General features: G+C 43.3%; 1 long non-coding RNA gene across 1 annotated transcript; it reads right to left on the bottom strand.

Moving 5' to 3' along the window:
• Window positions 1-34,772: 34,772 nt before the first annotated feature.
• Window positions 34,773-58,603, bottom strand: LOC310988733. The gene is made up of 3 exons (XR_014595502.1): window positions 58,240-58,603; window positions 57,372-57,455; window positions 34,773-35,515 (listed from the first exon to the last, which is right to left on the bottom strand). It is a non-coding gene; the product is annotated as an uncharacterized lncRNA (long non-coding RNA).
• Between the last annotated feature and the right edge of the window lie 13,486 nt (window positions 58,604-72,089).

Genomic DNA, 72,089 nt, shown 5'->3' with positions numbered 1-72,089 from the left:
AGAGAGAGAGAGAGAGGTGAACGGGCCGGAGAAATCAATGCATGTGGGGAAAGTCTGTTCTCAGCAGTAAGAGGTCCGGAGCTCGGTAATCGAGTCTTTCTCTGCAGAATTAATGAGAGGGCTTTTTGTGTCGTACAGGCTGTGGAGATCTGTCGACTTCCACCCCGACACGGGCCTAACAAACAGAGGAGACGGTGGTGTCGGGCCAGAGACTTCTAAAGTATGATAAAGGCCAGACACGACACGAGCACACACACACACACACACACACACACACACACACACACACGTTTGAAAAGGACAGGGAGGAAGTAGGAGTCAAACACACAACAAAGAGCAAGCAGTGAGGAAATGCAATGGAGTATTTACATGTTTTACTTAAAGTGATTGTTTGGGTTGTTTGATGCAGGGTTGTGTGAGGTATTTATCTATAATAATATGTGTATTACCTGCAGTATATTTAGGTCAGGACACAACCACTTGAGAAAGGCAGCCAGAGGTACAGGCACAAAAGCTAAGCAATGTGCTGATGTGAAGCCATCTGCAAAAAAATGTGGTTTAGCTACTTCAAAAGATGCACAAAGAAAGAAAGCTCATATAGGTTCAAGTGTATCCTTTATTTTGAATATTATTGATGTCAAACAGCACTTATCTGTGTAACTACAGTCCTGTTGGAGGGTTGACTTTTATCCACTGTTAAAGAGGAACTATATAAGATGTGCCCCTTAATTAATAGTAATTGTGATGGTTAAATGACTTGTTATAAGGGGAAATGGAGGCTCACTGCCTCCCACCTATAGCATCTCTTGGCCAAAAACCATCCTTGCAAGATCAGCGCCTCCGACCCGGTGTCCCAGATCTTGTCTACAGTATACTACGGAAGGAGTATACTGGACTGGAAAGGACTTTCTTGGTTTCCCTCATCAAACTCATCAAATACAAAATCCAACAACTCCAAAACGCTTTCGTGGACAAGTTGTGACCTGCACAATCACCACGCTATGAGATAATAACGGAACGTTACGAAACTGAGTCATTTTCGAGGTAAATACAGGGTAAATACAGAGTCTGCTTGCTGAAAAACTGTCCCTGAACGCAACGCACATCAGCGGTTTTGCATGAATTTACCTCTAAAACAACTCTGTCTCGTAACGTTCCGTTATTATCTCATAACGTGGTGATTGTGCAGGTCACAACTTGTCCACAACAGCGTTTTGGAGTTGTTGGATTGTGTATTTGATGAGTTTGATGAGGGAAACCAAGAAATTCCTTTAGCCTCCGTAGCGTAGCTCTGAGCAGCTCGTGGCTCCGCTCCGCCGTTCTAAAAATAGCTTGCACCGACAATTAAAGCATAACAAACCTACTGCTATGACTATGGCAATGGGCCAATTTGCCAAAATGTTGAACTATCCCTTTAAGACTAAAATAAACCTGAAACCTTGTCAGTGCAGACAGTGAGATTTTTTGTCAGTTACAGTCCTACGAGATGACAAACAACATATACAAAAAAAAGATGCTAACTATGCTAATGTCTGCTGTTATCATGCAATGTGTAAGATCCGGCTTGGAGTGACGAACCCACAGAGAAGTGGAGTTTGATTCCTTTAGGTTTCCCGACTATGGCATTGTACTGTTTCACGGTCTGCTTAGATAATGATTTACTGTGTTTTTCAGCAGAAAAGCACTTATGACCTCACTTCACAACAGGGACAAATTGAAGTACATCACTCTTCCTATAGTCATCACAGTTGTGGATGAAACCCAGCTCTCTTTACCGCTCCAGCTTTATTGTAACAGTTGGAAGTCCACTCAGGTTATTGCTCTATCTGTATAAAGATGAGATGAAGAGGCCGAGGGAAACTTTACAATATTTCTTTATGAGAAGCAGGCACTCATGTGCATTACATGGCGTGGATAATGTGCCATGTAAAAGTGAAGGATTGCTCACAGTTGAGTGATGTAATGCTCCACAAATAATCCTATTTAGGCCTGATGAGTATCACAGTCAGAATCCGTCCCAGACATCCATCTGCTTTATTGGGCAGTGAGTGCATGCTGTTGGTACAGACGAGCGCAGTGATAATATTTGCTGTATTAAAAGTAAAGAGTCATATATTCAGAGGCAACACAGAGGAAGGGAAAGTCATCTTTACTGGATGACTTTTCTTATTGGTCCTGATTACATTTGATGTCTTGGCATCCTTCACTTTGATATGTGGAGCTGTTGAAGGAAGGTCACAAAGGTTCTGGTAGCTCTCTGCACTGAACACTAGAGGGACCACTCTGCTCTCCATACTGTCTCCTCCTCAGTCCGTCATCCCCAGTGTGAGATATTAGTTGTCCCCCTGAAAATTGCCAACGATTTCTCCCTGTTCTTTGTAATTAAAAGGCTATTACTCAGAGGAGACAGTGGATGCAGCATGTATTTGTGCAGACTATTTGTATCACTGCTGCACACACACTTCTTGACTGTTAACTGGGGGTAAGTATTATTGCTTTTACATTGATCTCGGTGACAGATAACAGCTATACCACAACAGAATTGTAAATGGAGACAGGGAACTGAGGACAATTAGCTGCGCTTGTTGTGGCCTCAGGAAACACAGAGCTTAAGTTACCACGGAAAGGCAGGCCTTAAAGCAAACACCTGTGAGGTTTCACTCTCGCTACTGTCTGTTTTGGACTTAAATATTGTTCTACAATTGCCATCATGTGAGATACTGTACAAAGGTGCATTGCAATTTTTTTTTAAGGGGCCCCATGTTTCACAATTTTATAGAGTTTTGTTTTTAGTGTTGTTATTCATAGGAAAATATATCTGTTGTTTATATCTGCATTTTTACATCTCCAACTATCTGAGACTCTTCTCTGATTGGCTGACTGTTATTTGAGTGGTACAATTAAAGCAGGGCAGATTTTAAGTTTAAAAAAAATCCAATAAGGTCTGATGGTGGGTCCAGGTTAGGCTATAACCTCTCGACATGGCTGAGAGTGGTGATGACTTTGTTGTGACATCACAGAAGTCCTGATGGCTCACTTTAAGGCTCAGTTAGTGAATACAGGCTGTGTGCGCTTTAAACACTTTGGCACTTTTACAGTATCAATATTTAAGCTAGATCTGGTTAATTATTAAAAAAAAGACATGGAAATCTCACTTTATACATTATGGGACAGCAAATGTCAAACCATACTGTGCTTCTCATGTAGCCGGCGTAAAAAGTTGACAGGACTGATTCACGTTTGAGACAATGAATAACTGTAAATCTTTGGTGGAAATATGAAATTATGGAGTTGACAGTTTATGTCATTGTATTTTGCATAAAAAACAAAAAAACAAAACAAAACTAACCAACGCAAACAAGGTTTAACCCTTAATTTTCTTCGCAGGGAGTCTTTAAGTGAAAGACAGAAACTTCTGTACTTCTTTGTTGATCTTTAATGCGGCCTTTTAATTAATAAAACATTGTCTAAATTTAAATTTTAAATTGAAAAGTAGATTGTAACTAAACTCAAGTAGCATAAATTGAAAATTCTTCAACTGTTTCAAGTTTAAAGTTGAATTAACAGTTGAATCTATATTTCAGTGCGTGTTGCTTCTGCATGTTTCAATTCTCACACTCCCTCTATCTTCCACACTACCTCATGCACTAGCCCAGCTGCTCTCCTTCACTTCTCCTTCACCTCCTCTCACCTCTCCCTGTCTCTCTTCGGGCCGCCGTGGAGGTGGGGCTCCCCCTGACCTCCGCCAGACACTCGCCACCAGACGGTCGGTCACATCGCACTTGGTTGCACTGGGTGTTCCAGGTCACCTCAGCCTCGGCTGCAGTCAGTGACTCTGACAATAACCAGGTGAAAGAAATAAAGGCCAGCGAAAGATCACAGATTTGATCTATATGCTCGCAGATGTACGGATTAGTCAGCCATATTGAAGCATCCTTCTTGAGAGAGGTGCTCGTTCCAAGCGTTGATTTGAGTGTCAGCCAATATTTTAAAATGAAAAATGTAAACCTTGTGATAGCCAGGTGTCAGACTGATAGATCAGAGGTTTAACAGGCCTTATTGTGTGAGGTCTGGCGACAGACTCCTAATGAAGATGTCCAGGGATGAGTCCACTGAGACAGAGGCTGTAGAGAAGACATTGATCAAAGCCACCAGACTGAAGAGACAGAGGCTGGGAAAGGTAAAGGGGAGAGAATGGAGGAATGTAATCGGACGGTTCAGTCCAATGACTTCATTCAGTTTGTACAATATCTGTGTGTGTGATCTGTCCCTCCCTTCTCTGTCTGGGTGTGTGCATGTGTGTGTGTGTGTGTGTGTGGCAGGAAGGAGGAGGTTATCCTTAAACTTATTAGAGCAGGTGCAGTGCATTGAAAATCCATTCAGTGTTGCTGTCACAGCGATTCTCTTCCATTGAATTAAGAGGGGTCAATCCTACAAATCAAGAGATTACGCTGCAAGGAGATAGAGGACTAGCTGCTCAGTGATGTACATACAACACACACACGCACACGCACACACACACACACACACACACACACACACACACACACACACACACACACACACACACACACACACACACACACACACACACACACACACACACACGATGCAGGTTTACATGTGTTCAAGGCATAGACATAAATGAATCCTTTGTCAGTATCCAAATAATTTGGTTAATGATCCTTTTATATATATTAAATAGGGAAGAAATTTTCAAAAGATACTTGCCTCACTACTTGGTCACACATTCACCCTCATTCTTACACACTAACACACACACACACACACACACACACACACACACACACACAGCCAGTAAACCCTGTCTTGCATGACCGTGCGGTGGCTGCTCGGTAGTTGTGCTGGCAGGAGCAGGAGGAGGAGGACTGCTGCTTGTGATTGTGCTGAGTGGAACAATCTTGAGTTTGGGGACCTTGGCATTCATCACACACTCACACATATACACTGCAGTAGCCCTGCGGCTCAGCCCGCTTTAATTATTACACGGCCAGCTAATCAATAGCAAAGAGGCTAATCCTATTTCATCCCTTCATATTCATTTATGCCCGTGTCAGATTTAAACTACCTGCGCTGTGATTCCATCATATTGTGTATGTGTACGACTGTGTGTGTGTGTATGGGAGTGTGTTTTTGTTTGTGCATATTGCACGTATGCTGCTGCTGCTTTGTAATCAGAATTAAGCAAATTAAATTTTTTTTGTTGAAGCACTTCATTTTAATATCCATATTTCACCAGTATAAACACTTGAATTCCTCTTTATTAATTGTATAGATTACACAGTTGTAGCCTTTTAACATATAAATACATATTTTAGATCAATATGAGTTGTAAAGTATTTATGTATTATATTTATGAGACATATTTATCATATATATTTGTAACACCATTATAAGTCCCCTCTCTCCTGTTTAGTAAATGATCTGAATACAATTATGCTTTATAACATTGATGCTCATTACTTAATTTTAAAATGGTCAATGGAAAAGTCATACATAGACCAGAGCGGCATATTTATGCAAATGAGAGTGACTGAGGCATCCTGGGTAATTTAGGGGCAGTGCCCGGGATCCCTCCATTGAAAAGTTCAGCCTAACTGGCTTAACAAACTAACTAACAAAAAGTTGGCTAGTAACAGGCTATTTACAGACAAAACCTACCTGCTGACTCAACCAAATACGTGTAGATGTCCGTGTAAGACATTTCTGGCCACTGTGTGGGGTCATTGATCATTGTGGGAGGCTAAATGGGCATATACCGGTAGATTAATTGTAGTTTTTCAAGATAGCATGAACGGTGGGTTTCAAGGAGGGTGTCAAAAATAATTATGAGACATAGTGCTACAAAAGAAACAAAAAATAAAACATTAAAATTGATTGTTAGTTAGTTGACGCTCCATCAGAACACAAAAAGCTACTGTGTGCAATTTAAAAATGCCGGGCGCTGCCCCTAAATTACCCAGGATGCCTCAGTCATCCGCTCAGTGCCGCTCTGGTCTATACAAATACTGAGCATTACTTCATTCTTAAAATATCATTATGTAATATTATAATGTTGAATAGGGGACTTACATTCAAGTGTAACCACAGTATTTATTTATACATTATTTATACAGATTCCCAACTGTCTATTGATGAAAGCCATGAGATACAGCTTAAAGCTCAGGGAAGTATACTTTGAGTTAACAGTATTATCCACAGTCTGTTTGATGTTCTGATCATTTCTGTTGTTTTGATGTTTGTTCTGGCCTCATACTGTGTGTTGTCGGGCTGTTTATTTGTTGTCACCGCAAACAACCGTTGACTTTCATGTGGCCATATTATCGGACAAATTAGACTCTTAAAACACTGCCTTGACAGCTTGGGCAAAATAAGCATATCTCCTTCGTATTTATTTAGTCAGAGACGCCATTGTTTTTTCCTTGTTGATAGATCTACACTGTGTGACAAGGATAAGGAGATTTGGATAATATCCACTTTTGGAAATGGCTTTGTCGATTAAAAAACAAATTCAGTTCAATTTGAACACACATCATTCATCATCAATTATCTGCTGCAATAATTGCGGTGAATGCCTCAGTTAATTTTGATTGGCTGATAAAGGCTCTACTTCTGTCACATTGTGAATTTAACACTTGTCTCGAATAAACTGGAATAAGATGAACATTTCTGGGAATTAAACCTTCCCTTTACATAAGTCAAGGACAATTAAACCTGAAGCACAGCATGTCTGTTATTAACAGTTACTCAAGGGTTAACAGTTAACATTGCATGCATAGTAATACCACTTATTGATAGGAAAAGTCAGTATATGCAAACATTTTAGAGTCTCCATGGTAAAGTGTATCATTAACTTTATGTGTATGGGTTAGTGGAAGTTGAAGTCAGTGTTGTGTTTTAGTAGCATGTATTTGATTGCTATTAATTTGCCTATACGTATAATCTCGAGATGACCCATCTGCAGATAAGATACGATTATTTACGCTTTGTTATTAAGTATATGGCACATAATAATAATTGATAACTATTAATAGTTAATTATACTAATTAATTATTGAAGATTTAAGATTAGGCTGCAGCCTGCAGGACAGCTTATAGTGTATGATGGGGGAACTTTAGCTAACTGCACACTGGCTCCTGTGCGGTAGTAGGCCCTGATGTACTGTACATGCTGTATTATATCCTGTCTCCTCCCTCACACCCCCTCAGTTCATTCTGTAATTGAACTCAATTACAGAATGCAGCCGCTCTTCCAGGCTGCAGCATCTCTGAGGACTTCAGCGCTGTCTGCCTCGGCACCACCACGCTTCCCACAATATTCCTGCAGCTACGTCTGATGCAGTCAGGCTTTGCTGCTCACTGTACAGCTCTGACCCCACCACTATACCTGTAATGAAATACAGTGCTCAGCTGTCAACACTGAAATTTTAATCTCATGTATTGTTAGGTAGATTCTCTCTGTGGGTTTTTGGTGTGAAGGCAGGGTGCCAACTACAGAGGGGATAATGAATGTTTATAATATCCTCTTCCCTCCCTCAAAGTATTTATTATCTATATAATGTGATAATAGTGCAATGAAACTATTTCTGAATTTGCAGACCACCTCTGACCCCACTTTCTGAGTGTGCTTATATATTTAATCCTCAGCCTGCTCTCCCTCATAAGTCTGCAAATTCATATTTAGGCTGGTCATGAGTCCCCGCACAGGGACGTCATACTTTGGGATGGCTTGATTAGAAGAACAGACACCATGCCAAACATTCCTGTCCCATGGGGTCTCATTTATCAGTGGCTTGTCATTTATTACCATGCAGAAATTCATAATAAAGGATCCCATGTTTCTGATATTGGAAAAGGTTTGTTTGTGTCAGCTGTACCGAATTCTTTTCAATAAAACATGTGTGTCATGCCAACATGCATGGCAACGGCATCTGTCACTTCTTCTACAGGAGCATGTGCACGGGAGACCACATGCTGGTCTTTCCTATCAAAAGACTGCTTAGAGTTGCATTGAGGAAATGCACCATATCATTTGACCTGCAGTGGAATTGCAAGCAACAGTGTCTTTTCTTGTATTAAACACTGTCATATGCTCACACCTCTACACCTTACATGAATTAACTTTCAGAGGGAGTAAACCAGGGAATAACCATACCTTTTGAAAAATGGAGATTGTTCTCTTGTACAAAATAATGTATGAAGACAAGTGAGGCTATAGGCCGTATGTCTAGCAAGTTACGTTATCGGTGGTGACATCCACGATCTTGGTGACATCCACTGTGGTCGTAGTAGATTTGACAGGGGCAAAGGGAAAATTGTGGTGACGCAATGTAAAGAGCACCAAAGTCAATGCAGAATGTTGCGATAGCTGGACACTGTAATGTGACAGAGTATCCACAAGTTTCCGAACGTGATCCCGGAAGCCGGTTTTGGTGGAATTGTATGTTACGCTTCCATGGTTTTCAGTCGTTGTCATAGTTGCGGTAAACGCATGGATCTATTTACACTGGCTTTTAACATGGATGTCAATTTGTGTGATATCTTTTGTTAAAAGCTGGTGTGATGATCCATGCGTTTTACAGATTTTCATTGAAGAAAAAAAAAATCCATGCATTTACCGCGACTACCAAACCATGGAAACGTAAACATAAAATTCCACCGGAAGAGCAAAAGCGGCTTACGTTTTTGACGTTCGGAAAAAGGTGGATACTGTACTGCCCTGCTAAGCCAGACCGCAGTAACTACCGAAAATTCGAAATTGATTTTTTTGTGAAATTTAACTTGTCAATAAATGTTTTATCTTGTGTAAAATTTTCAGCGGTCAATATTGCTCAGTTTTAGAGATATGAGGTATAAAAAATTGCAGTAACTACAAAATCACTCTTGAAACTAAGCCAAACCGCAGTAACTACAGTTACTGCACTCTGTATCTGTTTCCCTGCACAAAATCACGCTCAAAACTGAGCCAAACCGCAGTAACTGCGCAGTTACTGCGCTCTGCCTCCTTTTCCCTGCACTCCACCTGTAGTTACTGCGCTCTAACACACCGCTAGCCAGTTACGGTAGCTAGCTAACGTTAGCTTCGGCAGGTTAGCACCAGCACAGGGACCGGTTCGCCCCACTCCCCACTCCCCACTCAGAAACACGTTGTTCGGACCCTCGGACCCCCCCCCCCCCCCGGGCCCTCGGACCTCCACCCCCAGCTATCCATGGTGCTGAACCGGTGACGTTGTTTACACTGTGCGCCTGTCTGTGAAACGTGCGCTGCTCAGGGACTGGGCAGATCTGTCCCACTGCTTTCTCCCCCCCTCCGTTATGATCTACCGTCCCACAGAGTAGAAGAAATACCGGTAGGCTACACTTTTTTTCCTTCCCCGCTCCGCTCAGCGCGGCTGAACCCGGCTTGTATGCGGCTTGAGCTCAGCCCACACGGGCGCGAGTCTGCTGCAGCCCCCGCTCCTGTTGACAGCAGGCTGGGGGAGAAAAAAATATATTTCTCTGCTCTGATGCTTTGGTTGAGCTTAGGCCATGAAGAAAGAAGTTTGTTAAGTTTAGTAAAAAGACCAGGTACAGGCTAGACAGCGCTAGAAGCATGCTGGAAAAAACAACAACATTGTAGTTACTGCACTTTGCCGTAGCATTACCTGTGTATTTATTTAAGGAAACCTGGCACCAGAGCGCAGTATCTGCTTTTTAGGGGTCAAATATAAAATATGTGGTCATATATTTTATTGCATAAATATTACTTAATGAAAACCTGTCAAATCTGTGTATTTTCACTAATCTACCTACAACACATTTGGAAGGCTAATCAAAAAACTTTAAAGCCATTTTTCTCAGTTTCACTGTTCGCGTAGTTACTGCGGTCTGGCTTAGCAGGGCAGTGTAGCAGAGTGCGATTCCCAGTGAAAATAGCAGTTCATGTTGTTTCTATAATCCATCACCATTCAACAAGTTAACCACATTGTTATTATTGTAACCATGTATTTAGATTTTTTATAATACATTTGCAAACAAATCATGATATTTTTTTTTATCATCCTATAGGCTACATTCTGTGTGTTCATGATTATAACCATGACAACCAAATTCCACAGGTGTGTGCTTTTTGAAGAGACACCCTGGTCAACTCAGACACCAACGTCAGTCAGGTGCCACCTGCGATCAGTGATTAAATCATGTGCTATGATCAAATTTAAATAGCTTCAAATGTACAAAAGAAAAATCGAGAAGTTTTGTGTTTGTTTGCATGTGTGTGTGTGTGTGTGTGTGTGTGTGAGCGAGAGAGAGTGAGAGAGAGAGAGATAGAGAGACCTACTTTAGTGTACATTTGTTTGGTGAAACACTCTTCATTTCTCTGCATATAGACTTACCTCATTTGCCTGGTGAAGATTGAGGTTTCTTTTTCTGTGATAAACTCGCACCCTCTGACACTGAGGATGATTTAGCGGCTGTGAGGAAAGTTATGAAGCCCCATTCACAAATTTACAGAAACCAAATAGATAATGGAGGAGAGTGGGACTGATGAAGGAGTGATGTGGACCACAGCCAAATGGTCGGACTTTTTAAGTGTTTCCAAGATTAGAAACCAGCAACTCAGACTACTCAGTCTCTTCTGGTTAATTTCCCTGTCATCACACACACACACACACACCATGCAGTCATATATGTGTGTGTATGTAGGCACCGCCCCTCCTTGTTACCTTGTTGCCACACAATATTAACTGTACACAGAAATCTAGCTAAGACAAACTACTCATTGTCCCTCGAAGACATGCAGATGATTTCACTGTAATTGCTTCTGGGTGCACTTTGCAAATCATGTGAAATATTGAAAACCAAAACGTCTGCTTTGCTGTGATTTATGGAGCCAAACACAGAGAGGCAGTAAATAACGGCTCAGAAAGGCCTTGAATGACTCACTTTGTCTCTTCGTGTGCTTTACAGCAATGCTCCATGCCAAAACACACTTGTTAAATACTTTGTTGAAGACAAAGGGCAGGGAACTAGAGTATATGTAGATTATGTAGACGTTTGTTTGTCTAAAGAGAGCTTCTTCTCTGCTCAGTGGTTCATGGGTAGGTGGAGCGACAGGGAGAGCTGTGGTAGGGGGTGACGACTTGTCTTTAGAGAAACACTGACAAAAATGAAATCACACAAACAAAGAGAGTAACTCACCAATGCCAGGTTTGTATGTGGCATCTTGACTTTGTCTTTGTCTGCGTGACCTGTTGTCACCTGGTGGTGTGCAGAGCAGATAACGGCCCCAATCGCAGGTTGAGGAATTAAAGATAGTGTCTGACCCTGAGGGCCTTTAAATAGACCACACTCATCACTGACCGTATCTCCACTGGCCTCTTTACACAGCATGACCCCCAGTCTGTAAAATTCAACCCCACACCCAGGCACCCACCATCTTCCTCTTTGTCCACAAGGTGATAAGTGGAGACTGGAGGCTGTGAGTATACCATTAAATACTATGTATTTTATAGCAGAGGTTATTCAACTTTTCAGCCCATGACCCAAATAAGAAAATTATTGTCTGGCCCTAGGTCTCAAGCTCATTAAAATATATTGGTTTTCGTGACATCGAGGGACCGACTGCCAGCTATGGGCCTGTGACCTGTTTTGGTTCCTGATGTAAAGTTTCAGAAATTAGGTGTAACAAGATACTCAACTGGCTATTATTACAGTATATGGAACATTATCATCCTATAAATTTAATTGAACCATCAGCTCAGATCAGAATGAGAATGAAGCACATTAGTCGCTCACAACTGTGTTTTACAGATAGATGTTAGATGTTACTGTTAATGGGGTTTGAAGGGAATAGCAATGATCTTACGCATGCAGTGGTATAGGTTGAACATCTCTCTTCCCAGCAACATTTTCCATCTCCTCCTGGGGGAACTTGAGGCATTCCAGATATATGCTCCCTCCAACATATATTGGGCCTGACCCATCTTCAACCAGTTGAATGACCCCAGAGCACCTTCACTTGAGGGAGGCCAAGAAGCATCAGATGCCAGAACCAACTGGTTCCTTTTGACATTAGGGAGCAGTGGCATTACTTTGAGCTCCTGACACTGTCTCTCAGGCTCATTCTTAACCCCCTACATGGGACACTCATTAGAGTTGTCTTGTATCCATGATCAACCGAAAGTACAATACAGTGGAAAACAAAGCAGAACCAAACACCTTTGTCCCGCAAGTTTGTAAAAGGTTCAAGGAAGGTAACGGGTCATTAAGTTCTCGTAGTGGAAAAGCTGCTGTAAGCTGGATGTTTTGGGTCCTTGCAAGGAAGGTTTTTTTTTGCCACCCTCTAAAATATACAGCTAACCAAAATCCAGTTGTGGTATTCTCTACACTGCCACCATAAGGCCATGATGTCCTCTTTGGGTATTTTGTCTGGGTCACAGCAGTAGAAAGATATAAAAAATATTTCTTCTGTCTGCAGATGCAGCAGACCAAGGTGCTTTCCAAAGATCCTGTGAACAGGAAGTGCATAAAGTTGTTCCGCAGTGACTTTGAGAATAATGTACTGGCATCATTAGCTTGGTGCTACTACAGAGGGGGCCGGTGCCGAGCTATTGAGCGCTGCATAATTTATTAGATTTCATGAGGGTGATTATTTCAGATTAAAATAGATGTGATCCTGAATTGTTCTGCTCTGTTGCTCGGTGTGAAATGAGTAATGAGTCTGCGGATTGCGGGGTGGAGCAAGCTGGACAGACGGACCATAGACATAAAGCCAATGAGCAATAACAGAGGGAGACACTGGTGCGTTGAATATGTGCGTTAACTTGGCATCAAAAGTGCTGAAAAGTGTGATACTGTCAAGGAAGTTTTCAATCACAAATCGACTTTTGCACAGGCCCATGCTAAATGACTAAACAGCAAGGCGCTCCCAACCCTCAAAATAAAAAGGTTATTGAGAAGGGTTGTGCTTGGAGGTGTTTACATTTACAGGCTTTAGTCAGGTCAGATGGAAACTACAACAAAAAGTAAAAAAGTAGAAAAGGTCTTCATCCTCGAGGGTGTACATTTGCTGCATGTGCAAACACACTCTGTAAATGAGTGGATGTGAAACGGGCGGACATGCTGCCTGCTACCGCTGCAGACTTGTCACAGACACACAGGGAGAAGGAGAAAGGGAAACAGGTAAAGTAATGGGCACAGATTCTTCAATTTACCTCCCTATCAATTTCTCTTGTCTCCACCTCACTGGTGTCCCGGGCCCTCGGCTGCAACAGACAGCACACAAGCTTTAGCATCGGGACAAAGGAATTAGCAAGAAACAGAAAGTCTGCGTCAGGCAGTGTCTGGCTTCAAGCTCTTCCACTGGCTAGTGTTTGCACCATACAAGAATAAGTTCAAATACCTAAACATTTATTTAAATTCCACATCATGTATAGATATAGTGTCATTCATTCATGTCTCTAACACTAAGTAGCACAAAAATATGCAGTTTAGGGACTTGGTATTGTAGGGATTGTGGGGCTAATTGGCAAGCTCACCATTAACATGCTACCATGGTGAGATGCTAATACTTCCCCAGCCTTTTTGTACATTATTTGATATACTGTAACAAAGCAGATATACTGATTATTGCTTGCTAACAGGCTGATACTGTATGTAGTATGTACCAATGACTCAGGGCTCTCAAGTTTTGAAGTGAGTTCAGAGTGAGATTTTACCAGCGGCAGCGGGGATTTGGTTGAAGTGAGGATGGATGTCTGACAAATTAATTCAAACAAAAACATTTATGATTTATGATTTATGACTGGAATATGTTAACCAGGGCGTCATGCAACCCAAAAATTGGAGGGGGCACAGTGAATGTGGACAAAATTTTTTGGAGGATGCCCTCAAATCACTTATTTTGGGCACTTTACAGGACTCTACACTAGTATTTGTTAGTTTATTTTTAGAGCACAGCACAATGAAAAATGTTTAAGTAGCACGTTATTTAACCTTTAAATAATGTTGAGGGTCCAATGTGACCCATTTTTACATTTAGGAACAGTAAAAACACCCTTATTTTCCTCTGACTTTAAGTTGAACTTGTTCTTGACCAACACAATATTTGATACACAGATTAATTTAAATGGTCTTTCCTGCCACAACACTATGATGATTACTGTATTTAACTACTTAAAGCTAAACTGATTTGTTGAACTCAGCCTGATGTAAACATTAATAAAACTCAGTAACCAATCACACAGGCAGCTCCATGTTGTCCCTATGTGATGTTCAGGGACAGGTCAGGACTGGGGACAGACAGCTCTGAGGTTGAAGTCCTAATAATGAGATGAGATGCACCTGTGACAGTGACAGGTCTGTAGCTATTGACCACATGTCAGCTGATCAGCTGCATCAGAGGAAACTCCGCTGTTCTCATCTCCGACGAGCGCTTTTTTTTTTTTAAATTAAGCTCCGGTAGCGACCGGCTCAAATACGGGAGTATAGCCTACTGTAAATCGGCGCGGATCTGGTGTGTTTATCAAAGCTTGGCCGTCGTGCTCAGGCACCGGGTCGGTTTGAGCTGCGTTCATGAAGTTAAGAGGCTGCTTTCAAACTCTTCAGGCAGTGACCAGTGTAGGCTGAGGCCAGTGGGCTAACAGGTAACAGTGTTGTTGTCTCTTTTCACCTCTCTCGTGTGATCAGTGCGCCCTCAAATCTGTTCCACTGCAAAAGCGGTGCAACTTGATGGACGTCACCGTGGTAATTTAAATGCGTGAGAAATACAATGTGTGGCGTGTGAGCGTGTGAACGGGTGGGAATGCGTGTGTCACACGCCAAATGCGTGAGACTTGAGAGCCCTGAATGACTTTTGACTCATAACAGTCTACAAGCCATCGTCTTTCGTGCAGTTTATGCTCTGAAGGATTGATCTGGAAAAATCACTGCAAGTTCTTACTGATTGTGTTTGTTGTGTTAGCTCACTCTCCACATTTTCCATTAGCCTTTGCATCCAGAACTTTTACAATTATGTTGTATGTGGGGACTCAAACCCTCACTGATTTTGTCCCATAACAGTTCCAACAAGATTCATTCAAACAAAATGACCATGTCCTAAACATCATACTACTAAGAATGGAAGAAGGAAGAAAATAAAGAAAATAGCATTTTACAGTTTATATTTGATTTTCTGACACCAGCCAGTTGGGAAATCAAATGGTGGAACTGCTCAAACTGCAAGACAGCTGACCAAAATGTTTGACATGCCAGAAACTTAATCGATTCTCTAACTATCAGATTGTTGATCATGCAGATAATTAATCAGACATCATGTTCCCTCAAAGTGCACTTCTAATGACAACTGATCTGGCAGAAATTCCAAAAAGAGTCAGAAATAATAGATAGATAGATAGATAGATAGATAGATAGATAGATAGATAGATAGATAGATAGATAGATAGATAGATAGATAGATAGATAGATAGATAGATAGATAGATAGATAGATAGATAGATAGATATACTTTATTGATCCCAAGCTGGGAAATTACAGTACATTACACAATAACTAAAAAAAGAAAAAGAAAAAGGATGATGCAATAATTATCTGTGATCGATGATTCCATTTTTACTTTTCATCTCTCTCAAAGGTCAGCAGTGTCAGCACACAAGTTTGTGTTGATCCACTATATGCTGATTGTGGTGGCTCCACTGAGATTCATATGTGGACTGAGAAACACAGAGAAGAGTAAAGACTGATCCTCCGTTTATTTATCAGCCTCTCCTCCCTCTCAGATGTGTTGCCAGGTTTGTAGACTGGACATCTCCCTCTGTGTCTTTGTGTTGTGATGCCAGGCCGATTCCTCAAGTGCTGCTGTGGGACAGGTGTTTGGGAAACAGAAGCCACGGTGGGACGTCTTGGCATTGTCCAGCAGACTCACCCTGGGAGCTGGCATCGGGCAAAGACTCATCAAGCTGCACAGCAACATTCTGCCAACAGTGGAATACCTCGTGATCCTTTTTCATTTTGCTCCACCTTGTGCTCTCTAACTCCGTCTACCAGCCACTTTACTTTCACTCTGCGCCAACGCTAGGTTTGTTAATGTCTGTCCACCTTCTTCTGATGTACCCAAGAATGTACAGCAGTAGTAATTAAGGATGGGTAAAACACTCCATCCTTTTTGTCTTGATAAATAACCATTAGTGTGATATATCTGCAAATTAAAGTCAAAGGTCTGTAACCATTTACAGGCACAAAGTAAGTGTCGCAAATGTCGCAATCATAATACCATCAATTTTGGTGGGGCAGAAAGACATTCTTGGCACTTGCACCAGTTTGATTACTTCAAAGCTGTGGAGTTGCAGTGTATGGAGTGGTGCAGCTGAAGATCAGGCAGTGTAAAGCAGCTTTAGATTTATACTGCGTGACAGGAACAAACCAAATTTTAATGGTATACAATTACGAAACATAAAGAAACACATTCTCTGAATTAATTGACATTCAGACTGAAAGTGGCAAGAGCGAAACATTCACTCTAGCAGACGTAGACGACGTAGATGAAGCAGAGAGCTGCCAAGTTTATTTAGAAAACTTGGTCTTGCAAACTGCAAAGCAAATGTTATATTACTCAGTATCTATGTGCCAATTAAAAACAAGCAGATTTTACATTAACCACATAGCCAAAAAATCATACAGGATAGCAATGTTAGCAACACCTTTTTCTGTATGCTCTGGCTCTAGTTAGCATTTTTATTTGCTCCTATTTTCACAAAGAATAGGCTTAACTCAAACAACAAACTCACCTAGAACACCAACAATTTAATCTACTAACCCCATTTGTGTTGAGGTAGCTCTTTTCAAAAAGCAGCAGTAGTCTTTATACCTTGACACTCTCTCAGTCTCGACCACTTCCCACCATCCTCGTTGAGGCTTTGCCCACCAATCAGCTCCGTTAATTGCAGTGCAGCAGTTAAGGACCCCGGATGGGTCACATTATCTTTATTTACCGGCCTAATTGTCACACTGATGGCAGCCTTGAATGGAGCTATGCAGCACTGAAGACTGATCACTCACTCAGCTGAAACACTAGACACCAGGGACACACTAATGTATAGAAGGATGTAAAAGAGACAGCGTAAAGGAAAAAGGAAAGTGGGAAGAATTATAACGGTAAAGGTTTAACAACTAAAATTAAGAGTTAAGTGAGATGATTTTAAAGAAAATGGAGCAGAAGACGAGGAAACAAAAGAAAAAGATGGTGGTGACTTTGCTAATGATGCAGTAAAAAAAAAGGGGAAAAAAAGCTGGAGTCAGTCAGTACAGATGGAGATGTGGTGAGACAGTAAAACAAACACGAGAAGAAAAAGGAGCGATGGAAAATGAGAGTGGGAGCAGCAGACTGTGAGGGACAGGCAGCTGGCAGCCACCACTAAAGGCTGAAGTATTCATCTTCCCCAGCAGGAGTAGTGAGGTGGCATATGCATATTAGTTGTGTGAAGAGCTGCACCACATGCTTCACATTTCCCTATAGCCCCACATAGACAAACACAAGTTGTTAGACATACAATAAGTACACACTCATGCAGGGTAAGTACCATTGATTCCCATTCTTCTTCCTACTGCTAATTTCAAGACGCTTTGTCCTCCTCTGTGTGTGGGTGTCACTGCATTGGCTAACTTTGAGGACAAATTTAGGACTAAAGACCACAGGATCGCTTGTCCAATGGGGAACAAAAGTTGTGTCCCAAAAAGTGACATGGTGTATGCATGTATCTGTAGGTCACTGTCAGGCTGAACATACCCAGTTTTTTCTTCAACATTACCCTTGAACCTTCTGATCTATGTACTGCAGTAGTATGTGTGAATGGTTGTTGCACTTTATGTCTCAAATAATGACGTCTCCCATGAGTTGGGCAATGGGGTTGGGTGCGGTCTCCTACTGCAACTGACCTTCACAGCCATGCATTTGTCTCAATTCATTTACACAACAACAAAGATGGTTCTTGCTACTTTGCATTTGTGTTTCCTTCCTCCTCTGCCTCCGTCTCCAATGAGCTCTTATTTCATACACCGGTATATAATGTATACATCTCACCATAAAAATTCATCAGCTAAATTCGTCCCCCTAGCCTTCGAACAATAGACAGCCCCAGAAAGCTTGGTGACGTATGATCACTCAGTGGGCTAATTACTGGAGTGCTGCTGTGGAGCTAAACACTAACACAGCTAGAGCCAATACAGTATGAGCCCACACAGTCGCAATAGCTCTCCTGCTGCTAACAGGACAATCGTTTAACACAGCTAATTCAGGATTGCCTCTAAGTCCATTTTTATTTTTTTGCAGCATTGACTTTGGTGTCAAAAATATCTAAATCAAACCGCTTCTGTGGGGCTGCTTATGAAATAAAAGCTGGTGTAACAAAACTGACGAGCCATGACGAGCAAGGCCTTCACAAAGAAACCGGCAACGGGAGAAGAAATAAGCATGTCACATCATTTTTGTTAAATACTTGGTACAGTGCCGCCCAGAATTGTACTGTGCTGAATACAGCCAAAATGGGAGGGTCATGGTCAGCAACCTCCAAATGTGGTGAGGTGTATCTCAGGGTGTTGTTGAGGTAGGATGGGGGAGTGGGGGACTGAAAGATTGATTGTCAGGTAGATCAGTGCAGCATCAGTGATCATGTGGCCACTGCTGTGCTGTGGTGAAGAGGGAGCTGAGCTGGGAGGCAAAGCTCCCTCTTAAGTTTTTTGGATTTACAGAACATTTGAGTTTTGTGTGTTTTTCTGTATTAGATTGTGTTTTCGCAGCATTTTGCTACCGATAGATATTATATTGTTGTGGTACTCGAGACCGGTCTTGAGACCACGTTTTCAAGGTCTTGGTCTTGCCTCGGAATCGACTATGTTTCCGAGCTCGGTCGAGCTGGACTAAATTTTTCTCAAGAACAGTGAAGACCACAGATGCAGTGACATCATTTTTTTAACTGCAAATGTCTCACTCTGTCACTTACTCATTTTGGTTTATGTAATGAAATTCAATAACTTTAAGATAATTCAATTTGTATTACAAAAGTATAATCATCTGAAAAACTGTTGCACCAGGGTCAAAAGTTGGAAACTTCACTAGGTTCTGTGCGGTGTTGGACTTGGTTTCGCCAACCCCCCTGGTCTTGACTCGGTCTTGACCCCCTAAAAGCCTTGGTCTTATCTTGGTCTCAGGTTAGGAGGTCTCGACCACAACACTAATAAATTATTTTTCCTTTGTTCATGTTGTAGTATCCCATGTTGTTTTTGCAGTGTAGCTTTCAAAGCCAGCATGGGTTTGTGGATAATTTCACATGCACTGTATAGAGACTCACATCTCTAACTCCACAGTATGGAGTATGTCACTTGCTCTCTCTCTCTCTCTCTCTCTCTCTCTCTCTCTCTCTCTCTCTCTCTCTCTCTCTCTCTCTCTCTCTCTCTCTCTCTCCAGCTACCTTCCTTAGTTGTCTCTTTGTATTTCTGTCTGTCCTGTAACAAGCTGCATGAGCGACTGAGCAGCCATTACTCTGCTAACAGCCTCCTCAGAAGGCCAGCGCAGCAGACACATGCTGGTAGTTTATACCACTCTGCCACCTGCGCGCCTGTGTGTTTGAGAGTGTGTGTGTATGTGTGTGTTTGTGTGAAGATGTGTTATTGCAACCTGACTGAAAGGCTGGTGCGCTGTTGTGACACTACCAACTCTCCCCTGTGCCCCACTATCACCCCCTTTACCTGCAAAAAAAAGAAAAAAAAAATTGCTTTGCGGTTCTCCACCTCCACTTCTCTGCTCTCCTCTCCTTTCCTCTCTTCTCCCCTCTTCTCCTCTCCTCTCCTCTCCTCTCCTCTCCTCTCCTCTCCTCTCCTCTCCGTCCTCCGTGTCCTTGCTAAATGCACCTATGAGCATTACTGTTGTTGTGGGTTTCTTGAAGGTGGATGTTTTCTTTTGGTTGAGTGTCAGAAACAGTGACAACCACTCTGGGGGTTTTCACACTTATGAAAAGACACACACACACACACTATCTCCCACATACACACATACACTCGCGCACATCAGAGTGTGTGACGGAGCTGTCTGCTCCCTCCTGTCGCCTCATTTGTTTCTGCATCAGGCTGCTCTCAGAGGAGGCCTCGCTTCTGCCCTTGTCAGCAAACATCAGCTCGCTCTTTCTACTCCTCTCACTCTCTCCTCCTCCTCCTCCTCCTCTCGCTTTCACTTTCTTCTCCTCCGCTTCTCTTTTCCCCGGCTCTCCATCTTTCTGCCCGTCGTCGTTTATTTCCCCCTATCTCCCCTCACATCCTCCCTGCTCCCTTCAGTCCATCTTACCGCTGTTCCAATACGGTAAATCTCCTCTTTATTAATCTCTTTGCTCTCACTATCTCCTCTCCTCTTCCTGTCTCTGTGTTTGAGGGTGTCGGACTCGGTGACAGACCAAAGATACAAGCAAACCTTGAGTGTGTCTCAGGGCGTCAGAGCTGCAGACACAGTGATGCATCAGAGATTTTTCTTTCTGAGTAAATGACAGAAACACACTGCTGGTTATGTTTCTGTTTGAGAGGCTGGGTTGTGTGTTTTGTCAGTGCGTGTTGTTTGTGTATGTTTGAATGAGTGCCATAGGTTCTTTTTTTCCACAGCAGAGCAGTTGAAGTGTGAAGGAGGGTCAAGTCGGAGCAGAGCAGCTAGTCAGGTACGACAATATGTGTGTGTGTTTGCGTGTGTGTTTGTGTGTGTGGTGTGTGTTTAGGATGGGGCGATTGCTGGGGGAAACATACAGGCAAGAAGGAGAAGTGAAATTTACCGCTTCATCAAGTCGTTCAGTCTACACACCTCGTGCAATCACTCACACACACACACACACACACACACACACACACACACACACACACACACACACACACACACACACACACACACACACACACACACACACACACACACACACACACACACACATACACTCACAGGGCACATACACTACCTGCCCTAACTATCCATCTAAGTACTTTATTTTATAGCTTTTACCAAGAGAACTGCTCCTACACATTCCCAGCCCTCCCTAGTTTCCTGCTCTGCCATGCACAGAGTGGAAAGACAGGTCAGCCATATCTCTTCTCCTCAAAGTCGTTCATCATCATTATTATATTTCAAAGTTGATGTATCGGCATGGCTCACTTTTTTTCATCTTTATTTTTTGGAATGATGTAGTAATCCATACTGAAGCAGAAGAAGCTGGTGAGCTCTGTTTAGTTTTTAAGGATTAGTAAGATGTGAGTGTGTTGGCCTGACATCACATCTGCACAGGTGGTGGTGTGGAAGCAGCGTGTTAGCAGAGCATCAGGAGCTGCAGCTTCAGGTTTCCACTTGGGTCTACACAGGATGCATTCAGGCAGGGTATTGATTGTAGGCCACCCGCATTCTGGCAGTGCCCTCAGTCCACGTAAAGATGCAAAAAAATAAACTTGAGGTATATGTGCATTTTCATGCATGAAGGAGTTACACCACTAGTGTAGACAGCTGGATTCATTCAAATAAAAGTGCATCATTAGTTAGACAGACCACGGAAAACACACTTACTGTTTATCCACAGCCTCGTAGATTACTTCCACCTTAAAACCACAATCTTAATCTTACCACGCAAATGAGGGCAGCAGCTGATTTATTGGAACGTACAGTATTATAATTCATTGTCCAATCATCTCATTCTTTCCTATTGTTTTCTGCATCGTCTCTCTGGAGCTCTGGCAACAGCAACATGTCCATGCGCCAATCAGGGGAGAGGAGGCTCTATGCCTCTCCTGTGATTGGCTTATCATTTTGTGAGGGATCAAACAAAAGCATAACAGATTTCAGGTAAACCCCCAGAGATTTCAAATCCTGCAAAGCGGGCTGGGGGCTCTGGGTGGGTTGAATTTGATGAATGAGAGGGCAGTGACTGTAAACTTGTGACATCACAAAGTCCTGACAGCTCGTTTTAGGGCTCAGTTTCTGAACACATTGCTGTTTGCTTTTCTCTCAACTGAGCACACTGATACTTTCAAAACATTAACATATATATGCTTCACAAAAACATCAAAACAAATTTTAAAAAGTGACATGGAAATGTCACATCATGCAATATGGGACCTTTAAGTTAATGAAATCCCTGCAACCATCTAAAGGCAGCAGGACTTATATGTTCATCAACTATGTTTGAGAAGTGACATCATGCAGGACTGGCCACTGCAAATAATGCAGGTGAAACTGCACAGTGACTCCATGCTTATTTGCCATATCCCTCTGAATTCCCACACTGAGGGAAAGGTGAGTGAAATACCAGTCACTCCAGTATTTTTGCTCAGTGGTCATTAGTAGATAAGCAAAGTTTGTGAAAAAACGACTCAGCAAACTTCACCTGGTTGAAGTCTGTGCACTGGGGTGTATGTAAGCAGCACAGAGTGGGGGCAGAGGGTGAAGAAGAGCTACAGTATGAGATTTTCCCTGGAGCTAGAGTTGTCTTTTTAGTAGGTTGGAGTTTTAACCAGCTTTACTGCTGATTTGCTGTTTTTGCTGTACTTGTATGAATTGGATCGTGTTTTGCACCTCCAACCAGTGGTGATGTTCAGTGGATTAAAATGTATGACACACCACATGACAATTAATGCTTGTGGACACACAAATAAGACTGTATCAGTCCCTTTACTTACTACTTACAGTAGGCTTTATGTGGGCACCGCAGGCAGTCCTGCCTGCAGCACTGGATCTGAACAAAGATGAACTCCGGATTTATGAATGAACTGAAGCTGGAGGAGAGACATGAGCGTTTTATAAAAAGAAGTTTCCCTGAAGCAATATACAGCATAGCCCAGTGTGTGTGTGTGTGTGTGTGCGTGTGTGTGTCTATCACACTGCCAGCTGTCTTGATGTCTGCTCCAAGCATTTTTAGTTAAGTATCAGACTGATCTTCTCATGTCATAAAGTGACTCCTGAAGCGATTCAGCAACTCCAGTAACAGCTTGTGAAATTCTCCCTGTTTGTGACAACTTATTTTTTTCCTTGCTTGAAGGTGGCACTTTTGTTTAGTGATGCAAATTCTGTTAAGATATAAAAAAAACACATCTGACTGACAAAAGTTCCCATAAACTGGAGTGTCCCTGTCTGTCTGTCTGTCTGTCTGTCTGTCTGACTGACTGACTGACTGTCTGACTGACTGACTGACTGACTGACTGACTGACTGACTGACTGACTGACTAACTATATGACTGATTGTATTACACCACTGCTCAGCTGAAAGCATGATTTGCAGAAAGGTTTCTCATAGAAGTAGATCACTATGCAGTTAGCAGCAACGTTTTGTCTCAACTGTTTTCATGCAATCACATAGTATATTTCTGGATGCTTAGGAGACTTGAAATTATGAAGAAAGGCCTCGTCACGGAACAAATGGGAGTAGACTAAAGTTAAGAAATGGGAGTGAGACAAAAGCTGAAAAAAAAGTAGCATTTTTTTCTGCAGCTCCTATTGAAAAGGCAGCCAACTAGTGCCCCTTGAGGCAGAAGTGTGCAGTTATGCAATTAAGCACAATTAAAATAGTAGAGTGGTGTAGACAATGTAATGTAATCAGTGCAGGGCACTGGACTTTTTTTTATTTTCCTAAATGTTCATTCTAGTAAAGACATTAAAAACCTTTTAACTTTAAAATACAAAGTATAAAGAACAATAAATAACTTGATAAACTTCACCATTGTCCCACTGTAAACACCCCACATCCCCTTCAAGAAGGTTCCCCACTGAGTGGTGATTACCATCTTCCTCTGACTTTTATCTCTGATTCAACCATCATCCCTGTCATCACCAGCCGGCCCACTCACACCATCCTCCCCTCTTTTCTTACCATATATGATTGTGGTATTATTTTGATACATATTAATCACTAGCAGAGATGACACCTGCCATTCCAGATTTCCCCCGCGTCCCGTTTCCCTGCCGCGCGCCGGGTGGAAGTGCTGAGGTGCTGAGCGGCCAGGACTCAGAGCTGTCTGAAGGTCACAGTCTGGATATATGGATGGATGTCAGGGCCAGTGCAGCAGACGGTCAGCGAGTTCAGCTCCATATGTATGTGAATGTGTGTGGGTAAGCGAGAAATAAAGAGGATGGAGATAAGGGGGAAGGGGGAGAGAGAGATAGAACAAAAATGAAGGAGAAAGAGAGTAGGGATGAGGGGGGGGGGGTCTTCCTATAATGCTACATTATAGTACTGTATAGGCTCTCTCTATTCCTCTTTCTGCCTGGCTCTTTCAGTGACTCTCCCTCTCCAGGATAGATAGAGGGCATTCATTATCTGCCGGCCCACTGGGACTTCCCTCCTCTTTAGGATGCATCCAGCAGTTTAAACCAGGCCAATCAGAGCAGTGGGGGAGGATAAGGTTAGAGGAGCAGGAAGAGGAGGAGGAGGAGGAGGAAGAGGATGTGTATGTGTGCAGTATGTGCGCAGAGAGGGTGGGGGTGTGGGGGGGGGGGGTCGAGGAAGTGGGGGGTGGGCCTCACACATTTAACCTGCCATCCAGTCCATCTACTGTAACCATGGCGATCCACTCACATGATGGGATGGCACAGTGGTGCACTGTATTTAGGGTAGGTTTCTGCCTCCGTGCGTCATGGACGCATTGCAGAGGGAAGACGAGCAGGAGCAACGCATCAAAGCCAGTTCATGGACAGTTGGTGGATGTTGTTTTTTTATAGCTCACCTACAGTAAACACAGGGTCTGCTGTTCTTCAGCACCTTCACTTTCAGCTCATCTAAACATAAACTAATAAAACTCTTTATATTCTACAAATCTGTTAATAAAGTGGAATCCTCAAACTCCACTGAAGTATTACAAACATGAATCCTTCATTTGGTGCATGGTGCTGCTGCAGAGTAATGTCTAACACACTGATCCAAATGCTTGCACAGGTGCTCAGTGGGTTAAGATTTGGCTTCCACGAAGGCTGTAGAATATGATTCACATCTTTTATACATTCATCAACCCATTCAGTGGCCCCCTGTGCCAACTGCAGGAGCAGGGATCTGAATTTACTGTAGTGTATATGTGTGTGTGAGGGCATACGCGTGGTTGGGAATGATCATGCCTACATGTATAGTTCATAAATGTATATGTACTGTATATGTGGTATACTGACTGGAAAGAAATCTCTAACTGGGACAAGCTCAAGTCTCTCTTCTGATTGGCTCTCTAGTGATAAAGTAAAGCAGATTTCAGGTAAACACTCAGAGATACTGTATCTTGCAAGGTTTACTGATGTCTTTATGGGCGGGGTGACTGCTTCATTGTGACATCACAAAGTTATGAAAGTCTTGATGGCTCATTTTTAGGTTCAGTTTCTGACCACAGGCTGTGTGCATTCCTCTTTGAACTGAGTCTTTGACACTTTCACAACATTGATATAGAAGTTAGACCTGATTTAAAGGGATAGTTCAACATTTTGGAAAAGTGGTCCATTGCCATAATCGCTATTGTGGTATTATTTTATTTATAGTCATAGCAGTAGGTTCGTTACCTTTAATTGTCGGTGTAAGCTATTTTTAGAATGGTGGAGCGGAACGGCAGGCTGCTCAGAGCTACGCTACGGAGGCTAGTAGGATTTCTTGGTTTCCCTCATCAAACTCATCAAATACACAATCCAAAAACTCCAAAACACGTTCATAGACAAGTTCCAAGCTCAGCCGTTCTAAAAATAGCTTACACCGACAATTACTGCTATGACTATAGCGATTATGGCAATGGGCCAATTTCCATCTAAATTCTATCCATTTAAAGTAAAGCAGCCTAAAAGACATGGAAATCTCACTTAATATAATACAGGACGTATAAGAGCAGAGACCTGTACTGAGACTTAACTACTTCTGATTATAAGAGTGATTAATGTGGTTTGTCTATTGAAGGTGGAGTCCTGACGTTTAGTGAGTGCGAAATTTAAATTCAAGTGCGGTCGTGGCTGCACCCTGTTGAATGACACATCGACAGAGACTCTCCCTTGCCAGATGCATCCTACGTAATTGTGTCTCTGTCCACATACGCTCACTGTAGATGTGCGCCTGTTCACTCACGATGTCGCATTAATGTTAACAACACATTCATTCTGATTGTACACGGTAATGACTGATTAATTATTCCCAGCTCCAATTATCATTCCATTACTGCTGCACGCGCACACACACATACACACACACAAATGTAGAAAACATTGGCATGTGGTGAGGAATAAGTGCCAGCAGTGGTTCTGTGCCACTTTGTGAGGCTAATTGAGGTTAATGAATGTAACTGGTAAGTAAAAACACATTAACGAGAATAATTAAGAGTACCAATGGTGTGAGCATAAGTTCGTTGGAAACACCGCAGGAAATTACACAACCTATCAAACATGATTTCCCCCCTCTTCTGTCGGAGGCTGAATTATGTGTCTTGATTGAGAATTTATATGACGCCATAAAAATGAAGAAGCTCTCAGTTTATCTATTTGTTCTAGCTCCTGACAGATAATGACGGTTAATCTTGTGAGTGAATGAGAATAAAGAGATGATAGAAACACAAAACAGGGAAGGACAAGAGAGGGAACCATTTAGAAAGTTAGATAAACAACAAGGGGACAGGTGAGACACAGGTTAGTCAGGGGAAATCCTGCACATCATCCTGCAGATGGAATCCCAAACTTGGCACCGACACACACATGCACACACACACACACACACACACGCTTAGCCCTGAGACAGACAGAAAGAGATAGATAGAGGAGGCTGACATCACATCCATTCAGATAAGAGAGCGCTGGGGGAGATAATAAGCTAGGCCGGTGAGATAGACTCAACTCCTCAGATCAACGCGATCCACCTCTGAGGAGGGGGAGAGGAGGATGTGTATACAATAAGATGTTTTTTCTGTATCAAATCAAGCTTAATTTAAATTGCTCGCAAAGAATCTGACGTGTGAATGGAAAGAGACAAGTTTGACGTTAAAATAAATTCTTGTTTGACAAAATTAATCACTCTTTCTTTGCATATCTGTCCTGTTGCGAAAAGGGCACGTGTGTGTGTCCTGTCATCACTTTTAAAATACATATTTCTTTCCCAGACTACAGGAGTGAAGCTACTGTAAGTAACCCTCCATTGACTCAGGTTCTTCCTAATATAAAGGGTAGTGCTGTAAATTTGAATTCAATTCTAATTAAAGGAGATATAGCTGTACTCTACTCACTATATTACTGTATGTCACATGACTTTGCCATTTGGGTGACATATGATGTAAGTTTAATAAGCCTACTGCCAAATGTAACAAAGAAAATATGTATTGTATAAAAGTAAATGTTATTTTTGTTTTTTTGCTTTTTTTCCTGAAACCTGAACAAACCTTGGTCATTATTTTCTCAACCCTCTGATAAAAACCTATAGTGTCTCCTGAAATCCCATACCAGATTTCGTTGTTATGGTTACAATAATAAACAACATGCAGGACGGTCATTGCGTGGTAAGGTTAAGTTAAAAATGAGCACTTACCCAACAGTGATGTCGTCTTAGTAAGCACCAGCCCATACAAAGGCCCAAAGAAGATTCAACATTTGACTGTTGTATGTCAGTGTATAAAAGCTGTACCTAGAATTGAAAAGTGTCTTTTAACTTGCACTAATAATCACCAATATATTTTATTAATTTCTGTGAGCACCAGGTACCAGCAGAACCAGCACAGCGGTGTTGAACCCTATCTTTCCGAAGCTCCACAAGTCAGATTGTCCATCCATTCCTCAATCATATATGCCTTTAATCCTATAGGAACAACAGAAACAGTTTTTCATGAAAAGAATTCCCTGTCATAAACACTGTCACGACCACACTACGTGTCATGATTACCTGCTGCACCTAAGGGTTCAGTCTCATTAATTTATCTAATTGTGAGGGAACACAGAAATACTATCTCACATTAGATCAGACTTTATTTTAAAAAAGAAGAAAGAAAGAGAAAGGCCCATGGTAAGAGGTGTGAATAGGAGGAAGTGAAGGATAAGGTGTCTTCATTCTGGCCTTAGGAATTGATCTCACTGGGATTCCTCTGTATCTGGGAGCTGATTGATCCCCTGTTCTCCTGGAAGCTTTTCCTCAGCTCTCTGTGCACAGCTGCCAGGAGGACTGGTCTCTGTTTATCATCTGATCATTGATGAAATATGTGAGGATTCATCCATATATATTGTAGACAAAATGGACTACACCTAAACTACCTTACGGATACGCATCGTTCTTAAAGGGATAGTTCACCCAAAATTCAAATTTCGATCATTATCTACTCACCCTCATGTCGACTAAGGGCTGGGAGAAGTTTCAGAGTCCTCAGTGCCTTCTCTCAGTTACAGCGGGGCTCGGCGCAGCACTGCATGTCCATATGATGGTTGCGAACGGAGCTCACTTTTCTTCGTCCATCCATATACCTCCATAGTGCTCGTCTGTAATGTCCCTCTTGTATTGAAGCCCCAACATGAGAAATTGTTCCCAAAAAAATGAAATAAGTATGTTTTAAGCTTGTTTGTAGCGGAAGCTCCCAGTGTTGCTCTGCTGGAATCTTGCACGATCTGCAGAGCCGTGAACTGGGTGTCAATGCAAATCGCGCGAGATTTGGATGGACCAGGAAGAGCAGTGCTGGGAGCTTCCACTACAAACAAGCTTAAAACATAGACTTATTTAATTTTTTTAGGAACAATTTCTCATGTTGGGGCTTCAATACAAGAGGGACATTACAGACAAGCAGTATGGAGGTATTTGGATGTTTTTTGGTGTGTCTTTTTGGATGAAGAAAAGTGAGCTCCGTTCGCAACCGTCATATGTACATTTAGTGCTGCGCCGAGCCCTGCTGTAACTCAGAGAAGGCACGGAAATTTGAATTTTGGGTGAACTATCCCTTTAAGGATATACTGTATACAAACTGTTCTATGATGTACATGTCATGGAGATGTAGAGTGTAAACAACACTGTGTGGGTCAGCGGCCTGTACTGAAACCATCCTGTATCCAACACATCTATCCTCTCCAGGCATGTTAGCATGTCTCTGTATTTGTGCATCTGTGTGTTTGTTGTGGTGTGTGTGTGGGGGAGACCTTCCGGCTGCTCCTCCATTGACTTTCACTTTGGCTGATACAGGATGTCAGTTTATCAGTCGATTCAATATCTACCAGCCCTTTATTTATGACACACTGGATGAAGTGTTGCTACTTGCTTTTTCTTCTTCTCTGAAGAGATATGAGGAGAGACAAGCTTGTGTGTTTCTCTATGTGTGTGTGTGTGTGTGTGTGTGTGTGTGTGTGTGTGTGTGTGTGTGTGTGTGTGTGTGTGTGTGTGTGTGTGTGTGTGTGTGTGTGTGTGTGTGTGTGTGTGTGTGTGTGTGTGTGTGTGTGTGTGCGGTTGTAGGGAGGGATCAATACATTTTTACTGAAAGCCCTTGTGTAGCAGGAACAGAGGCAGGAAGGAGGAAGGAGGGAAGACAGAAAGAGAAAGGACGAGAAGAGAAAGGGAAGAGGAGGAAGGAGGAAGCAGAGAGCTGTTTTTCTTGTCTTGCCTGTCACTCGTCTCTCAGCTGCCTGTTCGGGAATACACTGTGCTGATGTCTGTATGCACTGCAGTGGTTCAGCTCATGTAGGGAAAGGCTTACACTGCAAAACATAAAAAAATGAAAAACAATAAAAAAGAAAACGCTTTTAATCAGATTTGTCTCTCCAACAACTTCACTCTTGTTTCAGGTCATTTTTGCTCATCAATATCCTGTTGTTGTAATAATAATAATAAAAGGGCACAAATTTGGCACAAATATCTCAAAGATGAACTGATTTGATTGTGGTGATGACAGCTCAAAGGTCAAGAGTGCAGTACCTCATAAGTCACACGGCGGTGGCGTTAGCAACACCCCATACTTTGAGGAAACAAAGCACAAACTATGGGGCACAGAGATGAACTGATTGGAATCTAATGGCCCAAGGTCAAAGGTCACTGAGACATAAAACACATAGACACAAATCCATTTAGTAATTATGACACAACTCAGTTCAAATTAATATAAGGATAAAATGAATGTACGTAAGCGAAACAGGGTTATTCCTTTGCATAAGCACACGTAGGAGTTCATACAGACTGTCTAAGTTCATCTGGACAAGGTTTCAGTGTGTGTCTGTGTGCTGCACAATGCTGCTGCACCTTGAGGTGTTGCTCGAGTGTAAAAAACTATTAGATTCACCTCATTAAAATTCAGATGGAATTCAGATGTTGACACGTCTTGTCCTACAGCATAATGCATGGTGTCTGTTGGCTCATGCAAGGATTCCTCTGCTATTCTTGAGCAGTCAGTAATTTGGCACGGTGGGCGTTTTGCTCGTACCGGAGGGTTTGCTCAGAGGATCTCGTTCCAAGACAGTTGTGCCCAGACACACACACACACAAACACACACACGCGCATGAACACATGTACACACTGTACGCACATTTGGCCTGATGCTTCTTCCAGTATATCAGACCAAACTACTTTACTGAATTCTCTTCTATTATTGAATGAAAACATATTACTGTCATTTTTCATTTACGGGGGAACGAAATTCCACAGTAAAAAGTTCCTCACCCATTAATTTCCCTTTCCAGAATCTGCTCCTCGCCCCCCTGAGAAATGGGGAAATAAGGCCAATAAAACAATTTAGACAGATGCTCCATCAGAGCAAAGCCGAGGAAGTCCCACTCCTTATTCAGATCAGCTTTGTACTTGCAACAAGATGGGTACAGGAGGCACGTGATGATCGGACGATGTGTACGTGCTCCTGAGCCACCAGGAGGCACCTTACTGGAGGGGGGCGGGGGGCTGACTGAAGGTCAAGAGGTGACATACTGCTTGCAGGAAGTGTACTGGAGTTACTGTAATAGCTTTTAATGTATACACATTTCAATGTTTAATATTGGTGATTTGCATTAACTGTTCCACTGACCCACAACAACATCGACATTGTGTTATAAAATGACTTATAGCAATCCACACAGGAAGGGGAAAAAGAGCAAAACTGTGCAGCATCACTGACATCTTACAGATCAGAGTCACAGTGTTAGAAGGCAATGCACATCAGTAACCGAGTTTCTCTCCTCACTGAAGCTTCTGTGAACATGTGAAAGGTGTAGCCTACTCCTGATCCACCTGGGGCTCCGGCAATAAGAGGGCAAAATGAGGAGATACTAGATCTTTCCTGAAAAGTAGAGTGAGTGAACAATGAAGAAAATTTACTGAAAATGTCAAAATCTGTAGGGGAGACCAGTCCAATTTCAGTTCACCTGACTTGCTCGGTACATGCTCATTTCAAAAGGAAAAACTTTTTTTTTTTTTTTTTTTTTTACAAAAGCTTGTGTTATTTGCACATTATGTTAAAAGAATAATAATAAATTAAATGTCAAGTTTTTGGCATTAGTTACATTTCACCCAGAATGTATTAAATCTAACCTAAACAGGGTGACTTTAAACTATTTGTGTTCTGTTTGTGTCAGAGAGATACAGTAACACATACAGAAGCATACATGTGTAACAAGAAAGAAAGAAAGAAAGAAAGAAAGAAAGAAAGAAAGAAAGAACAGAATTCAGAATAGAGTTTCCAATAGAGGTCAAGTTGAGAAATCTTGTGTCCACCAGTTACATTTGTGAATGATTATGTGCAAATAATCGAGAGAAAATGAAATGTCTAAATATTTTTAAATATTTTTAATTATTTATCTATTGTTGTCAGTGAACAACCCCCACATACTTGAGTGTTTTTAAGAGGTGTGGAATGAGGGGAAAGAGGGATATGATGCACAGGATGAAAGACTGTGACTGAAGGGCGATAAAGAAAAAAGGAAAGAATGAACAGAAAATCCAAAAGAGGTCCAAGTCAGAAGTCAAGAGTGGAAGATACCAGAGTGAAAGAAGGAAAGAAGAGGAGAGTCAGAGGCTGAAAGTTGAAAAAATGAGCCCTCCCTTCTCTAAGGAGCCATGTCATCCACTGCTGATGAATGTGGTCAAACATCAATACAGTGTGAATGATGAGGCCTGGCACCACGCTGTTACACACACACAGACACACACACATACACACACACACACACACACATGCAGGGCTACAGTTCATTCAGTCGTCTGCACTCACACAGCACTTTGCAAAAGTACCCCCTCCTTTCCCGATCCCTTTAACCTCCATTTCAATTTCTATATTAAAATGTCTCCCATTGTTTTATGTGACTTGGCACATTGCTCCTTGCTCTCCAATGTCAGCGGGCTGATAAATAAATCGATGTACAGTAAAGGGCAGCGTTATCATATGCCATGATGGGCCGGTGTACTCTGCAGCGGCTCAGTCATCTCTCACTCGGAGCCTCAGACAGACCCCCCGTGCCCCCCTCAGTGTAAAGCTCACTTCCTGCCAGTGAGTCATGTGACATGTGTTCTGATATGACCTTTTGTCTTTGGGGGCAATATTTAGAACATGTCTAAATGAAGCCATGACTGTGTAGATATAGCTCTTGAGCTCCTTCAAAATAAAACAAAACAAAACAACACTTATATGTCATTGTCATAACCAACTAAATCTGACAATTTATTCTTTATTTCTGTGTATAAATAATTAAACAATTTGGGAAGACAACATAACACTTTTTATTTCTTAGAGTCTCCCTTTTACACAAAACCTTTTTCATTTGAGATCAGACAAATCCTTACTTTGCCTGCAATGTGCCACACTTTTCTTTATATTTGTCTATTAAATTACAAAATGCGCTGCATGTTTTCAATCTGTCTCTCAGCTAAATGCACCCTTCAAATGTAGGGCAATTATTCATTGCATCAGTCCAAACATATTTATCTGACTCCTTCAAAATCTATTTTAGAAGAACTTTATCAGTACAGTACAAATATTTAATTTCTTAAACTTTTACTTGTTTTGCTTTAACACTCTTTATATCTTGTATCCTCACTGCTTATTCTAATGAACCAAAACACTAAACAAAGTTCATCATATGTATTCAGTAACACATGGGCAGTGGCAAAGAAATAGTTCTACCTTTTCTTAAAACAATATTCCTGTTCACACGCTGTATTAGATTAGATTAGATTAGATTGTACTTTATTTAGTATACTGGATGTATGCAGTGGAGAAACCTTCAGGCCAGCATCTTGGAAAAGTTGTGTCCTTTCTTTGTCTCTGATGTATTTCAGAGGACTGCTGTTGTGTTTCTGTGATGTGTCCCTGGTTCACAGGTTGAGGAGCGAGTTCTTGACAGATCACTTCTGCCCCTTTTCTTGTTTTTGTTTTTCTTTGCTTGCTTCGAAACACGGAGAAGATGTAACGCCACCGACTTTCAATAATCCCACAGATTTAACGGGTTGTAAACACACCAAGGTTTAATCAAAACCGCTGTCGGTTTGTTTGTTTATTTGCAAGTTTATTTGTAACGTGTATGTTCTGCTTGATTTCTCCATTTCTGCGGCAGCGCCCTCCGCCTTGACAAGCACTGCTTCATCCCAGTGTAATTGCATACACACCCCGCCCGTCCTATAATTACTCACTTGCTCATCACACCCAGGACATGAAAAACAGAAAATGACCACATCCACCATTTCCAGCAGTCTGTGTCATCTTCATCCTGTCGCCCTCCCTCCCTCTACCTCCTCAGCCTCTGAAATGCCTTCTCTCCCATTCGTTAGCATAGCGTCTCCCCTCCGCTCAGCCTCAGCCTCCCATCTATCACGGCGGACCAAGGCAAATGGAGCTTTCAGCTGAGTGGTGATAAGGAATCGCAGCCACATTAAAACATCTGTCACACCTCCGGAGCCACGCACAGTGGCCGATACAGCGGCTTGGGAAGGATGAGGTGGAGGAGAGAAGGAGGAAGGGGAGAAGAAAGCCAGAATCTAAGATGCAAGTGGGAAAAAGAAAGACAGGACGTGAGGTCCAGCCCCTGTGTGAAAGTATAGAAGTGGACACATCGGTTTGGGAATGCTGAAATTTCTGTTTCAACTCCTCTTTTTCCTATTGGAATACTTATCCTCTTCAGTTTCCCATCTCTGTCTTCTTTTATCCCCCTTCCACCCACACATATCCTCCACTTACACACTTAGAATCTCTGGAGGGGGAGGGTTAATGGGTTAATGGGTTAATGGGTCAATTTAGCCCAATATCCCAGAGTACAAAACCACCAAGGGATTGTTTGGTACTGTTACGTTTGTGTGTTGTTGTTTTTTTTTATTATTATTATACAGCATGTTGACAATGAGAACTCATGGAAGCACTGATCAGAAACTCAGCATTAAAACGAGCTGTTGTAACTTATGTAACTTTGTGATGTCACAAAAGTCATTCGCCGCCACCATCAGGCTTTGCAGGATTTGTTTAACTGAAGTCTGATCTATTTTGATTTGATTTGATTTGTGTCTGATACTGGGTGAACATAATCCTAATCCAAAATTAATGTAAAAATGACTTGACAACAAGCCGCGATAACAGGGTGCAAACATCTGAAGCAGATCAGAACTTTTAGATACACGACACTAACACTGGCTGAAAACCACTGATACCAGAAGAAGTTTACAACACAAAACATCAGCACCTTGAGTTTTAACCCAATGATTTTTAGAGTGCACTTCCTGCCTTCCTCCATTCCCCCCGCCCACCATCAGCACAACATTATACGTTTACCACCCCTCCAGTAAGACCACACTTTAAAGCAAAGACCACTTCAGCAGTTTATATGAACTTCATGATGAGGCTTTATTGATCAGACATGTGCATTAGGAGGCAAAGGCAAACACATACATGCCTGCACACTTATATACACACACACACACCCACACACCCCAGTGCTTTTCTTACACAGCATTTTTCATCAGTAGCTCTTCAACCGTACCCTATTTCCCACGAAACACACAAAATGCAATTCAAAAAAACCAACAATGAACAATGAAAAAGTCTCAAAAGAACAGTGCAATTATAGCACAACACAAAAAAAAAACACAAAAACAAAAATCATTCATCAGATACAGTATCTATAATTACTTACCTTGCATGTTTTATTCAGTTTTAGCAAATTACTTCAATGTCTTTTGGGTAAAGTGTGTGATAGAGATAATTCCACACAGTGGATGCATGCAGTGTGTTTTACCCACGGATGAGTTTTTGTGTCTCAGTCCGAATGAAACTTAATGTTGCTTCAGTTTGAGAATTTAATGCAGTTTTCCCAGCGAGTCTGTTCGTGTGTTTCCGTCCATTTTGTTTGTCCCTCTGCACACGTGTGTGGGTTCGGAGTGATCAATGCACAGCTACAGCTGGTTGAAGGGGACCAAATCCATTGAACAGTTGATTTGGTTCCATTTTACCAGCTTTAGCAAAGCATTTAACAGAAGAGTCGGGTCCGAGGGGTGACAGAGAGGAAGAGGAGGAGGACGAGAAAGAGGAGAAGGAGGAGGGGAAAGAGGTGAAGAGACAAGTCTGGATGGAGACCTGAAAGAAACAGAGTGAGAAGGAGGAAATGATAAGAAAAAAAGACGTCTCCGCAGATAGAGCATTATCATTTGTATAAACACGCACAAAAACACACATGCACACATGGATACGCAGACACATGTTAAGCAAACAGTCATTGATTATGGTTGGAGGAGGCGTCACCCTTGAAAGAGTGTGTGTCAGTGATGAGAGGAGGCAACATTATACAAAAAAAGGAAGAAGGGAGAAAAAAAGATGAAGACAGGCAGGAGAGAGCGTGTGAGAGAGAATGAGAGATGCGGAAAAGAGGAGGGTAACCCGTGTGGGTGATGAAAAAGGGATGAGAGGAGGAGCGAGCAGGGCCCTAAGAGATAAGAGAGGAGCGCATATAAACGATGGTTGCAGACAAACTTGAGAAAACAATGAATTCATCACCTAACTGCCAATACTGCTAATGAAGCCAGCGGATAGGACAGCAGGAAAATTAACTCTCATTGACCTCCAGCACTATGTGTAACATCTCTCTCTCTCACTCTCATACACAGACTAACTCTCTCACACACACACGCTCCCTCTCTCTCTTACACACTCTCTCCTCTTTCTCTTGCTGTTGTTCGTTTTCTATTCCTTATATATATATATTTTTTTTTTTTCTTTGCCGTGCGGCTGTTCAGCCATGCTGCCTCGCTGAGCGCGGTGGCACAGAGATGATGCACTCAGCAGTCTTCCTGCTAGCTGCACAGCTCTGCTCGTCCTTGGAGCAACTTACTCATTTCCTGGTTCAATTAGCCAAGCTAATCATTTAATCATTAGGAAATAAACTGTTTAAGCAGAGTCTTGGCCCTGGAATCCCAGCTATTGATGTTTTCTCTCTGAATATGTTTTTCCACGACTGACTGATAATTTCTTCTTTTTTTTTCGCATGTTTAATCCAACATGGTGTCATCCCCCTATAATCGACTGTACTATATTCAATATGTTTTATATTAACAGTGGATCTAATGTGGCCCACAGCGTCACTTGTGATTCACCATCATTGTTTTCAGCAGGATAAGCTCTGATGAACCCTCAATGCACAACACACCCAATGTCAAACAGCCCACCAACAGAGCTATATCACTACCATGTCGGCAAATGAAGGCAACTTGAGAATGAATGGATGAATGGAAGTGAATTTATCATAGAAAGAAATAAACTTAAAATGAATGATAATGCTGAACAGTACCCTCTTAATGTGTAAGTAAGCATCAGTCAGCCAGCATGCCAGCAATGTTTGCCATTTCAACTACTTAATGTGATTATATATCTACTGTATAATGCGTTTATAGATTGGTCATGCTGCTGGCAAGCATCTAATTCTATATGTTTTGTAATTGTCAACAAATCCCATAAAAAAAACAAAAAAACAACACAAAGTCAAAGCCTGATACATGTTATTCTGAAGCACCACTGGTGCGTAAAAGACTATTTAAAAAAAACACACAGGAGTGAGCCACACTGTTGGACTGGGAACCATGTTCTTTCATTACTATGAACACACACTGTGGTTTCCCTTTATCCCAAAACACACAATGTCTCACTGCTAGAAATACTCACTAGTGCACCAGTTGTGTATTCATCCAAGGCTGAAAATGGTCCCCGACAAATGCATATATAAGAGCAAATGGGCTTAACGGCTGACTGAGTGTTGAGAGACAGGCTAATGATCTTTCTACAGGATTTGTTAACAGCAAAATATATAGAATAATTACAGTTTTGTCTTTAATATCACAAAATATGAGATTATCCCACTGCCGTCAATGACTGGGTTGAGTGTGTGTGTGTGTGGGTGAAAGAGAGAGAGAGAGAGATTACACTGTCAGTCCTGTATCAAAGCTGTCCACCCCTCTCCAGATAACAAATACACTGGCCTCACTGCACACGAATCACATTAAGAAAAAAAATAAACACTTAAATACTGCCAGTGCATGTAAAACGCTAAGGAGCAAGACAGGGCCTGTTCACTCTTTTTTCCTCTCTCCTTCCATCTCTCCCTCCCTCTCTTGTGTTTAATAAACTTGTCACCCAGGAGACCGGCAAATTGATGAGAGGGATGCATCCTTGACTGAGGAAAAAAAGAAAAATTACTGGGAAGAAAAAAAAGAAGGAAGAGAGGGAGAACAGCAGGAAGGAGGAAGAAAGCGGGAAGTAGCACATGGAGAGGGAGAGGACGAGCTCGCATGGCCTGAATTCCCTACCTGTCCCAGAGCTGCTGTTGTTCTGCCTCTGCAACATGCAGCACTGCAGTGTGTGTGTGTGTGTGTGTGTGTGTGTGTGTGTGTGTGTGTGTGTGTGTGTGTTCGGTGCTTCCAAGCATATAACCTGTATGGATGTCCAGGCCCATTTTTGATTGACTTCATTTTTGTGGACAATGAGACAGTAATCAGGCAGAGTGTGTCTGTGTGTGTTCTGAGTTATGCTCTGTGTGTGCTCAAGTGCGAATATCAACTTCAGAGGAGAAAGCGCTACACATGAAATCCTTTTTCATAGCGGGATTTTCAGTAGATTAGGGAGAGAATCCCTCCGCCACGCCGTCTGCGCTTTATTCCGGCGATCCGCGGCCCACACGCGCTCATCAAACGGTGCAGCCCTCCTTCACCCTGAGCACCTCCACTCAGATCCCACATCAAACAGAATCATTACACCCGTAGCGTTTTATCATTAACCTCGCTCAGATGCCTGCTGAAAGCTTCACCGGTGAGCGCTCTTTCAACATTAAACTGCGAGGCAGCTCCATCAAGATCAAAACTATACAATAAGTAAAAGGTGTGGTGCATGGGTAAGTTTTCGCAGCAGCTCCACTAGCTACAGCTCTGTGGAAGTGGACGGTATGTAGGTCGTGTGGCTGCATGCGTGCACAAGCTCTTGTCTTGCTACTGTAGGTGCCCTCTATCAGGCTGACTGCATGGCTGGAGATAGGCTGGCTACTTGTCTATTCTGGGACCGTGCTGTCCGCTGCATTCCTGCCCTTATATTGGAGACACAGAGGTGGTGGCGGTGGTGGTGGGGAAGGGGGGTATGAGGGTTAGGGACAGCTGGACGCCCCGGTAGAGAGGGAGGGGAGGGAGAGACGTAGTGGTAAAGACAGTCAGGGAATCATAGTGGGAAGGTCAGTGGGGGTGTGAGGCGTCCCGGGGGACACTTATACAGTTGGTGTTACAGAGCAGCTGCCAGCCCACCACCACTCGGCACGGCCGGCGCAGGAGGAGTGACACTTTGAAACCAGTCCCGCAGCGGACTCTGTCACTCTCGCTCACCGTGATATTTTCATTTCAGATGTATGACCTGACACCATGGGAGGGGGGGCGGGGGGGGTAGGGAGGTGCGCATGGTTACAACCTGCCGTACGCCGCCGCTCCCATCACTCACTCGGCCCCCTTTTCGCTCGCTGACCGTGTCGCATGCTCTGTGTCTCGCTCTCTCACAGTCTGCTGCTAACCCCCCCCCTCTCTCCCTCTCTCCTTATCAGGACAAGTGGCTCACAGCGACTGACTGACTGACTGACTGACTGATGACTCCCCATCCTGTGAGAGGGCGAGCCCCGGAAACCTGAGAGCATCACTTCCTGTCCCGCCACCACGCCACGCTGACTCCAGTGATGCCGCTGTTACGGTATAACCATTAAAATCGACTTTAAAACTGCAATAATTTTATGTAATGCTGCGATTTAAAGAAACAGTCCTTTAGTGAAGGCCTCTGTGCGTTTCTGATGAAGATTGTTTATTTTATTTTACCTTTATTTTACCAGGCAGATTGCTTGAGATAAAAAAAAATCTCTTTTTCCAAGCAAGGCCTGGTCAAGAAAGCAGCAACAAGATATACACACAAAGATGAAGGGACAGAGATGAGAGAGAGAGAGAAAATAAATGATAAATGATGTCCAGAGCCCTATGTTCTACAGTCCAAAGTCCATTAAAATCTCCTTTAAAACTGCAATAATTATGCTGTGTTTTAAAGAAACAGTCCCATAATGAAGGCTGTGCGTTTCTGATGAAGATGTTTGCAGCTTGCTAATTAGCTTAATGCATGTCTCACTGTAGTCATGAAACAAGTTGACCTGCGGTGGGGCTGTAAACTTTTATCTTCTGTGTCTGGCTGTATTTATTCCTGCTAATGACCCAGTGGCTGCTACATTTAAGGTGGATCTAACATCTGTCAGGCTGTGATGTGCGCTGCTGAGGTGGCGTAAAGTAAAAGTCCATCACAGAAGAGACTAACTCCAGACTTACACAGTAGCCTAGTGCTCATCATGGGATGGCAGCCCCCCCCGCTCCCAGGCGAGGGCCCCCCTTGTCATGAGGTTAGCAGTGCTAATGCTGCTGCAGTCCACTGCAGACACCGGCTGGCTGGCTCCTCTTCCCCCCCACCCCATCACCACCACCAACACCACCACCACCCATCCCTCCTCCTCCTCCCCCTCCCCCTCCCCCCGCTGCATTCGGACGTGAGCAGCACCCAGCGGCTGACTCAGCGCTATCCCCGCGCCTGATTGGTTGATCAGAGCAGGAGACAGGAGTGTAACAGGACCCTTTATCCTCTCTGCTCAGCCACTTCCTCGCTCCCTTTACTCTCTCTCTCTCTGAAGATAAAACACGTCTGTTGGATAAAAATAAAAAATAAAAAAAACCCGCTTCCTGACCTTGTGCGGCTTGCTCGGCTCAGGCGACGGCGAGCGGCTGCCGTGCTGTTACGCCTGTGAACTGAACTCTTTCTTTATCAGCTGGCAGAACCTCTCAGGGGTTACTGTGGGCTGGAGGTGATGGTATCTCTAAAAAGCTACGTACACACTGTAGTTCATAATGTGGGGCAACTTTGACAGTATCTCTGCCGACTTAAGTGGGGGAGGGGTGGGGGCACCTGCTTGACCTTGTGCCCATATTTCATCCAGCTTAAAACTGTTTTGAGGCGATGTGTTTGAATGCCAAGAGCAGTTTTGAGTACTTGAACGTCTCCTGACGGGGATCTTAAATGTCTCCATAGGACGTCATTAAGCGTGTCTGCAGCGCTCATACTTTGTGATTATGTGTTTATCTCCTGCTGCTCTTGATTTTACCTCACAATGATTTAATCCTCAAAGCGGTTTTATTCTTTAACCTTTTAATCTAACGGCAACACCCTTAAGACGATCAATACCTATTTAGATGATATATTTAATTATATCCCTTCCTCTTCCACTCGCTCCCTTCCCTTCCTTTCTCTCTAAACCTCCACAACATGTAAAGGCTCTGACTGTTAAAATCTTGTCTGGCTTTAACAAAAAAAAAGGACTAAAGTCTGTCTCTTCCATTACGACAACCTTACAGGACTCTTGGGGACTTTGTCTTTCCATACACTGTGCAGAGGTGAAATTCTTCACATTAATGTAAGAAGGATGACACCGTAAGTGTCATTAATGAGCCACTCTGTTCAGTAATTTCACCAAATATATATCCAGAGAGTCTGCAAGGCAGAACCCCCGTCCAGCGAGCAGACCGCCTCCTGCTACATGTGTATGAGTTGTCTAACCAGCCTTAACTGCCTCTCAGACCTGTCCTCAGCACAGTAACACGCCATCAATAACTGTAATGAGATTTAAAAAAAAAAAACATGGCAACAGCAAAGATCTCACCCGAGCCAGAGTTTATACTGTGTGTGGTTTTTATGTGCTGGAAAATGCTGAGATGCAGCTTCAAATATTAAATGGAAGTAGTGTCTAAAGACGCCGGGGTACAGCCAATATTGCTAATTATCTGCTCATAAACTCACATAAGGGTATAAAAATGCCAACCGCTGAGTCCGGCACACAGGCCTGGCTGTCGCTAAACTTTCTGGCAGAGTAGAACAAAGGGAGATAAACGGAGACAGCTCGGATAGAAAGAAATGATGGGAAAAGCTCCGGTTGCTCAAGAGGAAGGAGATCAGATTAAGAGAGTGAAGGGCACCGCGGAAGTTAAATGAAACAATTTAACATGTGCATGTTCTTCATTTTTAAAAGAACTCTTTGGATGATATCAAAGCGGCGAAGACGCCGTCTCGTTTTGTCGGGGAATGATGTCATGATCCATATGCAGCGGCTGCCAAACCGCAGCAGACCTGCCTTCTGTCTTCACCTTTCTTTCTCCCCCTCTCTCTCCACCTATGCAGGCTGATTGTCATTCTCAGCACGCTGTAATACTACCCCCCACCCCCCCTCACACACACCTCATCCCAACCCCTCCCTCATCTTTTTACCCCGCTCCCTCCATCCCCTCCCTTAACGAACCACGGCCACTTAGGTATTTTAGCCATGCATTCATTACAGGCCGCAGCAGGTCCACAAAGGAGCGCTTGATATACACTCTGTCGTGAAACAAAAAAAAACCCAATGCAGTTTAAGTAAGAAAGGAGCTCGGGCATAAAGATAGCTCCGGCTGACACGCGCTCCATTGTGAGGGAGAGGGACAGCCGCTCTTTCTAAGTCTGAAAAGCACGAGCAAGAGTGTGAGAGGCTTCATTACAACGGCTCTGTTTTAACTCGGCACAATGGGGACTGAAAGAGGCCCAAGCTCGTTAGAGCTTTCCAGATTAGAATCTGCGGCAGATCAGCATCTCAGTCGGTTGGCTGGAGATGTATGTGCTGGGACGGCTAAGTGTGATTAAAGTGAGTCAACAAAGCTTTTGGCTTAAAGGCGAAATACAGTTTTACTATGGATGAAGACAAAGAAGTTGGATGGAGCCAGTTTCTCAAATGTTGAAAAGTAATTGAGTGCCTTTACTTTAAGGCCCTGCATTGTATGGAATAGATTTCCATGTGTTTTTGATTATAAAGCAAGTCTAGGTTCTATATTAATACTGTGAAGGTATCAAAGCCTCGGGCCACAGAAGAATTAACAGCCTGTATTTAGAAATTGAGCCCCAAAACAAGCCATCAGGACTTCTGTAACTTTGTGACATCACAACAAAGCAGTGAACACCCTCAGCCGTCATCCTAACATGCAGCGTTTGGGGTCTTATGATTTATACTGTATTTCTAGTTGATCAGTCGTAGAAGATTAAAAGGATCTGACCCTCATACAAAGAGACAGAGTCAGCAACGAGCTGGTGAACAAAGCAAATAACGACTAGACAGATATTCTGTATACCCTCAGGAGTTGGTGGAGACCAAACCAGAGCTAACAGGAGCATGAATTATTTGACACAGAACAGATTTCACACCAGTACTGGATGTGAAGCAGCAAAAATGAGTTCCACCTGCTAAAAAAAAAAACACACAACACACTGTTTTCACCACAGTGCTCTCCAAACTTTCCAAAAGCATATTCTTTGAATGTTCGATTCATTTCTTTTATATATCTCCCCTGTTTTTCTTTCCACATCCTCCTCTCCTCCATCAGGGACCTTGTGGCCGGACCAGAATGCCCTGCTGGCCTGCAGCCTTATTGTTCCCATAACAAACCGCAACGAGTCCAGGAGTCTCTCTTTCTTTTTCCTCTATCAGTGTCTCTCCCTCCCTCTCTCCCTGCCACCACTTGACCCGGCCTCATGGCGCTTAGAGTACTCCTCTCAGCTGTGTCCAGCCACAGACTGACCACTGGAGACACATGAGAGGATCTCAGTTCCGACACACACACACACGCACAGCACCGTAATGCAACATGAATGTATGTGACACACAGCTTCCTGGTTAATGCAAGCATCTTTTACCGCAAACGACTCAGCCTCGGAGCTATACGGTTTTCATGCACCCCCTCCCCCGGCCAACAATGAATGTTTCACATAAACGAGTACTAGTGGTGTGTGTGTGTTTACCATACAGCTCCACTGGTAAAAAAAAACACACCAGTGAGCCACACGGTTGCACTGGGTGATGTGTTCCTTTATTATCATGAACACACACTCACACACTGTCAATTATTTGGACTGAACCCCAGTTAATTGATGTAACCGGTTCTGTAAACACTTGCTGGTGCACCACATGTGCATTAATGAGGCTGAAAATAGCCAGTAATAAACTCACAGTTTCTTCCTGCTATAACTCCAGTACACCACCCAGCTGTTTAAGTTTCTTTCCCCTTTAAAATGAATCTAATATATTCAAGACTTATTAAAAAAAAAAAAGAGAGAAAAAAAAGATTTATATCTTCAGTAAGAGCCAATGGGCTTGGAGGGAAGCCAGAAAGACACATACAGTACAATGCAGAATATAGCCCACTAAATGTATGATGACCTCACCGGTTTAGAAGATTGGGCACTCTCATTTTAAAAACATAAAAGTTAAAATAAAATAAAATGTATAAATCTACTGTATAATCACCAGGCTGATTGTGAAGAGTCACTCAGTCTCAGTGCTGGTTGCCAGCAGGATCTGATCCCATCCAGGTGACGCGCTGATGCTGATGCTGCCGGATCCGACAGGGAAAAATGTTTTTCCCCTTCACTGTGAGGAATTCCACAAAGGGAGACCATAACTGCCGCGATAGCCTCGGGCCGATACATGACCCGCTCATGCTGTTCGCTAAACCTATAGTTTCTACAGTGGTCCTGCTGCTGATACAGCACTACTGCTGCTGTGTAAAGCCCACTGTTACAGATGGTAATCCGGCTATCATATACCGTAATAGTCTCTGTGCAACAAAATGGAAGCAATTATCTCAAAGCACACAACGATCGGTGGAACAGATCACAACGCATAACTCTTTATGGGTTTGGGAGATTTACTTTCTGCCTGACTCTCTCTCTCTCTCTCTCTCGCTCTCTGTGTAATTCATGTTCATTACGATCCCACTCTCTTTCTCTTAGCTCCTCTTTTACATTTGTTCCTTGCCTTCCTTGTCACCCCTGCATATGCATTCTGGAGTTCTACTGTAGCCTCCACGCCGCCACCACTTCCTTCTTCCTTTCACTATTACGTACTCCAACCTCTATTTCTGTCTCGCTCCTTCCTCAATAACACAAGTTCTGAGCAGAGAGGCCGATGACCGAAGAATGCTAACTAGCCTTGTCCTGCGTAGGTACCTCCTCTCTGCTTAGATGTATATGTGCACTTACAGGAGGGGCAGAGGGGGCGGTGATCACAGCCCCATCCCTGCCTGACTCGCTTGCTCTGCTTTTTGACTGACAGACTCCATGACTGACTGACTGGCTCGTTTTACTGGCTGACAGGCCACGACTGATTCATCGCCTTTGCTGCGTTGCTGGCTGCGCTGCTCCTCCTCCTCCTCCTCTGTTGTCCTGTATCACTGCCTGTATAGCAGACTGACTCCCTGACACCCTGCACTTCAGCACGCTGCTCCCAATTACACCCCTTCTCTGCTGGACCAAAGGGAGATGTATGCACGAGGCCCCACACAGACAAGAAGTGTTAGCAAAGGCAGGCGGATGGAGGAGCTCACATTCTTCGTGCACTCCCATATCAATGTTGGATGCTCATACACCAGATCAGCAGGAAGCATGTTTAGTCTTGTTGACTAAATGCTTCAAACATATCCAGCATATGATGCATCAGCCTTATACAAATGTATATGTTTTAAATTTTTTCAACAATGTATTGTTATAAATTGGCCTTTAGAAAGTGGCACGGTGGAGCAGTGGTTAGCACTGCCTCCAAGAAGGGTCTGGGTTTGATCTCCAAGCCTTTGGTCTTTCTGTTTTTGAGTTTTCATGTTGTCTCTGTGCCGGTGTGGGTTCTCCTCCTACAGTCCAGAGACATGGACACTATAGATCCTGTGATGGATTGACAAGGTGTACCTTTCCAGGTGTATCCTGCCCTCGCTCTGTGTCAGCTGGGATTGGCTCCAGCCCCCCGTAGCCCTGCATGAATAATGGCTATAAATAATGGATGGGTTTTTTCAAACAACAAAGCAACAGGAGGTGTCAGTGCTTTGAGATAAATGACAAATCCAGCATGCTAATGAATTCATTCTGTTATCAGCAAAGTTTTTACAGTTCATCCTAAGAGGGTCGTAAATATATTTTATCAAGTTTCACTGAATTATTAAAAACTACAAATGTGGACTTCATGGTGGTGCTAGAGAAAATGTCAATGGAGTCACCAAACTCTAGTGTAGCATCTAACTTGTTCAGTAGTTGTTGAGGTGTCTAGACCAACAGACTGCTTATTACCTTTTTTCAGTCTTTTTACTATTTGTGATAGCCAAACAAAATATTCTGCCAACTTTACAACAGTTTTGCTTATTCCATAAGGGATATTTTGCATATGTGCTTATTCGACTGATTTAAAATGTGTCAAGCACTGTTTTAAAAATACGTGATGTACTGTATGGGTGGCTGTGACTCAGGAGGTAAAGCAGGTCGGAACAGTCAGTGCTTTGATCCCCGACTCCAGTCTGCACGCCGCAGTTGTCCTTAGGCAAGATTGTCCATCAGCGAGTGTGTGTATGGATATGCGGATAAGAGGAGTCTATTTACCATTTAGTACCAATCAGAATTTAGCATCATTTTAATCCAAATGTGACCAAGAGTCAATCAGATCTTGATCAATACACGAGTGCACTATCCTGAAGCAGCTACTGTTCAATTCTAAATCTAAATACGAGGGCCTGCTTTCACTTTTCAGCTCCTCCTGTTCTGCTTCAGGAGACGATTTTCCAAAAACTGAATCGACAGTCCGTGCGACCGCTCCCTCACGCAGCCGTTCGCCATTCTCATAACCTGTAATGGAAATAACAATGTGCCTAGGAATGCATTATATCCCAAGTTATACCTTCTTATGAGATATATCATTGAAACTCCTGCTTTATATTTTCCCTGAGATGACTCTTGTGGCAATATATTTTAGAAACACTGCAGGAGAGGGATGCATGTGCTCTGCGGCGGGGCCTGCATTATAAAAAGCCCTGGGACAGATGCTGTATATCCTAAGAGTAAAGTAAGTTTGAACTAAAAATGTATTTTAAAAAGCAGGGAGTGTTTATTCCAGGGCAAGTGATAGCGCACAATGTGTGTTGTCCTCAGAAGAAACAATTAGAGGAGAAAATGCCTTTTTCTCATTTTTTGGTCAACTGACAATTACTGTGTCGTAAAATTGTAAATGTTATGACCTTATAAACGCAGACAGAGTGTAATTAGAATATTAGGATGACTGTAAACCCTGGCAGTAATTATGAGGGTGTCAATGTGAGGGGGAACCTGCGTGTGGGAATGCGTATGTGTGTGTGTTTGTGTAATCTCCAGCGAGCAGGGGGAGGAAACAGTATCAGTGGGGGACGTTGAGGAGGGGGATGCGGCCCACCACCATCACAGTGCCCTTGTTCCTTTAATTACTTCCCTCTGCTTCACAGCTTCACTGCATAACAATTATCCTGCGTGTTCATTTGAAGGGAGCCGACCCTCTCTCCTCATATTGTACAGCGACGGACAGGTTCTGGTGTCAGCAACATCACTTGATGTACAGAGAACACTAGTGGGAACCATTAAATTAGACTTGGGCTAATACAACTGTCTTTACCTCTTTTTTTTTTCTTTCTTCCCCCTCCCTCCTCTGCATCATAAACAATAAACAAGTGCTCGAGCTGCCCGGTGGCGCAGCTCCATCCAGATGTGAAGTTTCTCCTTTCTCCGGAAAACGCTTCACATTATCGGAGCTTAACGTTTTCAGCACAATGCGTAATAGGAGAAAAATGAGGGGGAAATAAACTGCAAAGTGATGTAATAATTTACGCATCCAGCTGGTGTCCTACAACTGTTATCATCAATTACGCACTGTTGGAATGTGAGATTCTTCACCTTTTAGCTATTTGTTTGTGGCTGCACAAAAAAACAGACACACGCACCCACACACATGCATGCACGCACACACATGCACGCAGGGGCGGACGGGAAGGGGTTGGGCCTTTTTCAGTCTATTGGAGTCTAATTCAAGCAGATGTCTGTTTAATTGATCGAAACAAATTACCTCAACATTGATCCCTGTCCCGGCGTAGGGACTGATCGGCTTTTTGGAGCCGCACTCTGTATGTGTATGCGTTGTTGTGTGTGTGTGTGTGTGTGTGTCTCCAGCGGGATGAGTCGGCTCTGATCCACTCACAGAAAATGCATAACTCAATCGCTAAGTGATAAATCGTAATTTGGTTTCTGATTATGCCATGTGTTTTCTCTATCGATTCCCAGTTTCCCTTTGAACTGATGCGCCATCGTTCTCACATTAAAACGCTGGGCCAATTAACTAATTGACTTTTAAGGCTCATAATTATGAGTAATTCATTAGGTTTCTGAAGTCATTTATTATCAGCGCCTTATCTTTTTTTTCTTTCTTTCATCTGTTGTCATCCGTCTTTTTTTCCTTTTTGTTGAGAGTGTAATTTGTCTGCCGTGATTTTCAGTGACACTTCTACTGTACAGCACATGTTCTACCTCTAATAAGCTCGGCGGTGTCTGTTTTATCACGCCTCTGTAATGACTGAGTGCATGAGCAGTTTGCCTGTGTAAACTGTGAAATTACACATTTGCTTTGGCTGCAGCTCGCCGGCTGATGCTACAAATAAAAGCTGCGTCTACAGTAGGAGAAACAAATCAGTGGGCTGCTCCTCTCAGGCGCAGATACATTATATCCATGTAATGTGTACATATTACAAAAAAAACCCAACAAAAACAGCATAAACAGCAGGATAAATCAATACTGTGGCTGGCACCGCTGCCGCATGTGTGTCTGTCTAAACATTTAATTTACATTACAACGGCCACATGTGACGGACTCTGTATGTGTCTGTTGTTTGAGGAATGACTTTGGGTGGGTGCATGGGGGGTACACCCGCTTCACCACCACCCCTGAGATTCACTTTAGAGACATAAACATAGAAGCAGATATAATAGGCTGTGTCTGTGTCCTTGTAACAGGGCGAGACGACATATACATTACCACTCCACCGCATCTGGTTCAACTTCCATTACTCTTTACCCCTATTATATTCCGCAGATTGCTGCCCATGCACACTTACTATAAACATGATTAAAAGAGAAAAAAAAAAAAAACTGGCAATAAACTCTGACACTTAATATAAAAAGCCTTACTTTACAATCTCGTCCCTCCTTTCTGCACACGCATGTTCTCCCGCGCTCATTTCCTCTCGTTTCTGTCACGCACATACAGAAGGTAGACAGGTAGACGCACGGACACAAACTAATCCACGATATGGTTTGTGTTTTGTGCAAACACAACAAAAACTGTCCCGACCGAAGGCCATTAAAACAGTAAAGGCCTCATTTTTCCACCACTTTCCTTTTCCATTACTCCTCATCATCTCCGAACTGAACAAGCAGATTTTCTGGTTTTGTATTTGTTTGAATTCATCAGCTACGCAGGCAAAATCTGCACATTAAAGGTCTCATAGTGTATAAAGCGAGGTTTCCCTGTGTGTGTTTATTTTGATTACAAAGCAGGCTGTAGGTTCTGTATTAATACTGTGAACATATCAAAGTGTTGAGTCTACAGAGAAATGCACTCAGCTTGAATTTAGGAACTTACACCTAAAACGAGCCACCAGTGCATCTGTGAATTTGTGATGTCACAGCCAAGCAGTCACCACTCTCGGCCATTCCCAGTTACCAACCTTAAAGGATTTGGTTTCTCTGCGTGTTTAACTGAAATCTGCCGTATTTTAGTTTGATCACCCAGAAACACAGACAGTTGGTGATTGCCTCACCAACCTGTTGTTTTTGTCTGTTCCGTCAAACCCACTTCTATTTATTTCACACTCTCTTCAGGTCTTCTTATCTGTATCAGGGGAGTGAAGACAAACACAAAAGCATATATACTATATATCCCACAACAGACTGCTGTCTATAATTTGTGTGAGAACGTGCGCAGTGAAAATGTAAGAGATGAGTGATGAAATCTGAAAAATAATAATAATAAATCCAATCAGACATGCACTCATAAACTTAACTAGTCTCGGTCATATTATTTATTTCTTTTCACTCTGTCCTGTGTTCTGTTCCACTTGTGTCAACATGGCCAGCGTGAGCGAAACCATTCATTACCTTTTCCACATTTAGGAATGAGATACCACTGCTGCAGTTTTCACATGATCATTAAAAAAGATTTTGCTATAAACAGCCACGGCTATCTAACATAAGGACAGATGCGTCTGGCCCTTTGCTGCATGATGCAACAAAAATTTGCAGTGAAATTGTGTTTCCTCTTTCCATCGTGAGGCCTAATGCGCGGCGGAGCGGGGCGGAAGTATCCAAGTGTAAACATATGATTAAGGCTGTATCTACATCCATTTATGCCTGATCTGTGGAAGTGGAAATTAGGCAGATTGATAGCGGGCCAGAGATTGAGATTTATATAAAAAAAATAAATAAATAAAAACAGAGGCCTGCATACAACGCAGTTTTAGAGGACGAGAGAGTTTTAGAGTTTTATGCCTTCACAGCCTCTGCTGCTCTGAATCTAATATCATTCATAAACTCAGAGAGCTTGATTGACTATTGAGCTTTATCAGTAGGGGACAGATTCATGTTCACATATGTACAGTCAGCTGTACTGTAGATTTTTGCATTAAATTTGCTCGGTCGTTACAGTCAATGTTCCACATGACTGATCTGTATGTAACTACCGCTAATCCCTCACTGGGCCCATGGATTACTAGCTTTGCCTTTGCCCTTGTGTGGACTCCCCAGATGGTGGAACCAGTCAACCAGCCAGGCGGCCGGCCGGTCAGTCAGTCAGTCAGTCAGTCAGTCAGTCAGTCAGTCAGTCAGTCAGCTGGTAATCAGTCAGCCCTATAGCAGCCAGGGCTACCCAGCCGGCCAGCCAAGAAGAGCAGCTAGAGAGAGGGTCGGGGCAGCCCTGAGAAGAAGCTCAGAGGTCTTGGGGCATGTGTGTGTGTGTGAGTGTGCATGTGTGTGTGGATGGATGGTTGTCAAGCGCTGAACGAGGCAAAGCGGTGCCGCTGGTTTACTTTTAGTGGGGCCCCCCAGTCGTCCGGCTTTGGCTGTCTCAGCACGGTGCCGCAGTCAGCATTGTTGCATATTTAATGTCCTGATGAGAGCTTCCACCTGCTGACACAGGCAAAGTGACAGAACAATACCCGCCCACCCCCCTCGCACCCCCACCCCGAACACACACACACACACACACGCACGCACACACACGCGAGCCCCGAACACCATCATCAATCCAGTCCCCCTCTCTCTCTCTCTGCCTCTTTCGCCTCGCCTCATCTCACACGCTCACTCGCCACAACTCCCTCCGCTCCGATCCCACTTCAGTCTACACCGCTCTCTCGTTTCCCTTTTGTCACCCAACCGCCCGCCAGCCCGCCAGCCCGCCCGCCCACCTCCCCCTCTATCTCTCCCCGCCACCTCTCTCACCCTCAGCGCTGTGCCCTTCTATCTCTGAATTCTCCCACAGTACAACGACCTTTCCTTCTGGTTCTTACAAATCACTGCAATAAATCCCTCCAACATAAACACACACACATACACATACACAGACACACTCATTACACACTTGTTCTTTGCTCACAAACACACACTTAATGATTGCGGGTGGGGGCTTTATGAATATGTCCCCCGCTGAAGTGTGTTTCATGCATTTTTGGACCCAGTTTATCTCAATGGCCTCTTCATCTGCGGCCGTTTAAGATTAGAACTGTCTCTCATATTGATGGTTAATTAGCTTTGAAACACACTGGCTGCCGTGTTAAACAATTCGTCTTGGCACAGAGCACTTCTTCTTCTTTATGGTCCCCTGTTAGCATTTTTTTTTTCACCTCATACAATAAGATTGGCAGGGAGTGTAATCCAGCTGCAGATCCCTGTCAGTCCAGCAGCTCCCACACAGGCACAAACGCCCCGGGGTGTAGACCTGATCAGGCCCAAATTACCACACTGGAACTGGCCCAAATAACACCTAAACAGGGACAGGTAAACCCTAACTAGGCCACATACAGTATTTATATACAAAGTAGGCCAAAATACATACACTAAACCCTGACACGATTGTTATACCTGCTCCCAAACCGCTCCCGGATTAGTCATTGTTCTAGCACACATGTGCATGTTTAATCAGCGCTGAGCATTAACACACCAGAGTTTTTTCTTTAATAAATAAAGAAAGAAAGAAAAGAAAATGAAGTGACACCTCTGCATTGTGCTGGCTCAGCAGGCTGAGACAGATATCACATAGCCTGACATTGTGGGTTGGACTCAACAACCGTTGTCATTAGTCATTTTTCTCATTCTTTTTCTCTGCCATCAAGCAAACGCCACAACATGTGAACTTTCCCCAGACGCCCCGCTCTCAAGTGTCGAGGTGAAACAACACGCAGAGCGGCATCTCATCACAAATTGGAAAAGGTGATAAATAAAAATGTTTTTTTTTTTCTTTCTTTGACTTCACATTGGACTGCAGTTTTAAACAATGAAGCTTCAACAAGTTAATCCCAGAGCCTAGACTGCGTGACTGCAGACAGGCGTCTGAGTCTTGAGTCTATACAGCCAGTCTCTGCCTCTTCCTCCTTCTGACCATCCTCTCGGACCATGCTATCCATTAGCAAGCATTTAATCACTGCACCATTTACTGGAAACTGCTGTCGGTCTGTGGTGTGTGTCTGTGTGCGTGAGTGTCGTGTGTGCATTATTAAATTCACACTAGTCAATCGTAAAATCTGATAAAAGACAAAAAAAAAGCGTTTCCAGAAGAAAGCAGAAGGTGTTCTTGAAATCGTTAGAGAAGCAGAAAATATATACATCCGCTTTTTTTTTCCCCGCATAGAAACTCAAAAAGAAGCGAGTGAAAGAGATATCCAAAAAATCTATTGCGGGCAGGTGGAAAGTGCTGACTGGAGTTGCAGCTGCATCTACACTTTTCTACTGTATGCATCTCTCTGCAGCACCAAGCTGACTGGACTCAACTGGGCCACATCAGGGCAGAGGAAGTGTGTGTGCGCACACAACACGGTACATCTACGTGAGCCGCTGGATCTGGATCATCATGGAGTAAAAAAAAAAGAAAAAACACACATCTTTTCCCACTGAGTTTCTGCTTAAGAGTTTGCGCTTAAATGTCTGAGTTTCGTTCTGAGTTTCGTTCTGATGCGGCGCTGAAATTTTTCCCAACCTGGGATACATACTTCTTTACATTCCATAGTTGCTCTTGTTCATATGGGCATATAAAGAAGTATGTCCCCCAAGCAGGCCACTGTCCTTGGTGGCGCATCAGGCCCCTTCTCCCCTCCCCTCCCCACCACCACCAACCACCTCCCACCTCCCGCTCCACCCAGGCTTCTCCTCCACCTCCAACTAACGCTCAACGCTGAGGAATAAATGTTGAATCAGGATTCACACAAACCCCTGACTGCACATAACCTCCCTCTGATCCCTCTTAGACATCAGTGACTCAAACAGAAGATGAAGTTCACACACACACACACAAACGCACACATTCAAAAGAGAGGAAAATAAAACTTGAAAATCAGTTATTTCAGTTATTTTTCATGCTGTTCGCCTTCCAAGCTCGTTACACCACAAAGAAAAAAGCATCTAAACATTAAAAACTGGATTTAAAAAGATAAAATAAAATTCCACCACATCCCAGAATTAAAAAAAAAGACATCACAGAGTAATTTACACCATGTCACCAACAGGAAGCACCACTTTTAAAAGTCATATTTCACTCACAACATTCACACTGCTCCCCCCCCCCCCTCCCACCCCCACCCCTGTGAAAGAACACACATCTGCAATACAACAGCCTAACTACACTGTCTGGTGACCATGTGTCCGCTCTGCCTTGACATACTGTACATTATGAAGCAGTTTCTCTCACACACACACACACACACACACACACACACACACACACACACACACACACATACGCACACAGACACCCGGCACGCGATTCACCTTGAGTGTCACGCTCAGAGGTTCAGCTGCAGCGGTGGAGTGAGGAGGAGGAAGAGGAGGAGGAGGAAGAGGAGGAGGAGGGGTGAGGTGGGAATGGGGTGCAGCAGGGGTTGCTGGGTGGGGTAGGTGGGGGGTGGGGGGGTTGGATGAAGGGAAATGAGGGAGATGTTGCACTTACCTATGGGCAGATGTTGGCTCGAGATCCCCTCCCACCACCACCACCACCACCTCTGACTCCCCCCCATCGTCCTCCTCCTCCTCCTCCTCCTCCTCCTCCTCCTCCTCCTCCTCCTCCTCCCCTGCTTCAGCTGGGCCGATGCACCAAAGAGAGAAGCAATAAAGCGAGAGCAGAGAAGAAAAGGAGACTGGGAAGAAGAAGAAGTGCTTTGCTCTCTCTTCTCTCAGTCTGTGTCCCAGGTGCTGCCTCTGCAGTCTTTCTCTCTCTCTCTCTTTTTCTTTCTCTCTCTTTCTCCCTCTCTCTCTAACATCCTCACTCTGATCCTCTCTCTCCTCTCCTCCCCTTAATCTCTCTCTCTTCCTCACACTAAAAAACTTTTAGTCCGGCACACAGCCGCTGGTCCCACCGGTCCTCCACCACTGAGAGCAATTTCTCTTTTTTTCCTCCCTTCTCCTTTCATCTCGTGCTCTCTCTCTCTCTTTCTCACACACTCTGTCCCATGCAGTCTATAGGCTGCAGTCTCCTCTTGACTGCCCACTCCCCTCTATATAGCATGTGCTCTTATTGTCTCTCCCCTTCTCTCTCTCTCTTCCTCTCTCTCTCTTTCTCTCCTGCCGGCTCACACACACACACACACACACTCTCTCTCGCCCTCCTGCCTCTCTTTCAGTCAAACTACAGTAGCGTTACAGTTCCACGCTGAGCGCACGGTGCTGATGATGAGAGTGAATGGCACATGTGGCGTGGCACAGGGACAGCCAGAGCAGACTAAAGGAATGTCAATATGTGTGTGTGTGTGTGTGTGTGTGTGTGAGAGTACACATGTGTGACTTACTGTGCATATCTGTCAGTCTGTAAATGTATGCCAGCGTGCATGGTGTGTGTGTGTGTGTGTGTATGTGAGTGTTTATGTGTGTCTCCAATTGCCCTTGTTGCTTGAGTGAACCCCATTCATCTGAGACCCCCTGCCCCCTCCCATTACCCTCAGTCCCTGATCCACAAGCCAACTTACACACACACACACACACACACATTGACACACACCTCCCACCTTCCTCTGCTGTCTACCATCCTCCCCTCCCTCCCCCCTCCACTCCCACCCACCCACCCACCCACCCACCCTGTCCTCTCAAAGATCAATACCAATTTATAGGCAAATGCACAAAGGCTGAGTCGTGCTTTTAATGAATTGAACCATTGCTAACGTCAGGCATCTAATGAAGGCTCTGAGAGAGGCGTTAAGAAAACCTATGGCGGGAGCAGCAGGAAGCATATAAGGGTTATTGGGAGTGTGTTGTGTCTTTGTGCCGCTGTGTGTGTAAGAGTTTCAGTAACAGATGTTACTGTGTCGCAATGTTTCCAACTGGGCTTCCCCTTTAAATATCTGATACAATTAATACGAGGCCAGTTATGATATAGAGGATAAACAGAGGGTGGTGTGTGTGTGTGTGTGTGTGTGTGGGGGGGGGGGGGGGTGGGGGAGGCATGAGTGCTTTCTGCCATCCCAGGATGCACTGCTCCCTGAAAGCATTGCCAAACTGCAACATCAGGAAGTCTTTCTTTCGTCTTTGGCCGTCGTCGACCTTTCACCTTGAGTGGCGGCTACGCCTCGTCAGATCTCCACGATGGCTCTTGTTGGAGCCGCGCTGTCGACACGGCAACATCGTCTCTCCGCAGCTAGTCATGATGATCTATTTTCTTATATGCAGCGGACAAAAGGCACAGTTTTCTGTGTGTGTGAGTGTGTATGAGTGCAGTTCCACAGTGAGGTGGAAAATGGTTATTTTGTAAAAAAAAAAAAAAAAAAAAGCAGCTTTGTTGTTTGTGCGTATCCACTTAAGTCCACTGCACAGGTCCTGTTTATTGCTTTTCCATGCTATATAATTTAACTCTAGTGTTTGAGTGTATAACTGCAAAACCTATGTGAATATCCCGTCCTCTATAGCCCCCCCTTCCAATAGCCCCCCTGTGTGTTCCAACCACTGTGTAACCAGTGCCATGGGGGCTGCGCACATCAGCCCTGCCCGCCCAGTAATTAAACTAAAAGTCTCTTCCATAAATCACACTCGTCTTCTCCTCTCTCTCTTTCTCTCTCGTTCCTCCTCTCTTTTCTCTCCCAGCGATAGAACGAAGGTTTTGTAAATCACCGGCCGGGGCTGGTAAACGAGGTGAGGGGGTGTGGGGGTGGGGGCGGGGGCGGGGGTGGCTTTGCACACATGTGCACACATGCGGACCACAGATACACTCAAGCCGCGGCACTAGACGCAGACACATTGCGAAGAATTAAGCCGCCTATCCACTCCGGCCTCCGCTCCGCCGTCTTCACAGTATTCCTGGCAGGAATTACAATTCTCCAGAGGGAAATAGACAACTGCGGTAGATTGCAAGATAAGGGCAGTGTGTAATATGCACCCGCATTGCACTGAGATAACTGGCTTGGCAGGAAATGGATGGAATTTGCCCACGTACGGCATGACTCCCGTAAACCTTTCAAAAGGCATTTTAGATTTCAATAAACCAGTCGTACAGTGAAGACAACAGAAATCTTGCTCAGTCTTTTCTGTATAATCTCAACATTTGCGTTGGATTCAAGCTCACGCTGTACAAAGCAAAGTCTCACACCGACTGGGAGACAGGCTGCCACACAGGACGGACAGATTCTCTTCAAACAGCTGCGCGTCTACTATAGCCGCTACAACTAAATGCAGGCTGTCTCCTGCAGAGCCGGGCCGGGACACCCAACACCTCGCCACCTCCAGCAAATCACCATGAAGCCTGTCAGGGCTCCGGACACTTGACAGACAGCTGACCACCACTGATCTCTCTGGTATCTGCTAACTGGGTAAAATTAGCCTGGACAGCAAGAGAGAGAGAGAGGGAAGCAGAGATAGAGGGATGGCAGCATATGCACGACACTTTTAGAAGCTTGCTTCCACTTTAAACCTCTCCCTCTTTCTTCCTCTCTCTCTCTCTGGAGAGTGACACATGTGTGTGTCCCGTCTATAGATAGACAGAACTGAGGCCCCGCTGGGATGGGTGGCCGCATGGACGCTAAGCTTAACGCTGGGGCACATTAGAACACACTCATGTAGCGTTTCCACAGATGAACCTCACCTGTCCTGCATTCAAATATAGCAGCCTGAGTGAGACTGTGCTGGTGCAACGCCACGTGCATTTACACCATGTTCTCCACTTGTCATACGCTAAGATATTTGATTGGATAAATGATTAAAAATATATATATTATTAAATCTGATTATGAAAAGAAATTATGTTTCATAATGATATACAAATGACAGAGTAAATTGAATACATAGGAAGTTGGCAACAACTGAAGTGTGTTGCTGTATTTCCGCTCAACCACAGTGTAAATTCATCATGCAGTTTCCCTTGAGCCACTTAACATTTTTATTCAAAATAATTTCAGCTGATGATAAAACACTCCAGAGTAACACCGCAGAGATAACCTTTGACCTTTATAACCTCATGTGAGCGTGTGTGTTTGTGAGTGGAGATGGATCTGTGTGGGATATGTGAATAACGCACTGATGTTATCAAGCTTTCTCTCACAAGAAAGAGGTGATAAATAAATAAGAAGACTGTTTCCAGCTCTCTGACTCAAATTCCATCTGTTTTCCAGAAGACAAACAACAACAAAAAAAAAAGAAAAACTGTAGTGTGTGTGTGCGTGTGTGTGTGAATAACAGAAATGTGTCTGGGACAAAGCACACTGACACACAAACACAAACACATTTGCTAATATATGCAGTGGTTAAGCACAAAACACTTATTTCACAAAAATACTAAACACACAGAGTCACTTACCGTAGTAGAGATGGTCCAGATAGGGATGGTGGCCCATGCAGAGTGAAGCCAGTCGCTGCAGGCTGAGTCTCTCCTCCCTGGAAGCTGAATCAGCGATGGAGAGTTTAAGGATGCGGAGAGGAAAAGAGGAGGAGGAGGAGGGAGGGAGGAGGGAGAGGGAAAAGAGTGGAGAGAAAAGAAAAGGGTCACGGGACATGCAATGCCTCTGTTTCTTGCTGGATGGGGTGATAGAGGAGTAAGGGAAAACCAGCTGACCAAAAAACGCTAAAATAAAATGAAATTAAGGTAGGACCCAGTGCAGGTAGAAAAGAGCAAAAAATAGTGGCCATAGAAAAATAAGAAAAAAATGATTTGTTTAAGAGGATTCGATTTTGAAGTGATGACTGGGCAATGAAATGCGTCAGCCGGCAGCTGCCCGTCCTCTCCACACCACACCAGGCCATGTAAAGTTAGAAGGAAGACAGCTGATCGGACTGCCAGAGAAGGAGATGGAGCGAGATAGTGAGTGCTGACAGAGCTGAAGGACAAATCAGGAAGAGGGACGCAGGGAGGGAGGGAGGGGGTGGAGGGAATGGAATAAATTGTGAGGAGAGAAAGAGGATGAGGAAAACAAGATAAATAAAGTAGATTAAAGAATAAAATCAAATAGATGGAATTACGGAAGAGAATGGGAATGAAGAGAATAAAAAACAGGGAGGAGACTAAAGAGGAAAGAAATTATATGTATGGGAAATTGGAAGGTAAGAAAAAATGAAAAAGGAAGGATAAAAAAAGGGTGGTTCAAAGTTTGGATATGACAAAAAGGACGGAGAAATTACAGATAGGGGAGTTACAACAATCTCTCAAAGTAAACGCAATGACATCTTACTTTTTTGTGTCTTTCTTGTCCTTTAACCACCATATTCCACTTTCCTCAGAAGTTGTCCAGCAGTTGGTGAAAACAATTCCTCCCCAGAAAAATCAGCAATTAGACATCAAATTGTTGGCACCAGAAAGAAAAAAGGTCAAGTGACACCGCACACAGGCAACATTTGTACACTGTTTTTTGTTTTGTTTTTTTCAATTCGACTGTTAAAAATAAATGAAAGCGAGCTCGAACGAAAGCACTGTGTGGGGGTCGGAGAGGGGGCAAGAGAGAGGTTCAGCATGATCAGAGGAAACCCCCACCATCCCAGGGTTTTTATACCAAGGTAAGAGCCCGAGATGCGCACCCTTCCACCAGCCCGCCCGCGCAGCCATGCTCCACGGCCTTATTTAGTGAAGCATGGCAAAAAATAGCCTCCCAAGTGTTGCTGGGTGGGGGGGTGTCTTAGTTCAAGTGGGTGGGTGGGAAAGTGGGAGGAACAGGGCGGGGAAGACTGAGAGGTGAGGCAGAGGGGTGTCGAGGAAGGCTGGGGGTGCTCGTGGCGGGGCTGACGGTGATGCAGTCGCTTTTAATCATTCTCTCTGCCAATTGACTGGTCTGGTCTGAGCTTGATTTACCTCCTGTTCTCGTGTATCTATTTTTTTCTGAGTGTCACATTACAGTCCTAGACCCTACTCTGCTTGTGATACTGAACTGCGCCATGCCACCCTGCCTTTGCTAGGCTCAGCTTGTGAAAAATTTGTCTTTTTGATGCATATGTTGAGACAATATATGGAAATAAAATCTAAATATTACCATAAAGCTCAAAAATCCTGCAGTTTGCAATGCATATTTTGGAAAGTGCAATGCAAAACTTTACTTAACCTTGGGGGGATCCTAACACGACAATGGGTCCCCAAAAGATGTTCTCGCAAGGGTGAATTTTATCGGGGGGCAACCGCCATTCCGACATCCCACCATAGGCATAGACATAGGCCTCTAATTGTCTAAATGGCAACACTTAGTTTTCTATCAAATGTCACATCATTCCGACAATTTTTGCCTCCTATGGTCGGAATTATGGTATTTTTTTCGTTGAGTAACGCACAGAGACAGCCCTCCTCAAAATTACCAACAACCTTCTCCTCTCCTCAGACTCCGGACACCTCAACATCCTCATCCTTCTTGACCTCACAGAAGCCTTTGATACCATCAACCACTCCATCTGAGCCTGACAAGCCAGACTATATCATTAAAATGTCTAGTCTGGCAACGACCGGTAGACCTCGGCTCAATCCAGGGGGCGGGATGAAGGCTGTCTGTCAAACTGCCTCTGCACGCAATAGGGTAGCGCTACGACTAATCAGAGCAAAGAGCAGGATGACGTTAGCCTGACAAGCCAATTAAAATGTATGTTGTCATTGCGTTAAGCCCGCCCAACGACTCTCTAAACAGATAGAGCGCTGTGATTGGTGAACACAAACGGTGTTCGAGACTCAAAAAGTTCCTATGGCTCGTTTCTAGACCCACCTGCGGAGCAAATATATTTGCTGCCGCTAGGGTGCGTCTAGATTTCAGGCTAACTCCATCCTGCTCTCCTGACTGAAATCTTCAGCTCACATCACTGGCACAGCACTCTCCTGGTTTCACTCCTACCTCACCAACCGTCACCAGTTCATCAGCATCAACAACTGCACCTCCACCACCGCTCCTCTGTCACAAGGTGTCCCCCAGGGATTGGTGCTTGGTCCCCTCCTCTTCATCCTCTACATGCTCCCCCTTGGCAAAATCATCCATCATTACGGACTCCAGTTTCAATGTTATGCCGACGACATCCAACTATACATCTCCACCAAAGCCATCACCAACACCACCCACTCCACACTCAGCAACCGTCTCACTAAAATAAAATAAAAAATGGATGCAAAGAAACTATCTCCAACTGAACAGTGACAAATCAGACATCATCATCATTGGTCCCACATCCCACACCAGAACCACCCAAAACTTCAGGATCACCTTCAACAACTGCACTCTGTCCTCCTCCCCTCACATCCAGAACCTTGGAGTGATTTTTGACAGGCAACTCAAGTTTGACCACCACATTAACCACATGTGACAGTTGAGGGTCCTGTCACTATGCCTCCAATTGATCATGCACCCTGGCTACTTGGCCAAGGGGATGTTCCTTTGGCTGAGTGGTTAGCGCGCCGCGCATGACTGTTACCCGTGAGTCTGTGGTTCGAAGCCCGCCCGGGCCCTCTTCACCTTGCCACACACATCACCAGGGCCGCCTTCTTTCACCTCAAGAACATCGCCCGTCTCCGCCCCTCACTCACCTTCTGCTGCCGAAACCCTGATCCATGCTTTCATAACATCCAGACTAGACTACTGCAGCAGCATCCTATACAGCTCATCAACAACTCCTCCATAAACTCCAATACATCCAGAACTCTGCTGCCCGCCTGCTCACTCACCCGCTCCCGAGAACACATCAACCCTGTCCTCCAAAACCTGCACTGGCTCCCCATCTCACACCATATACAATTCAAAATCCTCCTGCTCACCTACAAATCACTCAACAACCTGGCCCCCACCTACCTCACAGACCTGCTCCACCACTACACCCCCCCTCGTGCCCTCTGATCCTCAGACGAAAATCTCCTCGCCCTACCCCCTCGGACCAAGCACCGAACTTGGGGGGACAGAGCCTTCTCCGTTGTCGCCCCCACCCTCTGGAATTCACTCCCCCAGCCCTACTGTAGTGTATTGTGTATGTACAGGTAATACTCAGAAAATTAGAATATCGTGAAAAAGTTCATTCACTTCCCCATGATTGCGAACTGTACTGAACCAGACAGAGAGCTTTTAAAGGCTCAGGAACCCTTTGCAGGTGTTTTGGATTAATTGGCTGACAATTTGAGCTACAACATTGAACTTTTTCACGATATTCAAATTTTTTGAGATTCTGATTTTGGGGTTTTCATAAGCTGTAAGCCATAATAATCAAAATTCTAACAAATAAAAGCTTGAAATATCTTGCAATGCCTGTTATGAGTCTAAATAATATATTCATTTCACCTTTTAAGTTGAATTACTTAAATGAATGAACGTTTTCACGATATTCTAATTTTCTGAGTATTACCTGTATTACAAGTACAAAGCAGCTGTTACAACGCCACTTGCCCAAGACAAATTTCCCTTCCGGGACGAATGAAGTTTATTTGATTTGATTAGATTTTTGATCAGAGACTGTACAGACCCCCACATCTTCAAATCACTCCTAAAAACACACCTTTTTAAACTATCTTATAATCTGTAAACTGTTCATTTTTCTTTTCTTTATGTCTTTTTTAAACCTTCCACATTGTTTATGTATCTTAATTGTGAGTTATTCCACATTGTTTTATATTTTATTGTGTAAGCATCTTTGAATAAATAAAATGTAGGCTATTATTATTATTTCCTTATATTGAAAGCCTTGTCGGAATGATGGGACGTTCATGTCGGAATAGCGGTATGTCGGAATGACAGCATGTGACCATTTTATCTGTTACATCATGTTGAAATTTGTTTTCATGTCAGCCTCAGTTCTACAACAGGATAAGCACCACTTTGCAAATGTTAGCATGCTAACGCACTAAGATAGTGAACAATCATGTAATATTTGCACATTAGTCAGGTCGAAGAAGACTATGCATAGGCTATAGGCTACATATTTTTACACAGCTTCACAGAGAGGCATGTGTTACGGTAGAGTTGTAACCTGGTTAACATATCACGCGAAGTATGTAAAAGAAAAAGAAGCTAGCTAACAAAGCGTATTGACAGAGCCTTATGGTGACTTAGTAGGCTACTTGGTAGCAAGCCTGGTACTGTAGATAGCTAGCTAATTAACGCAGCTTACAACACTTAAGCCAACTACAGTAAAGAAAATATCATACCACAGAGCATGATATTCATATTGACCTTGGCTTCTTCATCATCAAGCAATACATTAAATTAAGAGTGTTTGTGTTTTGGTCAGAAAAGCAACTTAAGGAAGAACTGGTGAATTTGTAGCTCTGCCGTTCACTAAAATGTGTCTGACAGAGAAAGTCTCTGGTTTTCATACACAATAGCAGTAACGCTTTTGTTTGGCTGTTGGAAAACATAAAATCAGACCTGTCACCTTAGTGCTGGCCCAGTGTTTCTTATTCAGAGCTAGGAAGGCTGTTAAAAGAATAGTTTGACATTGAAGAAAAGAGTGTTAAACAGAATGACCAGAAAGAGCTTGGAGACACCTCTGACCAAAGGTAAATCGTACATTCTACAATATCTCATCTGTTTAACCTGTACATAAACCACGAGCTGTGGTTTAAACTCTACAGTCAGTAGCTGTGTTTTTTGGTCATTTTCTCCAAAACTACTGGCCCGATTTCAACCAAACCTTCTGCGTTGCAGCAGATCCTTAGGAGCCTGTTGGACACAAAATTATTTCACACAAACGTGAATACATAAGTAGTTTAACTGTCATCATTGGTATGAAAAGACAACTGAATAAATACAACACATAGCAACACAAAACATACACACAGAAATAGTAATGTTTCTTCAATCATTTCAGATTTGTGTAAACGGTGATAGGGTGTTAAAAATATGATATATATAGCTAAACTCTCGTTCGTTACTACTGTTCTCATTCAAATTATGTGCTGGTGTTTCGGTCAATAATAGAAAATTATTCTTCCACTGGAGGGAAATTAATTAATGCCTATAAATGGCATTGTGCATCTTGATGGCAGCAGGAATAAGGATTTCATTCTATATTGCAGGCCAGGGAGATGAGCCTGTTACTGTGGCTGCTCCTCCAACCAGAGAGAGACCTGTGTAGAGGGTGTTTGGGGTCACCCAGGATGGCCTTCAGCTTACACCCCATCCTCCACTTAACCACAGCCTCCACCAACTCCGCTCCCCCTCCCATCACAGAGCTATTTCTTCATGAGCTTGACTAGTCTGTTCCTGTCCCATGTATCGCTGGTAGAAAGCAGTGAAGGTTCCATGTGCCATCATTACTTCTTCAATGTTAATGTTAATGTTGCATCTTTATAAAATATCTAAGTGCTTTGTTGTTTAGAAGTACCTTACCTTATTCCTCTGCAGCAACGCAACAGCATTAGAAAGCGTACTTTTCAATCAGCCTGGCCTGACATGCCGCGAGCAATATCGCTCCGTCCAGCGATGTCGCGCAACCCTGAAGAAATCGCTCGTTCTGTCTCTAGCTGGACGACATTTCGCTGCAGTGTTCCGCCCCTAAACACTTCTTATTGGTTGAAAAGTACACGCTGCTTCCCGTTGATAAGCTAGTTAGCAGAGAGAAGAGAATATGAGAGAAATAAATTAATAAAAAATACTCCAAAATGGTTTGATTCTGAACCAATAGAATATACTCAGGACAAAATCGTCACGCTGCATATCAGGACACCTTTGCGCGAAGGATGCGGTGTAAACATAAAGAACTATTGAAAATTTACAGACATAATGAATTCCATCGAGCTAGTTCTTGTCATTGATTTTTGTCATTGATATATATCAGGGCTGTCAGTTGATTAAAATATTTGATTGCGATTAATCACAATATTTCCTTCAATTTTGAATTTTGTTTTGCTAAATAATCCACTGTGTTTATATATGTGACTTCATGAAAATAAAGTTTACTGTTCTGTGTAATTCCACCTTACACAAAGTTTTGCCCTTCAGAGCTGTTAAGCTTAAAAAATCTGAAAGTGTAGTTGAAGCCTGCTTAAGCCTGAACACCCCCAGGCTCATAAACTGTTGCCGCTCCCCCCTGCTGAATCTCCCCACTGTATTTTTAGCCCTGCCAAATAAAGAGGTCCAAGGCCATCCTCTGCCAAACACCAGCCCCACACACCCCAGGACTGCACCCGGGACTGCATCACAGGTGGTGCTGTATATGTATGGGCACCACTGACGGACAGCGAGAGGAGGGTCCCTCATGCAGAGAAGTGGGTCGAGTGATGTTCAACGCGTGTGTCTCCAAGCTGATGAAGAGTCTCAGGTGGGGTGGATGTATCTGCGGAGATGGAGGCCGAGAGACCCTGGGAGATGGAGAGAGAGAGAGGACGCGGGAATTGAGAGGACAGCAGGAAGGGAGGAGAGATGGGGAAAGAAAGGATATTGATTTCCACCTTAAAGAGGCAATCTCCGCTTCTCAGGGAGCTCCAGGGACTAAAGTGTGTCTCCACTTGTGTGTGTCTGTGTGTGCGCGTGTGTCTTGTGTGTGTGATCTGTCCTGGGACCGCAGCAGAGACTGGTGACACTGGTGCAGACATCAAGCACACATACACACACACACACACAGTTTTGGATTGCTAATGATGTTCAAAAAAGTATAACAGAGTAGTGCAAAAGACAAAATCACACCTTTAAACTATTCACTTTTCTGCTCTGGCTCCCTCACAGACGTCCCACTGCTCCAATTAGTCCTTTTACCCTTAATCTTTTCCTCTTTTTCCCCACTTCTTTATTTTATTCATGGCTTTTCTTCTCACACCTTTTTATCAGCTGCTTTGCTTACACCAAAGATTTGCATTCCTCTCAACTGCTGTGGATTAAACCAAGACAACATCATTATATTTTAACTGTAGTGCAGATGAAGACAAACTCAAGAAACATACAAATGTGTAGTATTCATAAATCCACAGAAATGTAATAAATGACAAATGTCCTTATATCAAGAGTGATGTTTCCATATACCTATGATATATGAATTTATCAGTTTTCACATATATAAAATACCCATAAAAATGACAGCTATGATATATTTTTTTATAGTGTAAGATGTTGCAAACTTCATCTTCACACTGCAGCTTTGAGTTTATAAAACATATACACAGAATGTTATACTTGTTACTCTCTCATTCATTTTAAACATGTCTATCTTTTCATTCTTGTGGTCCAAGATCTTTGGAACCCACTATGGAGGGTCCCTTCAGTCCTAAGTGTCCTTGGCAAGATACTAAACTGCTAATTGCCTCTGATGTATTGTTGTGTGACTGTGTGTGAACACCCTAACCACGACCCAGGAATTATACCCTAACTCTTGTCCTGTAAAGCACTTCAAGAGGTTGAGAAGGCAGAAGAACCTAGTCCAGTTTTTTTGTTTGTTGTAAATAAGTGGTATTGGTAACTGGATGACATTTGTACAAACTAATAAAACACATTGTTATTTTGAAGGAGCTTTTCCTGTTTTCTGTGAAGTGAAGTGTTTCTCCACTGTGGGGTACTTGTCATTGTGATTGGGTCAGTGTGGAGTCAGATTACATCTTTAATTTCCGAATACACAAATGCTCGGTGAAGCGTTTGCGCAGTGTGTGCGTTTCTAATTCATGCTTGACTTTGTGTGTGTGTATCTAGGCATCCCTGCCTTTCTGTCCGCCTCTTCCCAGTCATACCTGCAGTGTTGCGTGTGTGTGTGTGTGTGTGTGTGTGTGTGTGTGTGTGTGTGTGTGTGTGTGTGTGTGTGTTTGCTGTTGTGAGACCCACAATGTTGTCAACAGGCACTTTAGAGTCACTCATCTGATCCAGCTCAGTGAGCAGACAGAATAATAAGGTTGTGATGCAGGACAAAAAAAAACAACAACACAAAAAACAATAAGCTCCTTCCAACTCTCTGTGGCGTCAGAGACAAACTGCAACCACAAACACCAAATACCAAAATATTTCCTTCTTTTTTCCCTCCAGCCCAAACCCCCCACCTCCCTCCCTATGATGCAGTTAAAGTTCCCGGGGGACCATTACTTTAGCTGGCGTGTGAAATGGCCTCGGAGATGAATGCTTTTTCTGCATTACCTGGTGGCGGGGGAGAAGCAATGGATACAGTGCACAGATCCTGCAGACACTTTTTAATCTGGGAGAGAGAGCTCTCTGATCCAAGCCAGTGGCGGGACAAAAAAAAAAAAGAAAGAAAGAAAGAAAGAAAAAAAAGGTGAATGTGAAAAGAGAAACGGGAGGGGGGCTCGGAAGACAAAGACAAGGAAGCAACAAAAACAAAGAAAGACGAAGGGCGACAGAAAGAGTGAGAAATGTGATTGTATTTTTAATTAGTACCACTGGAGGGGGAAGTTAAATATATGACTTTGGGTAAACGCTTAACCACAGGACAAGGTTTTCAGTCTAATGAAAAGACTTTAACGTTCGATTTGGCTTGAGCACTAATTGTGCCTGGACCTGCTGGACCAGCCGACTGTCCCTGTGCACCTTCTGAACAAGGGGACCAAAGCGTGGATAGGCAGCAGGAGCCAGTAGAAGCAGGTGCTCTCAAAGGTCACTGAGCAATTCAATTGGTTAAATAGCAAGATGCGAATAAAAAACACCAAAAAACTACAAAAACAGACTAATAGATCCAGGGATGTCATCCTTTGAAGCAACAGAAGAGCAGACGGTGACCTTGTGTGTTTTAAGGTTGAAGCTAAATAACACTTTGGTTTATTACCCCTTCAAAGTAGATGTCCCTTTAGCTTTCACGCCAGTGAGGGTGCAGGCCAGAATGTTTAATTAATATTCAGTGTTCAGAGATGCAGCATCAGCAAACATGCTCTATTGTAACGTTAAAGACAGCTTCTTTGAATTGGAGCTATCCATTCTCGCTTTGTCACACCATTCAATACACTGGAGGTTGTCGGCTTCTTTATAATTTATTAGTAAGGCTCTGTACAGATATGTGGCATCTGGAAGTCAGTTTCAGTCATCATATGCCTACAATCATGATGACTCAGAAGTACTACAGTACCTGCTAAAAGTAACAACAAGGTATGTTAAGAAAAGTTAAAGGAAAGAATAAAGGCATGATTATGTGTCATGTTTTTCTGCATTTTTGTTCAGCTCCTCTGATGCCTCTAGTTGGAAATCTCTGTAAGACTTGTGTCATCACTGCTGCTCCTTTTCAGGAAACCAATCAATATTCTTTGATAAGAGTGGAACCAGAGACTGCAAATAAACATGAACGTAGCCTTATTGACGCTACCCAGAGTTTTGTGAGGAGCGGTCATGAAGCTCAGAGTGGGCTGCTCTACCGTCACCATCTCGGCGGTGGCTGACTCTAAAGAACTCTCAGCAAATCCCCAAATCTGCAAAAGGGTGAGGTGTGTGAGGCGCTGAGACTTTGGTGAATGGCGGTTTGTTGCAAACATACACCCATCCAGCCGTCACTTGAAGTGGCCACACCTTCAATTATGGTTTTATTTTTGATTTTATTTATTTGCACAGTTAAAAATTACACAAGTAAAAGTAACAATTTAACAATTTATAGTGCAGGGTGTGTGTCATAGGAGGAAATAAGCCATAGAGACCAAAACCTTTTTTGTATCATAAGCATTAGGGGTTTAACAATTCATCTACTACATCGATGCATCAATTTATATTCCTACGATCCAACTCCATCGATCTGTGCTCGGCAAGTTGGGCTTCCAGGCGACAAATATCGATCTAAAAAAATTTTAAATGGTAAACTATCGATTGTATCAATACTAGGGAATTGCCCATTGGATTTAAGCACTGAAAACTTTACATGGGTGTGTTTGTTTAGCACTTTTATGAAATGAAAAGAAATGAAATGAAATGAAATGAAATGCGAGAGTAATGTGAGAGTGGACAAACTGCCCGACTTTGGTGTCTCGCCTATTTTTCAGGCATGACGCTTGTGGGTGCCTCCAAAAACAGAGGAAAGACCTGATTGTCATGCTGACAACATATCAGCAACAGTATGACATCTCTGTCAAAAATGAATGAGAAATTAATTAATAAAAAATCAAAGTAAATGCAACATAGCTTGCAAGCTACACAAAGAAAGGCAGAGTAGGCAGCAGCAGCAGCTATGCAGCAGGCATGAACATGTAACGCAGACAGTGTCCTGACATAAAACTGTTGACAGCACTGGTCAGCAGCAGCAGCAGCAGCAGCAGCAGCAGGGGCCACTCTCAGTGTTCTCACTCTCTTTCAACATCAGTCTCCATTGTCCCAAGGTTGTGGTACGATGTCACTGATGTGATGGTTTTCTATCACACAGCTGATGTACCACAGGAAACTGAATGACAAATTAAGTTAATTTGTATTATTTAATGGCAGCAAAGTCCATAAAACCTTAACAAAAATAATCTTCCATCCAAGAAACCAGCATAGACAGTCCAAGGGAGAAAAAGAATATTTTCATTATCTGTACCATTTGGAATGAGTTTTAGTTGTGGTACATTAAATACTGAATAACGACCTTAATAAATTGATCCATCCTTTCTGCGCCGCAAACAAATGCAAAAGTGAATCAGGTGTGAAAAGCTCAACTCCCTCTGTTCTCTATGCTTTCTATACACTCAGGGTAGCATGACTTGTCCCTGTGATCCAGAGGTTTATGTCTGATATATTGTATGGAATGCTACCCATCTGCTCCCATATCAGTTTTATGTTTATGGGCCTCTTTGATGAACCTACTATAAAAGTTCAGTTGAATCTGCCATTAGGGTGAGGGCTTGGTGAGCTGTGAATGGACAGTACATACTGTCGCAGCTTTCAGCTTAAATGCTAATAAGTCTAAAGTGCTATTCGCTGGGGAGTGGCAGTCTACAGTAAATGTAGAGTGCAGAGCCATAGAATCTGTGTTCTACAGGACCAAATGTACCTGATGTGCATAATTGATTTTTAAGAAGAGAGTCTATCTGAAAGTGACACAAGGAGGCAGATCTGATTCAAACCCCCCAAAATACAAGATGGTTGCCAATCTGTGGCTGGTTTCCCGATAACATTCTTTCTTCTTAGACTGTATGTCTTACCAAATTGTTTACTTTTCTACGCCTGTTTCCCAAACTGGTTCTCAGGAGCTTCATCAAGAAAGACTTTGCTACGCATAATTGACAGCGTGTGTGTTCGGATGCTTCATCTTATTGATGGATTTCTTCAAGTTCTATTGGCTGCACAATATCAGTTTCATGCGCAACACTGTGTTGTGTGTGGCAATGTGAGTTTGGTCATATACAGTAGCCTAAGAATAGTCAAAGAGAGCTCCAGACCAACCTTACCAAGATTTTTTTTTACAGGGAAGATATTCTTAGCAAAGAATGCTTAATGAAAGTTAATGACGTAGTGTTATCAAGGCTTTGGGAAACCAGCCCCTTGTCTTCTCAGCTCATGACATGATTTGGACCTGGTCCTGCCAAGCAGCGACCTCTGAGGCTGAAAAATGAAGCCAACTTGGAAGCACCAACAACTGCCTTTCATAAATGGCTGCTTAAGGCTGGCTGCAAAAGGTAATCCATCCCCATAGACTGACATATAAAAACGTCTAAATTTACTATAGAAATAAACATCTTTACAGCTTAGTGCAAAAATGGTTTGAGTCTATAATTTCCTCCTTTTCCTCCTTTTTTAAACTCACTTGTTTAAAGGGATAGTTTAACATTTTGGCAAATTGGCCCATTTCCATAATCGCTATAGTCATAGCAGTAGGTTTGTTACCTTTAATTGTCGGTGTAAGCTATTTTTAGACGGCGGAGCGGAGCCGCAAGCTGCTCAGAGCTACGCTATGGAGGCTAGTGGGATTTATTGGTGAATGTGCAGGTCACAACTTGTCCACGAGAGCGTTTTGGAGTTGTTGGATGAGGAGTTTGATGAGGAAAACCAATAAATCCCATTAGCCTCCATAGCGTAGCTCTGAGCAGCTCGCGGCTGCGCTCTGCCATTCTAACGAACCTACTGCTATGACTATAGCGATTATGGCAATGGGCCAATTTGCCAAAATGTTGAACTATCCCTTTAACTTTTATTAGGGATTACGTAATGCATAATTGAGGGTGTGGCCATTTTGAAATACAAGTCAGTAAATGTATACTTTCCACTAATCAGCATTAGTCTTTGCTTTGCGGCACGCACACTCTTCCTCTTTGGCCATATTCAAATTCGGTGGAGTCAGCTGCCAAGATATGGACTACAGAACAGCCCACTCTGAGCTTCAAAACCCCTCTTCAGAAACTTATGGGAGCTGTCATGAAGACGACTTCTAAAGGTCCTACTTAGGTCTTTGAGTCAAGAACTGAATAGAACCGACACCTCAATGTGATATTATGTAAATTACTTGTTGCCCTTGAACTTTCCAACACATTAACACTGCAACTCAGAATTTTCGATGTGTTTGACCAGTAAGATAATTTTTTAATCAGAGGTTGCGACATATTAATAGTGTCCTCACCCCGGCTGAAAAGGACATGAACCCCACTGCAAACGTAGAGAGAGTAGAGTGCCAAAGCCATGGTTTCATATTGAGGCTCATCTAACTTTCTGAAAAAAAGTGACAATGTGTTTCTACTGCTTAATTTTCATATTCAGAGACAAAATCCCATCCAAGTTATGACGACTTAAGTTTAACTGGGCGATGATATCTGTGCCATACACGACAATTCAGCCAATGCTCTCACATTCATTAAAAGCTGAAAACGTTAAGCTGCTTGCGGAAGTCCATGATCAACAAAGTTAAATGACATCATCAATCTCTGTGTAAAAGTCCAAGTCCATCTCAACAAGATACAACATATGAATAGCCTACACCTTAAGGCCTCATTTATAGATCCAGACGATGACACAGTACAGATAATGTATACAGAACACGTCTTATCCCCGCCCTCTCATTTATGAATAGCACTTCACCTTCATCCAGGTGACATCACTTTAGTTTTTTATGTTAAGAGAGTATTAAACGCACCTTAAGTAGCTGAAATAAACCATTCAGAATCATTCACGGGCCTGTTCCTGTTCTCTAGCGCCGTTTCCCCCGCTGTATGATTTAGTGGCAGCAGGATTTGGCCAATCTCAGTGGCACAGGCTGAGTTATGGGCAGCAGACAGCCCCAGTGTAGTGTGTCAGCTGCAAATCGATGAACACATCTAAATATAAACTTGTCTCATGTAACGCTGACAAAATCATCCCCATTTTATTTTTCAATAAAAATCCAGCCATCGGATGGTGGTGTCTGTGTGTGTGTGTGTGTCTGTGTGTGTGTATGTGTGTTGGAGACGAGGCGAGAGTGAGGCTGTTGAGGATACAATGAGTGTTCATGATGTTACTGCACTGCTGGGTTTTGACTGAGCCATCACTCAAAGGTAGAGATAAAGGGAATCTCCCTCCCTCCACACACACACACATACACATAGCCACCCACAAACCAGTTGAGGGCGGGGTAAGGTGAGAGTAAATTCTAGCAGAAGAAAGGTAGGAGGTCCATGGCTTTGGGCCACGCTGCTTTTTTTTTAATATGTCTACATGGACTTCTTCCTTAGGCTGAGAATAGCATTGACTCGCCCTTTGTTTCACACAGATATATAACTGTCTCAATGGCAAGGTCATGTGACAGTTTCTCTCTCTCTCTCTCTCTCTCTCTATCTATCTCTCCTTTTCTCTGTTTCGCTCCTCACTTGATCTCGGAGATGGCGTTGCATTACAGCAGGACAACAACCAATGAGAACAATGTTAAATCAAGGCGAGTTTCAATTATCCTTATTGTCAGCGAAAGCGTGCCTTGTCTCGCCGCTGGTCTCCGCCATGCTAATGTATCACTGGTCGGTGGGCCGGAGGAGGCCAGGGGAGGGAGGTGGGGAGAGGTGGGGAGAGAGGGGGGGGGGTGGCCCTTGGAGGGGACTTGGGGAACAAGCTGGTGACACATTGATGGATCTGAGTCCTGCTTCGCATAATCATTCTCCTGGCCACTCGAGTACAGAGGGAGAGAGAGGAAGAGATACAGAGGAGAGGAGGCAGAGACAAAGAGAAAGAGAAGAGGAGAAGCAAGTGAAGGTATAGACGAGGGGGGAAAAAGGGAGAGTTGGAGAGTGAAAACT

The sequence above is a fragment of the Trachurus trachurus genome (genome assembly GCF_905171665.1).
Source record: "Trachurus trachurus genome assembly, chromosome: 7".
NCBI classification, from domain to species: domain Eukaryota; kingdom Metazoa; phylum Chordata; class Actinopteri; order Carangiformes; family Carangidae; genus Trachurus; species Trachurus trachurus.
Note: the sequence above shows the minus strand (reverse complement) of the source record. Positions and strands in the feature narration are given on the sequence as shown.